The sequence below is a fragment of the Hemibagrus wyckioides genome, linkage group LG22 (assembly GCF_019097595.1).
Source record: "Hemibagrus wyckioides isolate EC202008001 linkage group LG22, SWU_Hwy_1.0, whole genome shotgun sequence".
Classification (NCBI taxonomy): domain Eukaryota; kingdom Metazoa; phylum Chordata; class Actinopteri; order Siluriformes; family Bagridae; genus Hemibagrus; species Hemibagrus wyckioides.
This window is the reverse complement of record NC_080731.1, coordinates 13019070-13076441: the sequence shown is the minus strand read 5'-3', so window position 1 is coordinate 13076441 and position 57372 is coordinate 13019070. Positions and strand designations below refer to the sequence as shown.

General features: G+C 38.7%; 4 protein-coding genes and 2 long non-coding RNA genes across 10 annotated transcripts; 2 read left to right on the top strand and 4 right to left on the bottom strand.

Annotated features, from left to right (window-relative positions):
• Positions 1–1099: 1099 nt before the first annotated feature.
• Positions 1100–15342, bottom strand: LOC131342993 (acyl-CoA dehydrogenase family member 10-like). Of its 2 annotated transcripts, XR_009203093.1 has the most exons (14): positions 15198–15342; positions 14854–15005; positions 12979–13127; positions 12644–12838; positions 11231–11389; positions 8227–8386; positions 7969–8095; positions 7820–7888; positions 7506–7690; positions 6829–6979; positions 2722–2867; positions 2182–2239; positions 1696–1860; positions 1100–1496 (listed from the first exon to the last, which is right to left on the bottom strand). XR_009203093.1 is itself a non-coding variant. In XM_058374319.1 (13 exons), exons 2-13 carry the CDS (start codon positions 15002–15004, stop codon positions 1387–1389), a joined length of 1767 nt encoding a protein of 588 aa, XP_058230302.1. In that variant the 5' UTR covers position 15005; positions 15198–15342; the 3' UTR covers positions 1100–1386. The 2 variants fall into 2 exon arrangements, 1 of the variants encoding a protein (XP_058230302.1); XM_058374319.1 differs by lacking the exon at positions 2182–2239.
• Positions 2134–6195, top strand: LOC131342996 (uncharacterized). Its single transcript, XR_009203094.1, has 3 exons — positions 2134–2271; positions 2424–2501; positions 6061–6195. It is a non-coding gene; the product is annotated as an uncharacterized LOC131342996 (long non-coding RNA).
• A 1872-nt stretch (positions 15343–17214) lies between the features above and the next one.
• On the bottom strand, positions 17215–27009 carry tmem116 (transmembrane protein 116). Its single transcript, XM_058375668.1, has 11 exons — positions 26850–27009; positions 26488–26534; positions 26334–26397; positions 24894–25022; positions 22697–22801; positions 22540–22589; positions 22269–22352; positions 20464–20599; positions 19357–19501; positions 18832–18911; positions 17215–17957 (listed from the first exon to the last, which is right to left on the bottom strand). The coding sequence occupies exons 1-11, from the start codon at positions 26961–26963 to the stop codon at positions 17775–17777; spliced, it is 1137 nt and encodes a 378-aa protein (XP_058231651.1). The 5' UTR covers positions 26964–27009; the 3' UTR covers positions 17215–17774.
• A 7683-nt stretch (positions 27010–34692) lies between these two features.
• LOC131343109 (uncharacterized) lies at positions 34693–38594 on the bottom strand. The gene is made up of 15 exons (XM_058374533.1): positions 38265–38594; positions 37643–37680; positions 37480–37545; positions 37277–37366; positions 37113–37184; positions 36974–37024; positions 36817–36897; positions 36612–36728; positions 36461–36510; positions 36300–36369; positions 36129–36215; positions 35942–36040; positions 35748–35828; positions 35556–35654; positions 34693–35426 (listed from the first exon to the last, which is right to left on the bottom strand). Exons 1-15 carry the CDS (start codon positions 38416–38418, stop codon positions 35286–35288), a joined length of 1296 nt encoding a protein of 431 aa, XP_058230516.1. The 5' UTR covers positions 38419–38594; the 3' UTR covers positions 34693–35285.
• A 232-nt stretch (positions 38595–38826) lies between these two features.
• LOC131343621 (uncharacterized) lies at positions 38827–42037 on the top strand. Of its 4 annotated transcripts, none has more exons than XR_009203160.1 (4): positions 38827–40173; positions 41241–41318; positions 41468–41729; positions 41925–42037. It is a non-coding gene; the product is annotated as an uncharacterized LOC131343621 (long non-coding RNA). The 4 variants fall into 4 exon arrangements; XR_009203157.1 differs by having other exon boundaries at positions 41468–41795; XR_009203158.1 differs by having other exon boundaries at positions 41241–41334; positions 41468–41795.
• A 7535-nt stretch (positions 42038–49572) lies between these two features.
• LOC131343486 (uncharacterized) lies at positions 49573–53439 on the bottom strand. The gene is made up of 15 exons (XM_058375208.1): positions 53145–53439; positions 52513–52550; positions 52348–52413; positions 52145–52234; positions 51981–52052; positions 51842–51892; positions 51685–51765; positions 51375–51491; positions 51224–51273; positions 51059–51128; positions 50888–50974; positions 50697–50795; positions 50503–50583; positions 50311–50409; positions 49573–50193 (listed from the first exon to the last, which is right to left on the bottom strand). The coding sequence occupies exons 1-15, from the start codon at positions 53296–53298 to the stop codon at positions 50053–50055; spliced, it is 1296 nt and encodes a 431-aa protein (XP_058231191.1). The 5' UTR covers positions 53299–53439; the 3' UTR covers positions 49573–50052.
• Between the last annotated feature and the right edge of the window lie 3933 nt (positions 53440–57372).

Below are 57372 nucleotides of genomic sequence, written 5' to 3'. Positions count from 1 at the left end.
TCTGGACCAACATCCCATTTCCTATGCACCTCTATACTGCAAAAATTACCTCATCAACACAACTACACCCCTACAGCTGAAGCTAAACACAATAATCTTAAAGATCTTCTGAGGAAGGGGTTGGCATCTGTCATTACAGATTTTGCAGAAAGAAGGCAGGAGGAGATGTGTGCTTGAACAACGCCTCAGGTTGTGTACAAATGGCTTTATAGCTACCACTGACCCATGCAGAGGTGACGACAAATACAGGAAGACTACAGTAGTTTTGGCCTCCAACTGTCACCTCTGAGCTTAAGCGGCTTCATCACAGTACTATAGTCATGATTTGAAGATTGCTTTGGCTATAAAGAATTTTATGGGTTAACTGGATTAATGGCTGTCATGCACAGGTAAATAAATCAAAATCCACAGTATTCAGCAACACAAAACACTGCAATAGGCAGAACCCAGAGATCCCTTTATTATATATATTTTTTTTAAATATGCATTTAGTCTTATAACATCTCTCACAACGTAGTGTCCAAAACAACCACAAGCCCCATTGTGGATATGTAATTTAGCAAAGCTGCAGCAATGTAATTGTCAGAGAATGTAATCTGATATAGTGCAATCAAACTTTATTGCATCTTTATTGTATCTTTTAATCTTATTTCATTAAAAAAACAACATGAAAAGACTCTATAAACCTATATTAAATCAGGGACTTTTTATATTTTTGATCTGTCAACACATTTTAACACACCATATGCAAGGCACAATTTTATAATAATCCATTTTTTAAAAGCGTGATCCTACTGTGTTTAGAGTCTTATCAGGTTACAAAGCAGTGCTGAACTTCAGACTGTTAAACAAAACCTGGGTGAATGTTGGCACAGCAGTGTTGACTAATGAGAGATTAAAGTCTTTTAAAGATTCATTATTCATATATTTAAAGTGACACTGCAATTTACATTAAACCAGTTTTTAAATTTTGTCTCTTTATATATGAACATTACTGAATAATGTAAGGTCAGAAGATCCAGAACTATGTCTGGGAATTGGTGGGTTGAAGAGATTGTAAATATTATGTAGAAACTTCTTTCCTCACCATAACAGTAGATAATATAAAGCCATTTTATGATATACAATATTCAGATAACATTAAAATGGGAACACATACAACATTATGCCTGGTACTTACATCTGAAAGAGTTGTGTGTACAAACAAACCATCATGTTGTGCTAGTAATTTATCAGGTCTAATTTTTTCTGAAACTCCGGCCACACTGCGCAACCTCTGTCAATGCTTGAGGACCTGAGGAGTAGTTTACTGAGTAATACACAAACTCCCTGATACCCGATTGTCCAGCACAGACGCTGATGTTGCACTGTATTGTCATTACGTTCTCAAAGGCTTGCTGCTCCAGGCAAAGCATTAAAGATACGGAAGCCTTCTTTAGTAGCAAAGTCCCATGCCTGGTCTGCAATGTCTTCTACTTTGGTTGTGTTTCTAGTGACTTAATAAAAATAAGAGACATATTTCTGAAAATCTTGCAATTATTAAATACACTTAAAAAAAACAAACAAAAAAAAAACCATGAGTTTCAACATATACAGAAATTTTAATGTCAGCCCCAAATATCACCCAAAGGCTCTGGGATGCTGTATAATATTTTATGTGAAAGGATAGGTTAATAAATAATAATTATTTTTTACCTTTGAGTGACGTTTTATAATTTGTCTGTAAGATAGCAGCCTGGCGAAAGAAGCAGAAAGCCATGTAGAACTGCCAGTTTGGAACGTACTCCAATTCCATTTCTTTGCTATACAGATCAAATATTTCCTCTGCACTCGGGATACCCATCAGAGCAAGAAACTTCCCTATGACAGCATAAAATATCCGAGTTAATTTAAGAATACACTCGTACTTGTAATGGATTGCAAATAATTTGCATACCCTGTATGCTTAGTTTTATATGAACTACATTTTATATGAATTATAATAAATATATAATATAAACGGATGGCCATTATTATACGTCATGGTCTGTATTATCTAATCTAGCCATGGGGTCACAGTCCAGTGACTTCTGTGCCGGTCCCAAGCCCGGATAAATAGAGAGGGTTGCGTCAGGAAGGGCATCCGGCGTAAAACATTGCCAAATTTAAACATGCAAATCGTCAGTACTCTAAATTTCATACCGGATCGGTATGCAGAAGATAGGGATAGGTGGAGAGAGATGATTCGCTGTGGCGACCCCTGAAGGAAAAAGCCGAAAGACGAAGAAGATGGTCTGTATTATCTCTCATATCTCTGCAATCATCATCAGTTTCCAGGATATTTTAAGATTTTCTTTAAACAAAAATTTAATTCACTTATTCAGGAATTGACCACACAGACATCTACAGACATCTGTCATTGTATCTGACTATTTTGATTGCAGAAAAAGCTGGACAGATTAAAGATGAGCCACGAAGTATACAGATTCTTTGCAGTATTACAGCTTGTGCATATTGTATAGGTGAGGGCTCCCCTTTTGTGTTTTATTATTTAACTCACTTCTTATTTTTGATACACTGTACATGTTCCAGTTGAACTGATTTTGCACACAGACCTAACCTGCTGAACCTTGTCCTGGTTCTTATTTAACGGCAACTTTTCCCTTATAAAGAATAACTGCTGGAGTTAATTGTTGATCAGACACAGAGCACCTGGCTTTGCTGGAATGCTCTTGCTCTTACCTGGTTGTGTAGACACAGTAGGGGGAAGGAAGTGGGACATACAACAGGAAGCCACATCCACAAGTGGGTCTCCTACAGTAGAAAGACTCCAGCCCAAAACTGCCCTCACATCAGGGGTGTCGGGGTCAAACACCAGATTGTTCAGGCTGTAAGATTATTATTATTATGATCATTATTATTATTAATAACATTTTATATGTTATTAATATTTAATAATTGTTATTTACTTGTTAATTGTTATTTATTTGTTATTTATTTAATAAATGTTATTTACATGTCTATGGGCAGCAATCCAGCATTTCAAATAACATGGTTATTTATTTTAACCATGGGCACATGGTTAAAAATATGTTAAGAATTTTAAAACAGGAGGTCAAGATCAATTCCATATAAATAGTTTAGTAGGCTTACAACCAAAAACTAATTCACCAATAACCCATTGTTTTGACAACAGAATACACAACAAAATATTTAATGTTTATAGTGCATTTCTCAAAAGTTCCAATTCAGGAACCATAAAAAACATATAATGGATAAAAATCAGCAGCAATTATCAAAGATTTGTCATCTTTCTCATAAGCAACACATACAACTGCATCAGTGCACTAGTGCATGTGCTGCATAGCCCCTAAAGTACAACAGGCACATTATTTAGCCCAAAATCATCTCTTTACACTGTTTCTTCCTTCACTAAAGTACATTGTGTCAACTTAATTTACCCTTAATATAATGTTTTCTTACACAACCTTTTGAGGCAATCACTGCAATCAAGCGATTTCTGTAACTCTCAATGAGACTTCTGCACCTGTCGACAGGTATTTTGGCCCACTCCTCATGAGTAAACTGCTCCAGCTGTCTCAGGTTTGAAGGGTACCTTCTCCAGACTGCATGTTTCAGCTCTTTCCACAGATGTTCGAGGGTTCATAGAAGGCTGCTTCAGAATAGTCCAATGTTTTGTTCTTAGCCATTCTTGGGTGTTTTTAGTTATGTGTTTTGGGTCAATATCCTTTTGGGGGACCCATGACCCGTGCCTGAGACCAAGCTTTCTAACACTGGGCAGCACATTTCGCTCCAGAATGCTTTGATAGTCTTGAGATTTCATTGTATCCTGCACAGATTCAAGACACACTGTGCCAGTTTCAGCAAAGCAGCCCCATAACATAACCGAGCCTCCTCCATGTTTCACAGTAGGTACAGTGTTCTTTTCTTTGTATGCTTCATTTTTGCGTCTGTGAACATAGAGCTGATGTGACTTGCCAAAAAGCAGTTTTGTTTCATCTGTCCAAAGGACATTCTCCCAGAAGCTTTGTGGCTTGTCAATGTGCATTTTGGCAAATTCCAGTCTCACTTTTTTATGATTTGCTTTCAACGCTAGAGTCCTTCTCGGTCATCTGGATGGACAGTGATGGATGGTGTGATTTAACACTGATGTACCTTGTTCTTGGAGTTCACCTCTAATCTCTCTGGAAGTTGTTCTGGGCTCTTTGGATACCATTCGTATTATCTGTATCTGTCTCCATTCGTATTATCTGTCTCCTGTATTCGTATTATTATATTGTCTCAATTTGTTATCAATTTTCCTCATGGCCACGTCCAGGGAGGTTGGCTACAGTCCCATGGACCATAAACGTCTGAATAATATGTGCAACTGTCACATGAATATCCAGTTGCTTGGATATTGTGTTATAGCCTTTACCTTTAACATGCTTCTAATCTCCTGAGAAAACTCTCTCCTTAGTTTTCTGTGGTCCATGTTCAGTGTGGTGCACACCATGATAAACAGCACAGTGACTACTCTTCACCTTTTAAATAGGCAGACTGACTGGCTTGAAGACACCTGTGATGCTAATTACAAGAAAACTTTAGGTTAACAAGTCCCCATGGTCAAATTATCTTTTCTAGGGATACCATCATTTTTGTTCAGGCCAGTTTTATTAGTAAACTTATAACTTCCATTGTTATGCTGATGACACAGTGATATGTTTCAACTAAGTCAGATGAGAGACACCAGCTTATTAAGACTGAAGAATGTGTAAAGGATATTAGACAGTGGATGATTAATTCTGCTTAACTCTGAGAAGACAGAACTGCTTGTATTAGGACCACATGCAGCCAGAAGTAAGCTTTATAATTACTTTGAATGGTCTTTCTCTTTCAGCAGTAAAAGACCCTGGTGTGATTATTGACTCTAGTCTTTCATTTGAAGCTCATATAGATAATATCACCAGGGTAGCCTTCTTTCATCTCAGAAATATTGCTAAGATAAGAAATCTGATGTCACTGTCTGATGCAGAAATACTAGTACATGCTGTTGTTACCTCTAGCTTGGATTATTGTAATGCCTTACTGTCTGGCTATAAGAACATATACATTTACATTTCTGGCATCTGGCAGACACCTGTTTCCAGAGCAACTTATAATTGATCTAATTTTATACAATCGAGCAACTGAGGATTAAGGGCCTTGCTCAGGGGCCCAGCAGTAGCAGCTTGGTGGACCTGGGATTCAAGCTCACATGAGTATTCAAGCTTCCGATCAGTAGTTTAATGCCTTAACCACTAAGCTACCACATCCCCATATACAAGCTCTAGTTGGTCTAGAATGCAGCAGTTAGAGTCCTACCTAGAACCAGAAGATATGAACACATCACTCCTATCTTATCCACACTGCACTGGCACCCAGTCAAGTTTCACAATGATTATAAAATGCTTTTACTGACCTATAAAGCACTAAATGGTCTCATGCCACAGTACCTGAGTGTCCTTCTGGTTTTTTATCATCACGCCTACTTCAATCAAAAGGTGCAGGTTATTTGGTAGTACCCTCCAGTATTGAAGGCTACATCAGGGGGCAGAGCTTTTTCTTACAATGCCCCACAGTTATGGAACAGCCTTCCAATTAGAGTTCGGGACTCAGTCTCAGTGTCTAAGTCCAGGTGGAAGACAAATTTGTATAGTCAAGCTTTCAATGTATAGTTTTTTTTTTTTTACATAAGGAAGCAGATCTGGAAGTTTCATGGCCTTAGAGTGTTTGGTGAACTGGAATGTTTGGATGCTGTCGCTTTACAACTCTCGTAGTAGTTGGATGCTTTTTGTCCCAGGAAGCCTTCATGTCTGTCTAGCCTTCATGTCTTCTTGCCGGAATCCCTGCCTGCACTTTGAACATAATGTACATCATCTTTAACCATTACATGATTACAAGCATACCTAATATTTCTCTCTTTTTCCTTTTTTCTCTCTCCCTGTCCCTTTCACTCTCTCTATCTGCCTCTGTCGAGCTATACGTGCCATTCCAAAGCTCCCAGTGTTCTGTTTCCAGTGTGACCGCTTCTTCTTTCAGGACCTGTCTGATCTATCCTGATGCCCCACCCCTGGTTGGAGTCTTATTGCTAGGTGGCGCACGCTGCTGCTGGGAATGGATCCGCGTAGACAGCCCATGACCGATGCGAGTCCTGTGGATATAACCACTTGGAGACGCTGTCTTTTGAACTGCTGTTCCGGCAGTCAGTTTTGTGTTCTGGTCTTCATCAGTGAACATTTGAAGACTTCAGCAGGAAGGAATTAGTGTTAAGTCTATAATGAACTCTAATGAAAGTACGATGACCTATTAGTTGCTCAGGAGCTCTTGGTTGCACAGTTCCAATGATTATATACAGTTGTAGAAAGGACATTATTTACATTTACATTATTTACTGTACCACGTCACCCAAATGAAGAGGAGTCTGGTTCCCTCTTAAGGTTTTTCCTCATATCATCTCAGGGAGTTTTTCCTTGTTACCTTTGCCTCAGGTGTGTTACTCATTAGGGATAAATATTAATTTAATTTTAAACTTTGTAATTTTTATTCTGTTTTTATATTTCAGTAAAGCTGCTTTGAGACAATGTCCATTGTTAAAAGTGCCATACGAATAAATTAAATCTTAAATAAAAAAAATACATGCCTTGACAGGTCAAAACTGTTTTGATGTTGCAAAGGACACAATATTAGGCAGGTGGTTTTAATGTTATGACTGATCAGTGTATGCTGCAGCAGCTTATATTGCAGTGGGTGTGGCCCTATTTGGAGTGTTTAATTGGTTATACAACTGTGTGCATAGATATGTCAAACCTGAAGCTTCCATGGAGTAGTGTGTTTCTTTGATATTTAGGGAGATGCAACAGTAGCCAGTCTATCAGTCTATCCATGGCAGGAATGGGCTGAATCTCATTTGCTTTGAACTGCTGCGCCCACTTCTTCACTTCAGATTCCATGAAGTCACCTAAAATACAAACTCTTGATCAAGTCACATTTTGTTTGTAGCTATGTAACTCTTATGTTGTCCTGCTGTCCAACAAAAAAAACGACAATGGGATGGCTTTATTCTGCTGTGGCATGACAGGAGAGTCAGATATGATTCTTAACATGAATACAGAAGATGTGCAAAAATTAGCTTATGGTCAGTTATACTACAGTAAAAAGACAATAAAATCATAGATTTGCAGTGGTTATAGATATAAAATGGAAAGCACGGAAATCTCTAGCTGTAAAAAAGATGGCTGTTTTAAACTTCAATGGACACAAATCAGGAACCTTGGGGTACAGCCCCAATTAATAAATTAATTCACTAATTCATTTGTAAGTGACTTTGGCCAGGGTAGGGCTGCTGTGGTTTATACTATTTATATGTTCATATGTTGATAATTACGCAGCTTGTAGGACGTTTATGATCTTTTATACTGCAAGTCTCCACTGTTATATCATTTTTATCAATTTTTTGAAATGGGAAAACTTTGCAAATTTCCTACCTGGACCTCTAAGGCTGTCCAGACCTGTGTTTTTCAGGTCTACTCTGTGTATCTGACAGAGAGTTTTTATCATAGTCTCATATACACATCTCTTCTCATGAGGATCCTCTCCTGGTATAGAGTGGTCATTAAACACTCGACCTGGACAGTAAAAGGTCAGGTAAAATGGGGTTCCTAGGACATTGCTAAAGGAAAAAATAGATAAAAGGAATGTTAAAACACTAAAATATACTACAATTACACAAGATGCATATTTAGATTACAACATATAGCTATATGGGTCTAATCTAATTCGCAAGTGAATGTCTGCTTACCTGGACATCTCATGCTGGTCAATAACACTAGGTACAGGGACTTTGGCTTCTTTAAGGACTTTGAGAAGCCTACAGATACAAAAATGTTTTAACGGAAAATACAATCCAATAGAAATAATGTAGATGCTCATAGGCTCATGTGACTGAACCTGCATTCCTTCTGCAGAGCTTCAGTACTTGGTTTCTTCTTTAGGACAAACTGATGCTGTCCACAGCTCAACAGGCATGTGGAATCAGTCAAGTAACTCTGGCTCAGCTGCTGCATTGTAATGTTGTCTATGAAAAACATAAAGGAAATCCAAAACAACTAAATGGAATACATTCTAACAATGCAATAACGCATTTCATTGAACAAAACATGAGTATGTTTGAATTCTAGTTATAAAACATATAATTATCAGCTGTACCTGTAAGTGGTAGCTGAGTAGCTTTCTTGAGATACTGGGTAAGCTGGGTCATAGGGAGCTGCCAATTTTGGCTAACAGACCGAGTTCCAGGACTATACACAGACAAAGGTATCTTCAGCACCTGCTCCAGCTCCTTCACAGCCAATCCAGGATCTCTAACCTGAGGAGAAACAGCACATGTTGAATGCTACAGAGGAACTGTCTTGCAGCAAATCCAAACAGATAATAAATTAGAAATGCAAAACAACCAAAACTTGGAGAAAAATATGTGGAAAAATATTGTAATTCTATTACTATTTCTGATAATTCAAATTCACCATTTCATGTAAGAGCACATCAACAAAATACCCTGCCCATTGTGGACTAATCAAGCTATGAGCCTCACAGCTAGCAACTGTTCTGGAAATTTAATCATTAAGAATGAGAAAATGTAGGAATACAAATATCAAGGGCCATATTTAGAGTAGAGTTACACATACTTCATGTGAAACAGTTCAGAAAACAGTACATATCAGTATTCAGAACTCAGACGTAACCATGACTGTAGGTTTAAACAGACAGTATCATGGGACTTCTGTTTGCTTTAAACAGTTGCAGGATTCTGACCATGGACTTAAGTGTATTTTTCTTACTCAGTATCAGCTCAGGCAAGTCCAGCACCACTGTCTGACAGTTTGATATGACCACAAAATGTAAAAAATAATTGACAGAATACCATTTGAGGGCAATGTTAAATACACCTTTGTCACTAAATGTATCTTAGCATTCTTGGAAAGTGCATGAAAAGTATTTTATTTTGGCCTAGAGGATATCGTCTGAGGCAGCAACATAACGTAATCTGAGGAACTGAGTAAATTTTATCTTAAGTTTTTTTTTTTTTATTAATGTGAGGCTTTAAGGAACAGCCTGCAGAACCCCATACAGAGGGTTGCCAGTTAACAGCAAAATTCCCATCCTAAATATATCTCAAAAACCACTGTGCAGGTTGTGGTGGTGGAGGAGCCTGCAGGGAGAACGCTGTAGGTGCAGGCTTGTGCCGAAATCACAGCTGTGCTTATATTCAATATAACCACACCCTTGTTTGTGTGATATTGGTGAAGTATAATGTAACTCAAAATAATTTATTTTCATATTCACATAATTAAATCAGAAATAGTCAGAGTACAAAATTGCTTTTATACAATATTTCTATAAATGAGATATTAATATCATGTAAGTGTAATTTCAGACACACATCAATGAGCCTTGAGTTCCTTGCTTCCTTGGATCACTTTTGGAAGGTACTAAGCACTTCATATCAGGAACATCCGACAAAACCGTTTTGGAGATGCTCTTACCCAGTCATCTAGATTTCACAGTTTGGCCCCTTGTCAAAGGTCTTTAACATCATGTTAGTATTTAAAAGGGTATTAATGTTGTTTTCCAAGGAAACACACAGGGAATTAGTCTGAATAGATAGAAAATATAGCAAAAGAACAGGACATGCTGACATGTCATAGTTAGAAATAATGATTTTGATGGAAATGATGGATGTTTTCTTCAAACTTTGCCTTCATAAAAAAAACACATTTTGCAGTAATTACAGCCTGGGCATTCTAGCTGTCAATTTTTCAAGATAATCTGATGAGATTTCACCACATGCTTCCTAGAGGATCTCTGACAAGATGGATTGGCTGATAGAGTCTTCCTCCATAGCTGAAATCCAGCTGAAATATGCAAGTGATCCCAAACTTTTGAGCGGTAGTATATATACAGTATCTCACAAAAGTGAGTACACCCCTCACATTTTTGTAAATATTTTATTATATCTTTTCATGTGACAACACTGAAGAAATGACACTCTGCTCCAATGTAAAGTAGTGAGTGTACAGCCTGTATAACAGTGTAAATTTGCTGTCCCCTTAAAATAACTCAACACACAGCCATTAATGTCTAAACCGTTGGCAACAAAAGTGGGTACACCCCTAAGTGGAAATGTCCAAATTGGGCCTAATTAGCCATTTACCCTCCCCGGTGTCATGTGACTTGTTAGTGTTACAAGGTCTCAGGTGTGAATGGGGATCAGGTGTGTTAAATTTGGTGTTATCGCTCTCACACTCTCTCACACTGGTCACTGGAAGTTCAACATGGCACCTCAAGGCAAAGAACTCTCTGAAGAAGATCTGAAAAAAAGAATTGTTGCTCTACATAAAGATGGCCTAGGCTATAAGAAGATTGCCAAGACCCTGAAACTGAGCTGCAGCATGGTGGGCAAGACCATACAACAGAACAGGCCTCGCCATGGTCCACCAAAGAAGTTAAATGCATGTGCTCAGCATCATATCCGGAGGTTGTCTTTGGGAAATAGACGTATGAGTGCTGCCAGCATTGCTGCAGAGGTTGAAGGGGTGGGGGGTCAGTCTGTCAGTGCTCATACCATACACTGCATACTGCATCAAATTGGTCTGCATGGATGTCGTCCCAGAAGGAAGCTTCTACTAAAGATGATGCACAAGAAAGCCCGCATACAGTTTGCTGAAGACAAGCAGACTAAGGACATGGATTCCTGGAACCATGTCCTGTGGTCTGTTGAGACCAAGATAAATTTATTTGGTTCAGATGGTGTCAAGTGTGTGTAGCGGCAACCAGGTGAGGAGTACAAAGAAAAGTGTGTCTTGCCTACAGTCAAGCATGGTGGTGGGAGTGTCATGGTCTGGGCCTGCATGAGTGCTGCCGGCACTGGGGAGCTACAGTTCATTGAGGGAACCAACATGATAACGACCCCAACACACCTCCAAGACGACCACTGCCTTGGTGATGGACTGTTATTTTAAGGGGACAGCAAATTTACACTGTTATACAGGCTGTACACTCACTACTTTACATTGGAGCAGAGTGTCATTTCTTCAGTGTTGTCACATGAAAAGATATAATAAAATATTTACAAAAATGTGAGGGGTGTACTCACTTTTGTGAGATACTGTATATGGAACCACTTGGAACTACAGTAATGTACTGAACTCACCGTGATGCCATGCATTCCTAATTGTACTGCAGCCTCCACATTGAAACTCAAGTCATCCAGAAACACAGCTTCATGTGGTGAGACTCCCAGTCTTTCAGCACACAGCTGATAGATCCTGAGATCTGGTTTACATAAACCCACTCTGCAGGACTCTACTATCTAAAAAGAATTAAATAAAAGAAAAATACATGAACAAAATCAAGATACAGTGAGGTGATCATAGAAGTGAGACTATAATCGGGGGGCTTTCGTATAACTGATAAGGAAAAAGAAACTTCTTCAAATTTGGTGAAAAGTCTTCATCCCAATAAATGCAGTGATGAAATCTGAGGTTGGCTTTTCACAGACCCTCTGCATCCAATCTGTCTGAGCATGAGTGGATCTGCTTGGAAGAAACTGCTGGTGTGCTTATACAATCTAATAGACTAATTAGTCTAATTAAAGACTAACAATAAACAGATTAATAAAACCTGTTTAACAGAGTAAAACATACAATCATTGATGTGGTGAAATTTTTCAGGAGACATGTATTTAATATTTATTAGTCATTTAAAACAAAGAAGAGGGAGCTTATAAATTGCAGTTTGTTTAGATAGATAAACATTCACTGATGCTTAAGAAGGCAACATGATCCATTAAGAGCCCAGGGGGTTTAAACTTTTGAGCAGAGAAACATGAAACATCTTTTGTAGTTTCTGAAGGGCAGTACTGAATGAAAAAATAAGACCTTTAAACAAAATAATAACAATTTTCACTCATCATCCTGTTCAGAAGTTTAACTCCCCTTGGCTAAATATGTATCATGTTGTCACTTCCCCCAGCGTGCATTATTTTTATATAACAGTACAGTCTGTCTTATGTTGTTCCTTATGACATGATGATATCCACAACCGAATTCTCAGTAATGTTCAACTAGCTACAGGCTGTTGAGACAAAATAGTCACATTTATAGCTAAATATGTGATGGTTTGTAAACCACACAAACATCCTGAATTTCTCTACTCTACTCTACTCTCTCTCACAGACACACACACATACACACAAAAACACACGAATCCTCACGTTGATAATGCAATTAGACTACTCTTATTGAGCCAAACCCCAAACGTGAAACCTCTAGATTTTGTAAGCAATTTCAGATAAATAGTCAGTTTATTGTGGTTGCATACTATGATGTATGCACATGGATACCCCTTTTTCTTTTAGCCCATCATTATGTAGTTTCCAAAAAACAATGTAAAAAAGACACTCTGACAGCAAGAATTGGAGTATCAATTATCCAATACTGTATCCAATTTTTTTCCAACATTACAGGATACAAAAGTGTAGGTATAAAACTGAACCAGGACTATAAAAAATATATAAATCTTGTTTCCAGTTTTCACTACAGCAAATTATAGTTCATCCACTTACAACATCAAAGAGTGAGGTGTCCAAAGGAAGATAGGACTTTCCTCCAGGCATCAGGAAGTTGTTGCTAAGAACAGCAGTCTTAAACCCCTCAGCACGAGCACGCTGCACAGCATCTATCATAACAGTCACAGGCCGTGACATGGAGTCTCCGGTAAGTGCCGAATGGAAAGAGCCGACATGGACCTTGAAGCCTGCCTGAAAATAACATACAGTTTATAATACAGCCAAATATGGGTTCCTATACACCAATTCATGCAATACAATGTACCCAATTTTCGAATTCAAATCCATTATAAGCACAGTCTTACAGAAAAGGCCAACTATGAGAAACATACAATTTGACTGCAGTCCCGACTAAAGGCTTCCACAAATTCCTCTGCCCCCAGCTCTCCTCTCATGTATTTCCTCCAGGAGTTGTTATTGCCTCCTGCCTTTATAGCTTGGCCTATCGTGCCATAAGGGACTCCATTCTCATTTTCCCATTCTGTCAAAAAATGGCAAATAAGTGCACAGTTATATAACACACAAAACAAACCTCATGTGGAGATATGAGCAGTTGAAAAGGGGGTAGGGGTTATGACAAAAACTTATCCTGATAGTCAAACGATGCTTTCACTGTACAATGCACAGCTATTTAATTATACTGAGGCTACAAAATGGGAGGGTTGCTTCTGCATGTGAATTGTATGTGGCAACCCCAAACAGTAAATTACTAAAGGACAACTGCTCCTGATAGGCTAATTTAATCCTGATGTGTCAACTGGAGTTGTACAAGAAAATAAAACCTATATTGTCATAACATGATTCAGGCTGCTCAACATTAAAGAAGCTTAAAAACAAGACAGTTTGCACATGGGGACAAAGATCTTACTTTATGGGGTGAGAAATGCCATCTGGTCTGATGAATTAAAATTTTAACTGTTTGGCCATAATGACCATTTTTATGTTTGGAGAAAAAGTGGTGAGGCCTTCAAACTGAAGAACATGTCCCAAACGTGAAGCAGGGGGGTGGGAGCATCATGTTGTAGGTGTACTTTGCTGCACTTTACAAAACAGAGGACATTTTGAGGATGTAAAATGATGTGGATATATTAAAGCAGCATCTCAAGACATTAGCCAAGAGGTCAAAGCTAATTCAGTTCAATTTAATTCAATTTACTTTGTATAGCACCTTTTACAATGAACATTGTCAACATTATCAAAGCAGCTTTACAAAAGAAGAAAAACAGAGAAAGGGGAGGGGAAAATTAAAATAAAAAATAACTAAATAACTAGAAATAAGAATAAATTATTAAATTTAATTATTAAACTATTTTATCCCTATTTTATCATTAATGAGCAAGCCTGTGGCGACGGTGGCAAGGAAAAACTCCCTGGAATGGAATAAGGAAGAAACCTTGAGAGGAACCAGGCTCAGAAGGGAACCCATCCTCATTTGGGTGACACTAAACAGTAAATAACATAACTGTAGCTGATTAATGTCCTTTCTACAACAGCAATCAATGGCCCATGAGGAACTATTAGGTCATTGTAGTTTCTAAGGTCATTATAGACACTAATTCTTTGCTGTCACAAGCTGACAGATGAAATGGCAGATCTGTGACGGTGTGAAAGTCCCCAAGACCCCTAATTCAAAACAGGTCTTACAAATGGACGATGACCCAAAGCATACCTCCAAGGTTGTGGCAAAATGGTTTAAGGACAACCAAGATGAGGTACTGGAGCGGCCAGCACAAAGCCCTGACCTCAATCTAATATAAAATAAAAAAAAATGAGTATGTGCAAGCAAGTCAGCCTACCATCCTGACTCAGTTACACCAGTCCTCTCTGGAGGAATGAGCCAAAATTCCAGCAATTTACTGTGACAAGTTTGTGGAAAGCCACCCAAAATGTATGCTAAGGCAATGCTACTAAATACAAATCAACTGCAGGTAAACATTTGACCCACTGGGGATGTGATGAGAGAAACAAAAGCGGAAATGAAATAAATCATTCTCTCTGTTATTTTTCTGACATTTCTCATTCTTAAAATTAAACAGTGATCCTAACTGAACTTAGTGAATATATTTTCTCCTGTTAAATGTCAATAATTGTGAAAGATTAATCTGACCATTATAAATGTAATTGTATATAACACTTTGAATAATAGTGGTATGATGGTGTGAGAGGACATAAGAGGAACACGCAGAAATCATGTATAGCACTTGGACCTGTTGCTTTAGGGAGCGGTGAAGGGATCAACACTCCAAACATGTCAAATATAACAGCTCTGTGGCTGGAGGAAGAGCAGACACACACATGGCGATGAAAGAGAGGCTTGACACGAAGAAACCACGAAACTCCGCGCCACAGCTCCATCATCCTGCCCAGGTAAACAACATGCCTTCTGTTAGTCACATGCAGCAGAATGACCAGACTCAACATCTGAAGCATACAAGATATATAATGTCTTTCTGCACCAGTCTTACAGCATGGATTCAGCATAACCCTGCTACCTGTGTAACCGTAATCAAAATCATATTAGATAAATAGCTTCCAGATTATAAACACACACCTGATTCTTTTTGATCCGGGTAGCTACACCGAGCACCGGACCTTTAAAATAATCAACAATCCTCGAAAGTTTATCGTGACGGCTAATAGGAGAGAGCTCGGAAATGGGGCGATCACGTGATAATAACATTGCGGGACGGGAAAGACGAGTTACAACAGAGGAGTCAAAATAAGAGTCGCTTTAAAACGATCAACGTGTGTGTCTGTATGTAATTACAATCATTTGCACTTTTCGAGTTTAGTATTTACAGTTTAATCGCTTGTGCTCAGTTATTTCGCTTAGAATTTGGCTGATCCAGCAGATTGCGGATACTACATTGCTCCTGTAGATGGCATTTTCTGCCTTCCTCCATGTGGTTTAAAGAAATTGGAGTTGACTAATTACATCTCACGAGTGTATATTTAACTGCTTTCGTTTTTTTTTTGTTAAAACGAAGTGAATGAAGGGAAAAGTTCTTGTCTGGAAAATGTTCATCATGTTATGTTTCCCCAATTTATCAATATGAATTAATAAGCAGCCTTGTGTAAGTGCCACCACACTTAATCAACAGGGAACTAAAGGAAAGAGACATCATAGGAGATATATTGTAATATATATATATATATATATATATAATGTGGGGAATAATAAAATTAAATTAAATAAATAAATTTGTAACAATTATTATTTTTTTATGATATTTTTATAATAATAATAATTATAATTATTATTATTTAATAATTTGAAGATAAAAAACTAGCAGAGTAAAATTAAACAAAATAAACACAAATAAACACAAATAAATGTTAGAAAATACCTACCTCCCAGATATTTCCTGTGTTCCAGTTTTGTGTTTAATATCACTAATATAAACTTTATTTCTGACTATAATTTCACCCAGCTGAGGTAATGTTCACATCTCGTCCTTTTCTAAGTGTCTGACTAAATAGACAAATGAAATAATTAAGATATGTAAAGTAATTGTATAAAGAGATTGTAGTAAAGGGTTGATTTGTATTGTTTTATTAAAGCTAGAACTTAATGACCACTGCTTCCTGCCATTTATTTTTATAAAGTGTAGAGTTTACAATAATCATGTATACATGTTGACAGAACAAGCATTTGAACAAAACCAGAAGGTGGATCTGCAAACATACTGAGAAAATGTACAGTAGTTTTCTCACTCTCTCAGGTTATTATACTACTACATTCACTCACAAACAAAGAACCATATTCCACTCTATATTCAAGTGTAAAATGTTTATGTAGGTTTAGAATAAAAACCTGTTTCCATTTTCGTAATTCCTTACGGTCTTAGCCATCATCACATGCTGTCATCACTTATTATTGACCTCTACTTTTCTTGTGATTACAAGTTTACTGATTCCAGGTGGTTTCACATAATTTACTTAACTACTCTGCCCTGCTTTATGAATACAGACATAGATATGAATTAAATGTATATTTGCAGCAGATATGCATGCGATAATTAATTATATTTGATTATACTAATGAGAAATACAATGATATGAAAAAACCTTGTTGGCATGAAAGAGTAACATATGGCAAATAAATGTTTTATGCCAATGCAGCTCACCACATGAGTGATATATATAAAATTTTTCCATTTATACAACAGTGTGAATTCTTGAATTCTCAAATCTGTGCTTATTCTAATGTTATTTTTTTTAATAACAGTTCATTCATAGGGATGCTCAGTACATCAGTTAGTGAAGTTTTTGTTAGGATATGTATGTAACATATTCATGAGGGTCAGCACTGGTGAGAGAGCAGCTGTTTATAACTTAAGTGAGATGTTTCATAAGATTAAATGCAAATTTAAACTGTTTAAAAAGCATATTGTTTCATTTGCACTGAGCATTGAAGCAGCACAGTCTAGTAAAAGACATGCTTTAATGTGCTAAATAATATGCAGATTTCTGTGAAGCTATCCTGTACAACCCTATACAACTAAAATGAAAACACTCCCAGATTTTGTCATGAATGCATTCATCTTATGCATGCAATGACATACCTGCTTTCTGACACACGTGTGTTTTACCAGTTTCCCCAAGGAAAAAAAGTGCAAATGTGCTAGGTTTTGTGTACTTTTCATGAAATTCTTAAGTCTGCTATAAGACTCTTGTGAAAATATGGTTCCTTTTAATGTGTGTCTTCAAGAAGGTTACTTTAGTCCTTTCCTGCCAGCTGTCAAAAAGAAGTCCTATCTCACTTTTCAGTCTCTAACCTTATGTAAAGCTTGTTGCTGTTTATAAACATAGCTCTGTAGAGGAATTTCCTTGCATAGCTTTCTGATGGCAGGTGCAGCAGCAGGACTCATAACAAAACCAATACCAGACCTCTTCCTTCTTTGAGGCACTTTTCAATACTCTCATATAGCACTTTTGTCCTCGTGTTTAACCCTCCTGACTTGCCACCTGGTGTTGCATGCCATGCCCTGTGTGTGACCACAGAAGTAAAAACACATCTTTTTGGAGATGTCCAGCCATTTGTCTGTCACACAAGTAACTCAGCCAAAGTCAAGGCAGTTTAGTCTATAGGTTGGGCTATGAGAAATATTTTTCTTTTTTGCTTCCCTCAGATGTGTTGCATGTCTGTGCTGGATGAGCAGAGGGTGTTGTAAGATTTTTTCTGGGAACGCAACAGTGGCGTTTGGGTATCAGCATCTTGCACAGTGCCACTGCTTAGATTACGGAAGTACTGTTGGGTCCATCCATACACCAGACAGTTCAACAGACCCTGAGAGCCAGAAGTGAGGGCCTAAGAAAGAGAAAGGGAAGGAATGATAGGAAGACAAAAAATTGAGAGAGGCAAACAGACAAGTAGTTACCTTACACAGTGCCACAAAATAATTACAACCCTCATGCCTTCATTACTTTTATGCGTGTCGAAAATTCCAGTCATTTATACAAACCCATTATAAATAAGCCCAGATATATACACTCAAAATCTACTTTATTAGGAACAACTGTATATTCATGCAGTTATCTAATCAGCCAATCGTGCCAGCGGTGCAATGCAAAAAAATATGTAAAGTAAAGAATCTGAGGTTATCACACTTGCTCTTGACATTGTCCTCTGATCTTTGTTACATACTATAAACTTAGTAATAGTCTATATGGTCAAAGGTATGTGGACACCTTTTAACCACACCTCCAACCAAAACATAGCTTGTGATAGCACCAACACCAACTGCAATCTTTTTTTCTGAGAACGATTTCTACAATATACTGGAGTGTATCTGTGGGAATTTGTTTCCATTCGGTCAAAACACTAGATTCTTACAGTATAGTGTATAGTGGATTTGTTGTAGCTTGTGATATAAATAGAGTTCTCTGTTCTTGTTTTGGCTTGTGCCTGTTTTCTTGACTTTGAGCTTGGTGTTCCCCTTTCTGACTTGGTGTTGTGTATATTATTCGCTGAATATATTATTGTAGTCCCATTACAAAGATATCAGTTCCTTGAATCCTGAGCTGGTTACTCTGTGTGACCCCTAGACTGGGTTGTAACAGCAGAACATGAATGAAATCATTTTAAGCTTAGAGTAACAAGGCAGGAGGAAGTTAAAAGGAATTATACAGCTGGTTAAAAGTCAATAAAAGAACAGTTTTACAGCAGGTTTATTTTGGCTTACTTGTAGAATGTACAGGATAACTCCCACCTTCCCTTCCACTTCCTCTGGTTTGAATAACATCATGGTGGCCAGGAAAATTGCTGTCCAAAAGAGGAAGACATCAGTGTTGCTCAAAAAAATCTGGTACTTTTTTGAGTTCCTCTTTTTAAGCTTGGAACCCAAAAAGTAAAAAAAAAAAAAAAGGAAAATTCCATCAAATGCAGTACAGAGACATTTGATTAGGCACATATCTGTTGAAGTAACTGCATAGCAGTATATACCTGCAGTAATAAATACATATAGCCTCCTAAGACCTGGCATCCTCATATGAGGACATCACATTTTTGGTTGTGTGCACCATAATCCATAATTCTTTGTAACTGGAACCTGTTGTACACAAAAATAAGTGGCTTCATGTTCAAAGATAATGTCTGGTTATTATATTTATTGGTTCCTCCTAACCCCAAATAGGTAGAAGAAATCTAAAATGTAAGCTCAGGTCTTAGGAGGATAGAATTAATAATAAAAGAGCTTGCTTGAGTTTACCTGGTCCCCAGCAAAAAAAGAATGCAGTTGGGTAAAGGATCATACGTTGTTCCAGCACACGGAGTGTGGCCCACTGACGGTCAGCAAAAAAGCCATGAGAAGTAAAACAGCGCTTGTACAAGGAGCGAGCTTTTACCATTAGCACCTAGAGCATGAGAAGCAATGGATTCAGCATTGATCACAGATGATGTATTCATTTAAGCTGGACAGAGCTAAATCATTTTTAATCACAAATGTATTTAAAAATTTAGCAGGCCATTTGGTACCTTATATTTACATGATTGTTATGCTTTTGTTGAATTTGTGGCATTAGCTGTCTTAAAATCCTATTTTTGCATGCACCTTAAACAGACCGGTCAAAAGTTTTAAAATATAACTGGCATCAAATTAAATCAGTAGTATTTCAAACAGCATGGAATGAGAGCCTTCTGAGCTATATAAAATCTCGAAGCGTTGCTAGATCAAAATATCTCTCTAACCTGACCGAAGATCCCTGTTAAAAAGAATCCCACACACTTATTTATTACTGTAGCAAAGGAATAAGATCACCACATTTTTTTCAATGACAAAATTAAAAAATATCAGGGAAGAAAAGATTATTATAAAATGACTATTAATAAATGACAAAGTATTAATTTAAAGTCAGGTAATTTGATAACCATTATTAAGCAAGATAACAATTTAACTATATCAGATCAGCGATTAGAATGTTTTAATTCGATTCGATTCAATTCCCTCATGAAAATAAACTTGTGTACTAGATCCCTTAACTACATATTTCATGAGACAGATAACAACAGACCTCAAACCTCTACTAAAAATCATCAATTCTTCCCTTAACACTGGCTATGTACATATATCCTTTAAACACTCCAATTAAAGCTCAATGGCTAAGTATTATTTTATTTAAAGTCCATGGCATTTCGTTGCTATGTACCTTACATTGCAAGTTGTATCGATCTATTATACCGCATGAAATGTACAATACACAGCTCAAATAACAATGCATTTATCAATGTCTGATTATTTATGAACTGTAATTTAAACTCCCATAAAGCATCTTCAAGAAACGCCTGAAACCTTAGCACAGATTAGAAAACAACTCACCACAATCCCAGTTAGAGTGAAGAAGAAGGATATTAGGAAGGTAGCAATGGTGTAGTCATTGATGATCTTACAGGTCATGAGTATCTCACTCTCCTGTGAGGTTAGGTAGAGAGCACCGGTGTGTAACAAAAGGCATCTGTAAGCAAACATTAAAAATTCAACAGTGGTGCTTGAAAGTTTAGAATTTTCTCTATATATTGCTGTATAAATATGACCCAAAACATCATCAGATTTTCAGATTTTCAAGTAGGGAACCCAATCGAACATATCAGACAAATATATTATACTTAGTAATCTATTTATTAATAGAAATGTTCCAATATTACATATCTGTGAGTGGCGAAAGTATGTAACCCTCTAGGCAAATCTGTGTTCAATCAATGGGATGACGTGTCAGTGAGTGCCCTGTTTTATTAAAGAACATGTATTATATATCCACATAGTGTTCAAAAGGAGTTGCTTATCAGGCTGGAAAAGGTTACATACCCATCTCTAAAGAGTTTGGACTACACAAATCTACAATCAGACAAACTGTGTACAAAAGGAGGAAATTTAAGACCACTGTTACCTCCACCAGAATTGTTCAATCAACAAAGATCACTCCAAAAGCCAAACATGTAATGGACTGTGGGATCACAAAGGAATCCAGGGTAACTCCTAAGCAACTAGTCTAGGTAAGATTGTTTAAAGAGGAACAAAGATAATGTTTTGGAAAAGCCAAGTCAAAGTCCTCACCTTATCACAAAAAAAATGTTGTGGAAAGAGCTGAAGCAAGAAGTTCATGTGAGGACACCCACCAAAATCCCAGTGTTGAAGCTGTTCTGTACTAAGAAATGCATGGGATAAAATTCCTCAAAGTCATTGTGCAGGACTGATCAACAGTTGGCAGAAACTTTTACTACAACAGATACTAAAACAAAGGTTCACATACTTTTGCCGGTCACAGATGTAATTCTGGAGCATTTTTCTCAATAATTAAACAAAGAAAAATCTTTTTTTTGGCTTATTAGTTTGATTTGGTTCACTTTGTCTATTTTTGGGATGTGTGAAAATCTGATTATGTTTTGAGTTATATTTACGCAGAAATATAGAAGATTCTAAACGGTTCACAAACTTTCAAGGAACCCAGTATATTTAGGAAATACACTATATGGCCAAAGCTATCCACATATTTTTGACCATATTGTGTAAATTTGAATGTTAATACTAAAAGCCTATTAGTATTAGTTGTCATATAAAGTCAACCATGTTAAAACAATAAAAACAAAACTGCAGACACAATAAAACAACATAAAAGTCATCTATGTAAGACAAACTAGTCTGGCCATAAATATGTGCAGCCTTGTAGAATTAATCCCCAAACATTAGTAGATTTTAAATAAATTTTAGTTTTAAATGACCTGAGGTTTCATTCTGCTCATCATAGCAATTCTTCCATAAACAACCCTTCAACCCTTTTTATGACAGTAAAACATCACCATTGAATAAAAATAAAAAATACAGTATATATTTTTACAGAATCCTTATGCTTAATACAAAGCACCTTTTGCTGTTTGCCTAAATTGTTAAAAATGGTAAGAGATTTTAGTGAAGCGACACAAATAAAACCAAGCTTGTATATTTGACATTGAGACCCTAACACTGGAGAATCCCTTTTTTATTTTATACACAGTTCTACCTGCCAAACAGATATCAGTTCCTTCTGCTTTTTCTGTTGCATGCCAAGAAGAGAACGTTTTGGGAATTATCCAAATAAGCCTTGTTGGGGTTTTCCCAGTGAATACAACAGTTGAAAACAGACTTACCTGTAGGGCTGGGTAAAATTTACGTAACAGTGCGACACATTTCCTGCTATGAAGACTGGCACTGTGAGCATCAGTGGCAAAACACTGGAATGAAAAATAATATGAGATCGGATGACATACAGATACAATGTCAGTGTATGGTCAGTGTAAAAATGAGCATATTAAATACATGGGCCAAGCATGTGTAAAAAAAAATCCTCAATGATTAAAAACAATGATTTATATTAGGGAATACTGTGGTATGGAGAATCTTGAATCATCTATTACGTACCAGGACATAACTGCTGCCAGTTGACTGCATGGGTTTGCTTGGGTTGAATGCTGAAAGTCAGTCATTAAAGGGTTATTGCACATGGGACAAAACTAAGCGTTAATTTTTTAAACTAATGATTATCAGAGCTTATAATCAAGACTAGATTTATTATTACCTGAGCTGGGAAACCATTCAGTCTGCAACAATATTTCTCCTTTAAACCAGTGTAGAGCACCCACACATAGTGGAGTGTATAGAAGAAGGAAGCCATGAAGAGTGTCTGTTAGGTACAAAAAGGGAAGTCATAATGGTAGTGAGAGAAAAATATTATAATAATATAATATAATATAATATACTAATACTATTTTGCTTTATCTTGATTTAACTGTTTCCATTGAAATTGTACACTTCTGCTGGCTTTTATTGCTTCATCATTTGCTACACCATTTTTCAGTGTTGTTGTGCCATTCTTGTTAAATGGCTAATTGTGACAATTTTAAATCACAAGGAACTTCAAAAGGTGGAAATCAGGGACTTGCCTCAGAGCTTCATCTTTCATAATGTGAGACATTTACAACCAATGAATCATAAAATAAGTCAAGGAAACCTGCCTTTCAAACCCCTGTTCCCTTAATCCCAAATCAAATATTGCCAAGCAACAGTTCCGTGAAACAAGGAAAGAGTCAGACAAGGCATTGCTATTGTAACAGTCGCCTGTGTCAACATTGTGAGGAATCTTTTGTTAAGCTGCCAAATGTGCACCTATACACAGTAATCTGTAAAATTATTATTTCACATGGAGAGCTAAACATTTGAGGGCTTACTGGGCTACAATTTGCTAACTACATTTGCACCTCTCATATGCTCTATTTGTGTCTACAACCTTTTTGCTACAGTGGGTATAGAAAAGAACCACCTTTTTGCAAATGATCACATTTTGTTCCTTTATAGACTGAAATGAAGACAAACACAATTTTTGATTTATCCAGCTGTATTTACTCAGTGCAACTTATAACATCTAAGTGAAATATATAACAGCAACAGGACACATAATTTCTTAATCCTAAATCCAGTCCCTGCTGCAGAGAAACACAGTCCCACAGCAGGATATTACCACCACCATGCTTTACTGTAGGAATAGCGTTATTTGGATGGTGAGCTGTCTGTTAGGCATTGCTTTAGGCTTCTTGGTATCCTCTCTGAGCAAATTTCCACCTCGCTCCATCCAGTTTGGTGGGCCGTCCTGATCCAGAAAGGGTTTCAGTAATACGAAACACCTTCCACTTCTTAATAATAGACTTCACTGTGCCTGTAAGGATTAATAAAGCTTTGCCACTCATAGTTGACTGTTTGCTTTAGTTGCACTACCATGGACTGAAATGCTCCAGGAATAGCCCTTTTTATGCAGAGCTAATCAAAATGACCACACCTGATCACAGGTGGAAGTCAAATGGCTTGGTGTGCCATTGAGACAATGATTAGCTACACCTGATCATGTTAAATTTTATTAGGAGAGGGGTGATCCTTTATTCAATGCAGTGACTGTTTATTTTTCCTGACCTGTTGCTGGTATATCTTTACTTGGATGTTACAAGTTGCACTGAGCAATACAGCTGGATAAAACAAAAAATTCAGGCTGAAAGGCAACAAAATGTGATTATTGTGAAGGGAATTTGATTTGCAGTCCACTTGAGATTTTCATCCAGTCCTAATACCACCACAGGGCAGAGGACCTAGGATAGGAAGGAAATCTCTGCAGGCTCACCCTTATTGAAGGCTGCAGGGTCAGTATTGACCCTAACTGATTAAATGGAGTTGATTAAAATCATTTTATTGAGGTGAATATGAAAGTATTCATATTTTGAAAGTCCTATCCACAAAAGCACTTTACTTATACATACATAACTTCTTAATAAATTATCCTGGATGAACCCAAATTTTAAGGGGTAGGGAAGCGTGACCAAGGTTAAGGCTCCAGTCTCTTCTTACATAAACAACTGTACATATCTGCACTTTTTTTCAAAATAAAATCCATACTTTTGCTTTGTTCTAACTTTTATATCCTTTATATTATATTTTTATCTATTTCTTTTTCCTACTGGCATACACGTTAATTCATTATACAAGTAATTTCCTTATAGAAGTAAATTTTAACAGTTGTACAAAAGCATTTAAATGCCTGTGGAACTCTGTATGGTTGTGTGTGTGTGTGTGTGTGTGTGTGTGACCAACAAAAATTTAATTGTTAATTAATGGTTGTGTCATAAGGTTATATTTAGGGACAATATCATACAGTGTGTAGCAAAAGGGCAGCTCTCTGTTGGCTCTTCCTGGTAAATCAGAGTATAATCAATTATGCTATTTCTATTTACCTGCTCCACAGTATGGAGGTTGTAACAGGTAACATGAGATCCACAGGAGTTGCTAAAGAGGAGAGCACCACTCAACCAGCTCACAGCTAACAGCAGGTCTGTTAAACTCAAAAGAAATAGTGGTTGTACCTGTAACAGAGAGTTTCAGTTATGGATAAGAAAAAATGAATTTGAAAACACACACACACACACACACACACACACAATATACAATATTTGTATCAATTATTAGCTCAGTGTTCATGCAGTAGGTTTCGGATCCTCCACATATAGGTAAATGAATTAATCATGTAAATAAATGTTAGTGTAGATAATATACTGAGTACATGTAACAAGCATAAATTCAGATTTTGGACATTTAGTCTCCACACAGTCATCTTAACATGACATAATCTACTCAGACATGTGGAAAGATGAAAAAACCCTGAAGAACTTTGAAGAGAACATAACAGTTATTACTGGTTACATGTTGGGTTAGTAAGCATCACACCTTCAATTTCTGATTAAAACATTCACACACTAATGCCGAGTTGGCATACACACTGCACATGGTTGGATCTCGGTTGTTTTCACACTTCATGACTATCTGGGGGCAGCACGGTGTCTTAGTGGTTAGCACTGTTGCCTCACTGCAAAAAGGTCCTGGGTTCAAATACCAGTTTTGAACAGGCAGGGACCTTTCTGTGTGGAGTTTGCATGTTCTCCCTGTGCCTGCATGGGTTTACTCTGGGTACACAGGTTTCCTCCCACAGTCCAAAACACATGCACATTAGGTTGATTGGTAATTCTAAATTGCCCACACGAGTGAGTGTGTGTGGTTGTCTGTCTATATGTGTGGCCCTGTGATGGACTGGCGACCTGTCCAGGGTGTACCCCTGCCTTCGCCCAATGTGTGCTGGGATAGGCTCCAGCAGATCCCTAATTAGGAATGAAGCGTGTATAGATGGATTACTATCTGGGGTTCACATTGCACGCTGGATCGGCGACAGGAGGTTTCACACTGCATGACTTCACAATAGGAAGAATCGCCGAGAACTCTGTCTGCTCCGCAAACTGCGTTTCACCAACATAAGCCATGCTTGCTGATACTGTGGTCTATAACTGCTTCCCGAACTGACCGCTGCCCTGTATTTCGCTCTCTCATTGGCTATAGGTCATCACCGAGGTATTTTTCACACTGCACAATTTTGAGTGGCCGATAGGTCCAGATATTTAGCATGCCAAATATTTCACGGTCATCGGCGATTCTCTCAGATCGCGTCTTTGGTCATTCACACTGTGTGACTGTCAGTCGCGTGCACGAGCTCCGATTTGCCTCCGATTTCGGGCATTTGTCGGCGATTTCGCAAAACCTGTCAGGTTTTCTTGTCATAAGGAAACTTTTATGTTTGTCAACAGTCGTGAAGTACAAGCACATGACAGATCATCAGTATATCTTACCTCAGACGTCCTTACATGTCTTTGGAGAACAGTGTAGAAAATAATGGAGCCTGAACCTAAAATACTAAAACCAGACAAAAGACATTTATGAAAACAAATTCCTATCAGTCTACAGAAAACAGGAACTACAAGTGACTTTTTCTTTTGGCTTTACCTTAGAAGTGCCATGGACATTTGGATCCACCGCACTGCTGAGTAGACCTGAGAAGAAAGTGAATAGAAGACCGATATAGATCCTAGACCCATGTGTTTTCTCTTAGACAATGCAATTTCTAAAAGTAGCACACCAAGCATGTTAAGAGAATATCTAAACACACACACACATCTGTCTGTAAACGACAGTTTTATTTTTACTCATATCTCTTGTGTATAGCAAACCCGTGGACATCATTTCAGTCAGTTACATACTTCAAACACAGCAATCTGGGAGTCTCAAAGTAGCCTGCTCTTTCCGAAAGCTTTAATTGCAAACATTCACCAGAATAAATAGAAACTCATACAATGATGACTACTTACAGATGTCCAGTCTTCAGTCGGCACTGTGATATTTATCTGAGAGCTGTTTGAAAGAAACGTGTCCATCTCAAAGGTGTTGGAAAAAAACGAGTACCCCACCAAAACAGCATACATTAACTTTAACCAACGTTGTACAGTACTCCTACTTTCACTCCACGCGTTCGACTACGCCCTCATAATCTTTAGACCCGCCCACGTCAGTCACGAAAATGTGACTCTTAACCCCACCTCTTTTGCAGTGGAAACCACAGTAATGGAAATTCCGGTTGTTTTGGCGAGTCACGGCACATCACTGAAAACCAGTCTTGCGCCCTGGCTTGTATTATAATCTTATAGAAGTAAATTGTGTTACAGTATCACAGCAAATTGTTGAAAATTAAAACTTTATTAATGCAGACATTCGCTTACTAGCCTTTCTTTGCCTCTCTCTCAAAGAGAACTAGACAAAAAAGCAGTTTGTTGTGTGACTGAAAAACTCCTCTGTCCTTAACACTTTCTTGTTTCAGATCATTTACAGTCTATCTATCTATCTATCTATCTATCTATCTATCTATCTATCTGTCTGTCTGTCTGTCTGTCTGTCTGTCTGTCTGTCTGTCCGTCCGTCCGTCCGTCCGTCCGCCCGCCCGTCCGTCCGTCAATCTATCTATTTATTTATCTATTTATTTATTTATTTATCTATTTATGTATCTGCTATGAGAATTTAACCATGCTTTGGTTTATAGGTTTATAATTATAACAGTATTATAACAATCAGCAGTCCCTTATACTGGACCATATACTCCTGTTGCCTCACCTAGACACACAGGTGAATCTTAAACATGCCACCATGAGCACTGTTTTTGCCTCTAAAAATTTGTACAACTTGAAGTAAATGTTGTGAACAGTTTATAAACCAATTTCTTCTTGGCATGATGTAGACACACACCTGAGTGCTCCAGAACACCAAACTGTCAAAGATTATGCTTTTATAGAGGTAGTCACACTTCTTGATGATTAGTTAATCGGGTGCTTTTCATTAAATAACATCTGTCTGCTAATGAGTCTTTTAATGTTTGTAGAAATATGAAGGATGTGCTAATTTATTTCCATGTGGTTTCTTAATTTTGGTTTACGTTTTGGGGGAAAAAAAACATATTAAAGTCTGTTAAATTTTATGTTGTCCCCATTGATTAGGTTTGTCTATAGAAGTTGGTAGGACACACAATTTCTATTTAGGCCTTGATGGATAAAAACATGGAATTGAAGAGGGGAATTTTGTGCTTTTAAAGAAGGTTTGGTATGAAGACTTACAATGAACTGTTGTGCTGCTTTTAATGTTTGCATAGATACATGAGATGCTTTGTGTGGGCCTGCAGAAATGGTATTTAATGGTTGACTGATGATTTCTGTGCAGTCTGAACTTGTGTCAGAGACTACCTCGGGGTGTTGAGCTAAGATTAATCCACTAACCATTCTTTAACTTTTTATTCTCTTTGACAGGTTAACTAGTGCAGTCCCTGAAGAATCTATAGGCTTTAAGATAACTTTTACAACCTCAACTCCAAAAATGTTTGGACTTTTCGTAGACATCCTTACTTCTGAATGACTCTGCCATGTTAAGATACGATTTTTATACCAAACCATGTTACTGACTTCTTGCCAATTAACTTAATTAGTTCTTCCAACTGTTTCTTTTAAGTAACACTTACTTTTTCCAGCCTTTTGTTGCCCCATCCCAGCGTTTTTGAGATGTGTTGCTGCCATTAATTTCAAAATTACCTTATTTCCTCAGTTTAAGCTCTTGGATTGATTTGTGTGTTCGGTTATAAATAAAATATGGGTTAGTGAGATTTGCAAATCATTGCTTTGTTCTGTTTTTATTTATATTTTACACAGTGTTCCATTTTTTTGGAATTGGAGTTACACTACATTTCTTGTTGACAACAAAATGCATATGCTTCAGGCCACAGCATGATAAAGTGGTTAAAAAACAACAAACAAGGGGTCATTTCTCTCTGGTAATAAAACTGCCCGATACTATTTTATCTAGCTGTCCTCTAAGAATTTTAATGACTGAGAAAGAAAATGTTCAGGACCACTGGTTGCCTCAAAGTGGAATACAAATGATGAACTATTTATTTCATTAACTTGTCGAAACTGCTATGGTCTTTTCTTAATTTTAAAGCTAACAAACTAGACCTAATCTGTGAAAAATATTTATCTTCCACAGCAATAACTAAGAACCACACTTTCATCAATGTAGAGATGTTTCTAGGCTGGGTAATATACTCCTAGTAGTATCCACTGTTCAAAATATGTATGCAACTTTATTGTGATGCTTGACCTTAAAGAGAACAAATTGTAAGCAGACATATGGTGTGCTAAATATAACATAGCTACTTTATTTCAAAGGTTGATAAAATAATTCCACAGATCAAGAGTTGATCAAGTGTTGTTATGCAGCAGATATGTAGATTATAGTAAATTATTTTGTAGTAATCTTTCACATCTATAAATGCTTACATGAACCTGGATTTTTCAAGGATCTTTTGAATGGACTTCCCCTGTGGCTTGGTCTTTTTTGAAATATTTGAACCAGACAACACCCATTTTACAAGTATATATTTTAAACAATGAAAAAAGGAAGTAACTCGCATAAACAACTCTTGCTCTAGCAATATGACTCACAGGGAGAAACTCTTTATTGCCCTGATGTTAGTGCTTCACATTATTCGTTATATCCTTTTTTTTCCGTTTTGTTTTTATGGCAGCGACAGAGACAAGGGTACTTAATTTAGTCTCAAATCCTAAAAAAACCTACAACACAACAAAGAACAAACATCCAGATTACAATTTGTACTCAACTCAACCTCATAGATAGTGAGTCTGCACTGTGCATGTTCAATGTGATCATTACGCATGTGAATTTATCATAGGTTAGAATGAAGCTGTTTAAAATTATTTCTAGTTTAATAATGTTAAGGCATTTTAAAATTCAATACAATTTATGACCATTCAAAATATACACCCACATATGATCATAATTACAGAAATAACGGGTGCATTTAATAAACTTTAAAGTAATAGGAGTACTCAAATCCATCTCCATATATTTACTATGATTCTATTTACAGACGTGGCGTGGACAAGAACGTTGTGCAACTTTTCCATGACTGGACCGAATTGAACAATATAGTAAAAGTGTGGCAGCAAATACAGGAGAATGACTTTGAGGAGTATCGTCAACACAAGGACCTGTACACCAAGCTCCTCATGAGTCTAGTGGAAACTAGTGGGATCGTCTCCGCATTGAGGGACAGGTTTCAGGCTCCACCTGCTCCAAGAGAGCTGCCCTCAGCTCGTCTCCTGCTCCATGCCTTCCTGCTGGCAGAGGCCAACAATATTCAGGATTAGCGGAGCCAGATCCTCTGCATTTTTGGCACTGTGTTGAAAATGGATGTAAGTCGAAAAATACCGCTGTACTGTATCTAATGGCAAACATAATGCGGTACTGTGTGTTTTTCTTATGTTTGACATTTAACAAAATTTTACACTGCTTTAAAATGATATAAAAAAAACACATTGTAGAATCGAACAGGTTATAAAATGCCAACTTATATGCTTAAGGTGGTGGAGAAGCTGTCTGTGGAGGGTCAAGGCTCAGCTGAATGGTTCACCAGCATCGGCAATGAGCACTCCCAAATAGTTTCATTTGTGCTGACCTGTGAGGAGTCCACAGAGACTTATGGAAATGTTTTGGCTGGCCAATTAATCTGTCCCCAAAATATTATATGTTATATGTGGACCGTGGCTGTGTGCAGGGCCCAACAGCAGTGGAGGCCTTGTTCCGGTCTTGGGTAGACAACGGGATGGTTGTGTGTCTGGACATCTTTCACTGGATCTACCAGATTGATGCAGCCATCTGCACAGAAAGTCACAGCAAATATGCTGTCTTCAAGTCTGTGCTAGCTGGGGCAGTGCTGGCGTACAACCACACAGATCTGGAGCTGCTCGTCAAGACCATGAGAGCCAAGAATTCGGCGATGCTAAAATCAGGATCAGGATGCTGTCCGGCACTGCATTTCCAGGGAGCAACTCAAACACCATGTGCGGAGGGTCACCCTCAGGGCCCAAGGAATGTTCCAGCTCATCCACCTGGCCGTCAAGGATATTAAACGTTTCAGGCCTTCCGAGGAGCTGCTCGTGTTGGAGTACCTATTCAGCCAAAGCACTGGTGAATCTGGACCTTTCTCTCTCTAGGACATCTTCAACAACGGACCTGGTCCTGAGTAGGAGGTGGTTCAGCCCAGAAACAACAATACAGGCTGGGCTGATGAGGTGTACCACAGCAACATGGAGACGCAAGATGGCGTTCTGGAGAGAGGTTTCCCAACCTGGACACTACGAAACAGCTATCTCTGGCACCACATCAGCCAGCGGCCCTATCTCCACCAGACTACCCGATCATGCAGTATGTGCCCAGACCTAGCACAGCAGGGACGAAGATGTTTAAGGAGAGGACCGACATAACTATGCCACTCTCCTGCTCTAAACCTTAAACTTACCTTTAACTTCTGCCGCTGCTGGTGAGAAAAACCTGGGCCCCTTTCTGTCCCCTTCATACTTCCGATAATGCCCACCAGTCAGGTAACTTCTCATGTTGCTGGTCTAGCCACATCACTTTCTTCAGTGGTGCCCATATTGCCTGCCAGCCAGACCACTTGCACGTCACACAGTACTGGCACATCTCCAATCTGGGCCAGAGCTACGCAATACGGAGTTGGAAGCCAAACTGTGGAGGGGGCAAAACCTCCCGGTCTGCACAGTCTGTGGCCAACCAGCCCAGGGACATAAAAAATACAAAAATACATAAAAACTTTTCTGCACTCTAAAAATGATGTCTCCATCAAAAGGACTGGAAAACAGAATGTACAAAAGTTATGAACACTTTAGCTCTGTTGTCGACCAGCAGGAAGCTGAAGGACTATCAGAGAATGTTAAAGCAGCAGAAATATTAAACAAGCTTTCATCTTCCTCAAAAATTTTGAAGTAACTTTCAGACATAAGTCTGAATGTATGATAAATGTAAACAAATGGAAATTAGGAAGACAGAGCATTCTTACACAAATATACTTTTGATGAAACAAACTGTATATTAAGGATTCCATGCTGATAGTGTTACATAATGTTGATAAATATCACAGTACAAAATATATCAAACTATAGTATTGGGTTTAATGAAGCACTCCTGAGTAAAGGCATTACACTTCACTGACTTATACAAATATGAGAAAATAACCAACAAATATCACAGTGCAAAATACCACAAACTCTGAATATTAGATTTGTTGTAGCATTTCAGAGCAAAAAATTACATATCTTAATAACTTTATTGCCTGTAAACTATACATACACTGTGGATCAATGAGAGCCCAGTGGAGAGAGTGGACAGCTTCAGATACCTGTCATGGTCCTGTCACATCAACACTGTGGTGAAAAAGGCCCAGCAGCGTCTCTACCACCTCAGATTCTTGAGAGACTTTAGATTGCCCTCTAAGGTGTTTAGGAACTTTTACTCCTGCACCATAGAGAGCATCCTAACGGGAAACATTGCAACCTGGTTTGGGAACAGCACCATGCAGGACAGATGAGCTCTTTAATTTTTATCAGCCGTATCTACCTCTGGCTCATCTCCATTAAAAATCCTTTGGTTTTTAACTATTTCTGTTACTATTACTTTCTGTGATGTTTCCACATTCATCCTGTGATCGCTGGAGACAAGCTGCAGCATCAGTAGTGTGACACACAATAACGTGTGGTCACGTTCAATGTCCATGTAAATGAATAAAAGCCTGGTATAGTGTATTTGGCTCTAATATACTGTACATATTTGGGCTGCAATACAGACGTTGGGACCTGTTACACACCTGGGACCTGATACACTAGCACACACGTTTAGGAAATACCCTGTCATTTATAACAACTGGAATTTAATCTTTAAATCACTGTCAGACATCATAGGAAGATCACTCAATCCAGAGCCAATCTTACATACAGTATCTTTGGTGGGGGGTGCAGCATCAGCACCAAGGATGCTACAGTAGCAGGATTAAAAAGCTAATTCACAAGGCTGGATCTATCACTGGACAAAAACTAAGTGTGTTTGAGTCAGTGAGGAACAGGAGGTGACTGAGCAAACTGTTCTCCATCATGGACAATCCGTCTCATGAAAACAGGGAATACTGTTTTCATGAAAGGGTGTATATGGTCTGCACCAATGCTTAGGTAGGTGGTACATGTCAAAGTAACATCCACATGGATGGCAGGATCCAAGGCACCCTGACTGGTCTGCAGCTATGCAGCCCCATACCTTTCTATCAGAACCAGCAGTAACAGCAGTTTGAGCAACAGTAGCTCGTCTGTACATCAGTAAGCTTTAGTCACCCATGACCCTGTCGCCGGTTCACCACTGTTCCTTCCTTGGACCACTTTTGATAGATACTGACCACTGCAGACAGGCAACACCCCACAAGAGCTGCAGTTTTGGAGATGCTCTGATCAAGTCATCTAGCCATCACAATTTGTCAGACATTGAGGAGAAAATGTTCACTTGCTGCCTAATATCTCCCACCCACTAACAGGCGCCATGATGAGGAGATCATCAGTGTTATTCACTTCACCTCTCACTGCTCATAATGTTATGGCTCATTGGTGTATATAAAACTTTTTACTTTGTATGAATCTTCCTTCCATCCATTTTCTGAACTGTTTATCTTACACAGGGTCAGTGGGAACCTGATCCTATCCAAGGGGACCAGGGGACACGCTAAACAGGGTGCCAGCCCAACACAGGGAACAGTCACACACTCACACACACATTGGATAATTTAGAGATGCCAATCAACCTACCGCACATCATTGGACTGTGAGAGGTAATCAGAATACCAAGAGGAAAACACACACACACACACGCACACACACACACACACACACACACACACACAGGACAGAGGCAGGAACTGAATCACCAACCCCAGAGATAAATGTGCTAAACACTAAGCCACTGAGCCTCTCCTCTGTATGAATCAGTTATGTTGATATAAAACACAAATGCAGAATTAGATTATAAATGCAGATTATAAGAGTCAAGTAATATTATTTATGTATGGAATACTTTGCACATGAATCTACAAATTGTAAAATAGAAATAAAAGTACTCTCTGCTACATGTTGTGGCCATATAGCAACTTGTCATTTACCTGGGAATTAGTCTGAGTTTAAAAAGAAACCATGGTGTAAACCTTTTATAGGAGGATCTTTTACATTTAATTTAATCAGATAAAAAACACACCCAGTCCTCCTCTATGCCATGATGAACATTAGACATTTAACAACATAGAACAGAAGAATTTGAAAAGAGGGAATGATCACCATGAAATCTCAAATGTGAGGCAATAAATTTTTATTAAAATCTACATAAAATGATAAAATACAAAGATACAACATTAAACATAAACGTCATAAAATCTAATAAAACTTAAATACCTAATAAAAGCTTAAAGATCTAATAAATCTTAAATACCTAAAAAAGCCTAAAAATCTAATAAATCTTAAATACCTAAAAAAGCTTAAAGATCTAATAAAACTTAAATACCTAATAAAAGCCTAAAAATCTAATAAATCTTAAATACCTAAAAAAGCTTAAAGATCTAATAAAACTTAAATACCTAAAAAAGCTTAAAGATCTAATAAATCTTAAATACCTAAAAAAGCCTAAAAATCTAATAAATCTTAAATACCTAAAAAAGCTTAAAGATCTAATAAATCTTAAATACCTAAAAAAGCCTAAAAATCTAATAAATCTTAAATACCTAATAAAAGCTTAAAAATATAGATAGGATTAAATATCTAGTAGAACATAAATGTATAACAAAAGTTAAATATCTAATAAAAGCTTAAAAATATAGATAGGATTAAATATCTAGTAGAACATGAATGTATAATAAAAGTTAAATATCTAATAAAAATGAAAAGTATAATAAAAGGTAAATGTAAAGGTGAACTCCAGCGATGTCTCTACAGCTGCTCAGGAAGGAAGAAAATTGAAAGAGGTTATTAATCAGTTCATAATAACAACAAACACTGAAATAAGTATTTACTTACCTACAGAGAGCTCGAGTAACATGGAAAGAGAAAGAACAGTGTTTAAAGTGTGACCAGGACATTTATTAGTTTATTAAACTTTGGTTGGTTATGAATCAGTTAATAGTAATCTATGATTAAACAAAATGGAGAATAAAAACAGTTCTACGTTACCAATGGAAAAAAACTACAGAGTTTAATCTACTGATGAGGATCCAATAGCAAATAATAGATTTGTGTCCTGATCACTCTTTAAGACAAATGGGATAGAGAGGTGTGTGTATGTGTGTGTTAGAGGGGTATGAATGTTACTCAGACTCTCTCTATGGTCTTCATTATCTCCTGTACACGCTGCTTCACGATCCTCAGCACTGCAGAGTCTAAAGCTGCTGGATCTCTGTAAAGCTCCAGAGGCTGATAGAAAAGGTCCTCAAGGAGCACTGTCAGCATATTCTGTACAAACACACACACACACACACACACACACACATTTCCAGCAGGATACTGATGAGATTGATCAGAGAAATTAAAGCAGATACTTTATAATGTGTATCATGGCATTAGAAAAAGTTCCTCATTTACAGAAAGCCTTAAAAAGAGCCGCTCTGCCTCAGGCTCCCTGATGTCCACGTCCCACTGGCTGATGGCTATAAACAGACGCTGCAATAATCCTCCATCCGACTTTAAAGAAGAAAAACAAGAAACATGATGTTACGCGATAGAACCTTCTCCCAAGTTTAGCTGCCAGTTATATAGTGTTTATGAGAGTCTTACAGCTGGAGGTGGCGAGCTGTGTAAAAAGCATCTGAACAGGACGAGCTCGAAGAACAAATCAAAGAAGCTGAAATGGTGCAGCTGCACAGGAGAGAAACGTTAGAAAAAGCAGTTCCATTTACACCTTAAAGACTGAATCTCTAGTCCTTTACATTTAGTGAGGTGTAATTGTAAACGGTTATTTCCCAGCTTACCTGAGCCTGGAGTAACTCCGCCTCGATCGATTCCCAGTTGGACGGTTGTCTCAGGAAACGGATCACAGACTCGTAGGCCAGCTTAACACCGTTTACGTCCTGTCCGGAAAAGAGACTCGTCACTGCTTTGTCACCTCGACTAACGCTGGGTGCGTACGAGACAGAACCAGGTGAAATCAGCACTCACCTTTTTGTTGGCTGCTGCCAGACGCATGAGCATCTTCTTCCCTGATATGAACAGGAGGTTCTGCACGAGCATGCAGTCCAACATTCTCTGAACACGAGAGATAACACACAGTTATGTGTAGGAACAACACATCTTCAGAGAAACTAGACGAGTAAAGAAAGGTTGACTCACAGAGAACGCCTGGCGAATGGCAGGCAGCTTCAGAGCAACGTCTGTAACGCCTTCGAGCCAGAGATGCGAGCTAAAAAAAAACCCAAAACAAAACGAGCTGATGAGCCGATTTTTGTTACATTGACATGAGACAACATGTCAATAGGTGAAGACGACCCTACCTGATGAAGGGCACCTCGCTCTCCTCAGGAGAAAGATCATTGTTACTTTCCTGCAGACAGAAAACAGCATGAGATCATTAAACAGCACACAGTACAGTTATCCAGAATCCCACTGATGTAGATACAAATCGAGTCTGTGACAATGGATTACCTCAAAATCTGACTCAACATCCAAGTCAGCATGAGGAGTGAAGGAACTATCCTCTTCCTCCAGATGGGACGTGTCGACCTGATCCTCCACACCCACAGGCAGGTGAGAGCAGGTTTGCTGTGAATAAAACACAAACATTGACAGTGCACATGAACAAATCCCAGAAGTGAACTGGACAATACAGCGGACAGTGTAATGAATTTACCTCGCCGTCCTCCAGCGGCACATTGGTGACAGTCTCCATGCCACGGCAGGATGCCGGCTCTTTCGCGCTCCCAGAGACTCGCTTATGAGGAAAAAAGGACAAACTCAGTCGCTGAACTTACTAAAGCTTTGTGGTGCTGCAACAATTCAGCTCTTACCTGTACGGTGGTGAAAGAGTCCTCACATGTGGTGGAGTTCGAGGATCCCTGCTAAAAACAACCACGACAACTGCATGTCACTCAAACGCTCATCAATTCATAATAAATGCTTTATAAAAGAAACGAAGACTGCTATTACCAAAGGAACACAGGAGGTCTCGCCGACGGTAAACCACCATGGCTGGATGAAATATCTCTCAACTTCCACCGACTAGAGACAGAAACACAGCACCAAGTGAATACAACATGCAAACAAGAGCGTACATTTGTGTCTCTACAGCTGCGCTGACTTTAATAAAATACCTGAATCTGGGAGCCGTAGATGTGGGAGGTGAGGAACCAGATGTTACGCCGGGCGCTGTGCAGCTCACCAGCACGGCTGTGGCGTGAAAACTACAGCACAAAGATTACAGTGTGACTCTCATCAAAGCAGTTTCATACAAACACATGGAACAATTTCATTAGAGTAAAAACTAGGCTGAAAAAAGGCTGAAATATAAAATTACCAGGACGACAGCTGACGTCTGAGGGTGGAGTTCAGTGGACGGGAGCTGGCAGATTGGCTCAGTGACCTTCATAAACACACACACTGTTAGAAATGAACAGCTAATACAATGTTCATTGTAGTATGAAGTGTTTTAACTGTAGTGCTTTATTACTGACACATACCTGGACGTCCTCCACTTCCTCCACATCAGCAACAGCTCCTGTAATCAATTTTACACATTTAACCAAATCACTATTTATTCATGTCCCTGCAGAGGGTGTGTGTGTGTGTGTGTGTGTTCACAGCTGCTGTAACAGTGTGACAACAAGATCTCTCATGTTTCTGCAACATTAAATGTAACTTTAAAGTGTTACAGATAATTGATGAAAGGTTTTTACTGAACACTGACAATAGTGAATAAATCGCTGTGGTTTGAGAGGAATAAGAGGAAAGCTAACAGTAACTCCGCTTCATGTCGGGCTTCTGGACATCACCCTGTCCTTCATTCATTTCATCTAAAAGCACAACTCCAAGTGTTTTATTCCTCACATCAACACTTTTAGACCTTAAATCCTCTTCTTAAGAGCCATGTAGCATCGCGGGCTAACGTTAGCTCAGCTAAGCGCTTTATAGCTAGCTCTGTTAGCTAAACTACACACCGGGGTTTATCCTGTTTATCCGCTGTATATTAAAGTCTTTCATTTCATACACACACACACACACACCATCTCTGTGTGTCTTTGTAAACTGTAAGCTGATTATAAAGACACAAGCTAAGTGCTAAGTGAGCTCTTCTCTTCTTACCTGGAGCAGGTTGATGATCGGCAGCGGGCAGACCGCTTCTCCTCTTCAGCCTGCGATAAGCCCAGTATCCCGCCGAGGTGAGCGCGAGCAGACCGCCGACGCAGGCCACACTCCGGAAACTGCTCGCGCTGGGAAGAAACTTGCCAAAGTTCATCGTCTTCAGAGACAAAATGTCGATTTGCAGTAACGAGAGTCCACAAGCAGTCCAAGTTGTTGTTGTTTCCGTCGCCGGGTTTACTTTCAAATGCGTTCTAAACGCCTCCTGTATACGTCAAGCATTTTTAAAAATCAACAACATGGCGACGTATGTTTCTATATTTATTTAGGTATTAAATAAAATAATAATTAATAACGAACTTATTGGACGAAGCGCAAGTGGTAAAATAATATTAATAAAAAAAAAACGTAAATTCCATATTTTAATCTAAACAGTAGAGTGCGCAGTACCGGATATTGATATGTACACCGACACGTCAAATGCGTCCGCCATATTGGAAGGGGCGGAAATCGTTTATAATCCATGCAGGTTTTATATACAATTTGCACTCGACCTTTATAAACTCATGCTGTAACTCGCTTTGTCCTTCTTACAGATTACCTCCTTTTCGCAGGCCGCGTCTATCTGCATATCTGCTTTGACACATTTAAATCTTCCACAATACTTCATTAAAATAATGGAATAATGAGTTGATGATGTGCTACAAACACAATGAACATCAGCCATAGTGTCACATTAGTAAGTCACCAGGAGTGACTCAGATTCTACGGTGGGGTAAAGTCTTCTCTGACTGTAGACAGTTACACGCTGTCATTGGTCGAGATGTGATATTTGGTTCAGTTTGGTGGAATTGCATTTTACTGATTTTCACTTTAAAGATTTGCTTTACGTGTTTCTGTCGTTTCTGCAAACCCTAAGATTTTCATTTAACAATCTTGTCATGTTTGCTTGAAAATGCTTCATCAGCTTATTATTATTATTATTATTATTATTATTATTATTATTATTATTATTATTATTATTGAAAACAAACAGGTGAGACCTTGCACACTACTTTATTTATTTGTTTGCTTGTTACATTTACCACTTTACCATTCGACTGTCTGCTAAGCCGTGTTTCTTTAGGCACCACCATGCTGTACATAATGAATATTAATTACTTCATTTCTAATTAGTTTTTCATTAAACAGACATTGTTCTTAAAGAGGGCTTCTTCCTCATCGTAGTCTTTATATCTTTGCTTAAACTGTTTGGTCTTGGCCCTGCTTTGTTTTAGTTTCTGGACACAATTAAATAAGAAAACAGTCAGCATCAAAGTTCATTATTATCAGGCTGCTGCTGTTGTTGTTGTTGTTCTTGTTTTTGTTGTTGTTTTAAAAGTGTATTTCAGTAGGCTACAACTGAGGATGGTGGTCCCAAACCCAGATGCCCCTGAAAATCACCAGCAGGCCATACTGATGGCAACCAAAGAGGCTCGTCACTACAGGGAAAGCAGGATGGTCTTCCCTACGCCTCCACTGGAGTTGGTGAACCAGTCAACTGTCCTGGTCCACTCAGAGAAGCTCCTTGTGAATGAGGGGATCCCCACACCGACACGTGAACAGTATCTGGGACAGCTGGTCCTTTTGGTGCCATTTGGACAATATGAAAATGCACCGTTCCACTGGCTTGTTTCAAATGATGTAGGATACATGAAATAGTAAGCATTACGGCACAGCATAGCCCTCAGGCAAAGGAAAGTTTTCTAAAGCCCTAAATCCACTGGATGTGACATTAAATTTTTCAATCAACTAGAATAGTCAAAAAGTATCAAAGAACAATCCAATATGTGGGAGTCACTATCCAGCATCATGTGAAGGCGGGACTTCCTTTTCTGCCACATGGTCACAGGAGCACATGGTCTGAGGAAAGGTAATATTATTTACTTTGGCAATCTTCTTTAAAATGACATTATCTGTAAATTCAAAATATATGAGCATGTATGAAGGCATAGAGAAGCTTTTTGTCATGGTTTAATGATTTTTTGTCACTTTACAACGTTGTGCAATAAGGGATAGTTTTTAAGGATGTTTTTGCTGACAATGTGTTATGATGTCATTACATATTATCACATGTATATATGCACAGTATAAACCCTTAAAATACTTCTTTTCCCTTTTTTTTATTTAATATTATTTTTAACATTTTAACTTTTAACACAGAAAAATGGAAATAAATTTGTTCTATGGAAGGCAAGAGCAGAATTGGAATGTTAGGCAAATCCCATCTGACAGTGAGGACAGTGAGACAGACAGCAGTGACAGTGAGGAGGAGTGGAATGGAGAAAAAGGTTTGACCAGAAGTAAAAAAAATTGTGTTTTAATTTGGGGTTGTGATTTGTTGAGCTCATTTGTACACAACCAAGACTAATGTGTGGATTTATTTCCTGTAGTAGAATGGTTGTGATAGGTTTATGCAGCAGACAGCATAAAAAAAGGAGTCAAATGTCACACAGTTTTATTTTTGCTGTGCTTTCATTGCCACGGTAAACGTACATTTTGCATGTTTTTATAGATACTTAAGATAGATATAATACCTTAATAATAATATTCTCCCTGAGGCAAACATAGATAGATGTATCTATGGTCAGAAGGTTTTGAAGGTCACACCTTTAAGGATGTGGGTGCTCTACCATCAGCAATCCACTTTAAAGGACAGGCCATAGCTATTTTCCTCTGAGCAGAGGGAGATCATTCAGAAAGCAGACGCTTCTGTGAGGAGATAGGTACACACACTGCTGACCCACATCATAACTATGCAGATGAAGAGGTTCAAGAAGTATATTAATGACAAGGAGCAAGTAAGTGTTACAAACAGAAACAGAAGAATAGCACAGAACAATAAAAAATGCTCAAACAAGTCAGATCTGTTTTAGGATTGTTTATTAAAAGCTGGGAAATCATAAAATCTAGATAGTTAAAATTATTGTTCCTCAACAGCACCACCAAGTGTGATCCCTCATCATGGCCAGGTGATGATGCTGAACTGGAAGCTGCAAGTCAAGCTGTGGAAAGCAAGTGAGATAAAGCGAGAGTAAACAGAAATCAAGCTCTATTTATAATATGATTGGGTTTATTATATTGTTTATTTATGTTGTTATTTTTATTATTATTACTGCACTGTATTATTATAGTTTATAACATTCCTTTTTCTGTAAATTTGTTAGATTTGCTCAAGACCCAAGAGCCACAGGTATGGGCCAACCCTAGCAGTCCATCTGTTAGATTGCCTTCTCAGGATTCCACCAGACAAGCCCAGTCAGCCTGATCCCACTGTCCAGCCCAAGGAGTCAGAGCCCATTGTCTGGCCCAAGGAGTCATAGCCCACTGTCCGGCCTGAGGAGTCGGAGCCCACTGTTCATTCAAACCTACAAGGACATCAGTGATCTGTGCAAGAAGCGAAGTGTCCTAGAGGTGACAGTTGTGTGGGTAAGGGACGGAACGTGCACCTCTACAAGTCTGGCTACCACCACCGGGTTTGACTCACTTTACTTAGTTAGTGTTAAAGTTATTACATTACAATTGAATATTTATTACTGTATATGTAAAGAGAGACAAAAAAGCACAGAGAGTTGTATGCTGCTTAGTCTCTGATTTGATTTTTTTTATCCATTTGTATATCAGGTATGTAACATCTGTGACATGTCCAACTGGTACACAATGCTGACTGAAGTCCTGAGCTGTGTACCATGTACCAAGGCAGCAAAGAGTGGAGAAGGTAGCACAGTGGGTCAGTGATTAAAACAAAACAACACATTGAATCAAACAGGTTATCAAATGGTAACTTATATGTTTAAGGTGGTGGAGAAGCTGTCTGGGGAGGGTCAAGGCTCAGCTGAATGGTTCACCAACATCGGCAATGAGCACTCCCAAATAGTTTCATTTGTGCTGACCTGTGAGGAGTCCACAGAGACTTATTGAAATGTTTCGGCTGGCCAATTAATCTGTCCCCAAAATATTATATGTTATATGTGGACCGTGGCTGTGTGCAGGGCCCAACAGCAGTGGAGGCCTTGTTCCAGTCTTGGGTAGACAGCGGGATGGTTGTGTGTCTGGACATCTTTCACTGGATCTACCGGATTGATGCAGTCATCCGCATAGAAAGTCACAACAAATATGGTGTCTTCAAGTCTGTGCCAGCTGGGGCAGTGCTGGCGTACAACCACGCAGATCTGGAGCTGCTCGTCAAGGCCATGAGAGCCAAGAATCCGGCGATGCTAAAATTCTAAACTTAACAGGTAGCCAGTGCAGGGATGATAATATTGGAGTTATATGATCAAATTTTCTTGATCTGGTAAGAACTCTGGTGGCTGCATTATGGACTAACTGTAGCTTGTTTATTGAAGATGCAGGACAACCACCTAGTAATGCATTACAATAGTCAAATCTGGGGGTCATGAATGCATGAAAGTTTTTCTGCATCAGATACAGATAAAATGTTCCTAAGCTTGTCAATATTTCTAAGATGGACGAAGGCTGTTTTTGTGATATTGGATATATGATTTTCAAAGGATAAGTTGCTGTCTAATATTACGCCCAGGTCTTTCACTGTTGAGCTAGTAGTAACAGTGCATCCTTCTAGATGCAAGCTGAATTGCGAGAGCTTCTGTGTACTGATTTTTGGACCAATAAGTAATATCTCTGTCTTATCAGAATTTAGAAAATTATCGGTCATCCAATTTCTAGTATCTTTAACACACTCAGTTAGTCTAGACAAATTAGATATTTCATCTGGTTTTGATGAGATATATAACTGGGTATCATCGGCATAACAATGGAAACTAATCCCATGCCTTCTAATCATGTTCCCCAATGGAAGCATGTATACTGAGAAAAGCAGAGGTCCTAAAACTGACCCTTGTGGGACCCCATATTTCACTGGCACTACACTGGACAGTTCTCCATTTAAATCTACAAAGTGGTATCGATCAGACAGGTCGGATCTAAACCATTTTATTGCCTGTCCCTGCATGTGATTTTGTAAGCGATCTATGAGGATATTATGATCTATAGTGTCGAATGCAGCACTAAGATCAAGCAGGACTAAAATCGAGATGCAGCCTTGGTCCGAAGCTAAAAGCAAGTCATTTGTGATTTTAACTAGTGCAGTTTCTGTGCTATGATGGGGCCTAAAACCTGACTGAAATTTTTCAAGGATATTGTTTTCCTGTAGGAAGGAGCATAATTGGGTTGACACCACCTTTTCTAATATTTTAGATATAAACGGAAGGTTTGAAATCGGTCTGTAATTTGATATTTCATCAGGGTCTAGTTTCGGTTTCTTAAGAAGAGGCTTAATAACTGCTAACTTAAGAGATTTTGGGACATGACCTAGATATAACGAAGAGTTAATAATATTAAGAAGAGGCTGTCCAGCTGCATGTATCACTTCTTTCAGCAGTCTAGTTGGAATTGGATCTAGCAAACACATTGTTGATTTAGCCGTGGTGATAAGTTTAGCTAGCTCTTCCTGCCCTATGCTGGTAAAGCATTGTAGCTTTAAGTGTGGAGCTATAGGCTGGTCTGGATCACCGGATGCCGTCAATGGTTGAACATCCAATATTTTGTTCCTAATACTATCAACTTTTTTAGTGAAGAAATTCATCACAGTCCTCACTACTAAACTGTGCTGAAATACGCTCTCCAGAAATCTGATGCTTTGTTAGTCTAGCCACTGTACTAAATAAGAATCTGGGATTGTTCTGGTTTATTCCTATCAGATTGCTCAGATGCTCAGCCCTAGCAGCTTTTAGAGCCTGTCTGTAGTTGGATAGACTGTCTTTATATGCAATTCTAAAGACTTCTAATTTGGTTTTTCTCCACTTTCGCTCGAGGTTACGGTTTGCTCTCTTGAGGGCGTGTGTATGACTATTGTACCATGGTGCAGGTGTTTTATCTCTGACCTTTTTTAGTCGGATGGGGGCAACAGTGTCTAGTGTGCTGGTAAAAATATTGCCTATGCTGTTGGTTACTTCATCTAGTGCATCTGCATTTAGGGGTCTAGTAAGAAGTTGAGACAGATCTGGCAGATTGTTTGTAAATCTGTCTATAGTGGTCGGAGTTATAGTTCTACCAAGTTTATAACGTGGAGAGACGTGTCTAATATGTTCTACAGGTAGAATGTACACTAAGAGGTGATGGTCTGTGATGTCATCGCTTTGAGGTAGAAAGGTTATATCGGAAACATCAGTCCCATGTGATATAACTAGGTCTAGTGTATGATTAAAACGATGAGTTGGTCTATTAATGTTTTGTTTAACCCCAAAGGAATTTAGTAAGTCTATAAATGTGAGTCCTAACGCATCGTTAGCATTGTTAGGTTAGTAGTTCTTGTACAGGAATAAAATTTCTTGAGCGTGTTAAAGTACATGGCCAATGAATCCCATTCATATCCATTCAGGTATATGAGATAGGACCTTTCATAAATATTAATAATGATAAATCACCGTCCAGCAGGCATTGCTGTGTTTTGTAGACAATTGACGATTCCCATGGCAAAACTATTGCACTTCCACACAACCCCTCTGGACTGGTTAGAAGTGTAATTATTGTTTAATGAAAATATAACATGAAGTATATAATAATAATAATATATTTTATTATTGATGTAACTGTGATATACAATAATGCTGTAGGATCTGAGGGAGTGTGGTGCAGTGCAGGGAGTGAGAAGAGCTTTGAGGTAAGAGGCTGCTGGTCCATTTTTGGCTTTGTAAGCAAGCATGAGTGTTTTAAATGTGATGTGTGAATCTACTGGAAACCACTGCAATGAGCGCAGCAGTGTGGTGGAGTGTGAGAACTTAGAGGGTGAAAACAAATCACACAGCTGCATTTTGGATCATTTGCAGAGGTTGAATTGAGCTCAGAGGTAGATCTGTCAGGAGCAAGGTGCAGTAGTCCAGTCTCGAAATGACAAGAGACTGAACAAGTACCTGAGCAGCCTATGTGGATAAAGATGGCAGAATCCTTCTGATACTGTAAAGAAAACAAATGTCACAAACATGTCAAATTAGCAATGTGTGAGGAAAAGGACAGTTTATTATCTATGGTTACCCCAAGGTAGTGAGCAGTGGTCACCAGGGAGTTTCAAGGAAGATCGCAAGATCCTTACCTGGACATGAACAGCAGTTTACTTTTGCTGGGATTGAGTTTCGGCTGATGAGCTGACACCCATTAAGGTATGTCTTCCAGACATGCTGAGATCCAAGCAGAAGCCATGGTATCTGAGGGAGGGAAGGAGAAGATAAGTTGAGTGTCATCAGAGTAGCAGTGGTAAAAGAACCCATGCAAGGATATAACTTAGACAAGAGAGTCAGTTCCCTGTGCTGCCCTGGTGCCGCTCAGTTCCTCTTCACAGTCAGCTGTCTAGTCACATAAACTGGGGTCTGTCTGCCCACCAGATTGTGAGGATGTTGCTCAATGTGTGGCCATGACATTGTAATGTGAGGGAATGATAGTATATATTGTATATAAGTCCTCTCTCCTTTGGGCTCCTGAGAGATCTGACTGATTGGGCTTGTATAGAAAATTACACAGCTCCCCCTCCTTTTGGGCAGGATTAATTTTTTTCAGGCATATCTACCTCTGGCTCAACTCCATTAACAAATCCTTTGTTTTTTTAACTATTTTAAGATATTGAAACAAGTTAGTCCACAAGAACGAGTTTATTCTTCCTCAGTGTGTACTAGACATGGACTTTTGCAGTTGAAGATATTACACAGACGTCATCTTTCCAAACTGAAGCTTTCTATGATGTTTCCACATTCATCCTGTGATCGCTGGAGACAAGCTGCAGCATCAGTAGTGTGACACACAATAACGTGTGGTCACGTTCAATGTCCATGTAAATGAATAAAAGCCTGGTATAGTGTATTTGGCTCTAATATACTGTACATATTTGGGCTGCAATACAGACTGCCACCACAAGATGGCACCACCCAGTTGAGACAGATGATAAGTCTGTAGCTAGCCCTCATCTTCAGTCTGGCCGAAGCGAGGGAAGAAAACAGACCACTGTCACCTGACTCATGCTGTATTGTTTGTTACAGATGTTGGGACCTGTTACACACCTGGGACCTGATACACTAGCACACACGTTTAGGAAATGCCCTGTCATTTATAACAACTGGAATTTAATCTTTAAATCACTGTCAGACATCATAGGAAGATCACTCAATCCAGAGCCAATCTTACATACAGTATCTTTGGTGTTAAAAATGATAACCTAGACTTGTCAAACAAAAAATCTAATATCATTGCATTTATCATTCTATTAGCAGAAAGATTGATGAAACGTAATCGTAAACTCATTCTGCCCTGATGAGAAATGTTATGGAATACCTCCCCCCCCTTCTATCTATCTATCTATCTATCTATCTATCTATCTATCTATCTATCTATCTATCTATCTATCTATCTATCTATCTATCTATCTATCTATCTATCTATCTCAAGCATTGTTTGCCAATTTTTAAATCTTCTTGTAGTGCCTCTAAAGGTAATATGAGCTAGCCTGTTCTCCCTCAGCTGTGTGGGTTTTGCAGCCTGACTCTCATTACACAGGTAAATAAACAGCAGTGTGAGGTGGTCAGTCACCTTTGTAGCCCCAGTAAATGGTAGCCAGAGGCTAGCCACTCACTTTTACCTTTTCTACTGAATTTTTGTTGTGCCTCTGAGAGCAGGAACAGCTAGCTTTTCAGCTAAGTATGTTTTTCTGGTTGAATGTGATTACACAAGTAAACAAACAACAGCATGCGGCCCTCAGCCAGTCTATCTATCTATCTATCTATCTATCTATCTATCTATCTATCTATCTATCTATCTATCTATCTATCTATCTATCTGGTTAATTAATTATATTGCTTTTTACATTGCTCATTTTACTATGAACTGTTTAAAAAATCAAATTGAACTAAAATAAAACAGTCTTCACTATATGTTGATAAAGTGCCATTAACTGTGTTGTGGTTTGGTGGTGGTGGTGGATGGCTGGGGGGCGGGGGGCAGCAGCATCACCAGGGATGCTACAGTAGCAGGATTAAAAGCTAATTCACAAGACAGGATCTATCACTGGACAAAAACTAAATGCATTTGAGTCAGTGAGGAACAGTGAGGATCACTGAGCAAACTGTTCTCCATCATGGACAATCCGTCTCATGAATACAGGGAATACTGTTTTCATGAAAGGGTGTATATGGTCTGCACCAATGCTTAGGTAGGTAGTACATGTCAAAGTAACATCCACATGGACGGCAGGATCCAAGGCACCCTGACTGGTCTGCAGCTATGCAGCCCCATACACAACAAACTGTGATGCGCTGTGTATACTGACACCTTTCTATCAGAACCAGCATTAACTTCTTTAGCAATTTGAGCAACAGTAGCTCGTCTGTACATCAGTAAGCTTTAGTCACCCATGACCCTGTCGCCGGTTCACCACTGTTCCTTCCTTGGACCACTTTTGATAGATACTGACCACTGCAGACCAGGAACACCCCACAAGAGCTGCAGTTTTGGAGATGCTCTGATCTAGCCATCACAATTTGGCCCTTGTCAGACATTGAGGAGAAAATGTTCACTTGCTGCCTAATATATCCCACCCACTAACAGGTGCCATGATGAGATCATCAGTGTTATTCACTTCACCTCTCACTGCTCATAATGTTATGGCTCATTGGTGTATATAAAACTTTTTACTTTGTATGAATCTTCCTTCCATCCATTTTCTGAACTGTTTATCTTACACAGGGTCAGTGGGAACCTGATCCTATCCAAGGGGACCAGGGGACACCCTAAACAGGGTGCCAACCCAACACAGGGAACAGTCACACACTCACACACACATTGGATAATTTAGAGATGCCAATCAACCTACCGTACATCATTGGACTGAGAGGTAATCAGAATACCAAGAGGAAAAAACACACACACACACACACACACACACACACAGGACAGAGGCAGGAACTGAATCACCAACCCCAGAGATAAATGTGCTAAACACTAAGCCACTGAGCCTCTCCTCTGTATGAATCAGTTATGTTGATATAAAACACAAATGCAGAATTAGATTATAAATGCAGATTATAAGAGTCAAGTAATATTATTTATGTATGGAATACTTTACACATGAATCTACAAATTGTAAAATAGAAATAAAAGTACTCTCTGCTACATGTTGTGGCCATATAGCAACTTGTCATTTACCTGGGAATTAGTCTGAGTTTAAAAAGAAACCATGGTGTAAACCTTTTATAGGAGGATCTTTTACATTTAATTTAATCAGATAAAAACACACCCAGTCCTCCTCTATGCCATGATGAACATTAGATATTTAACAACATAGAACAGAAGAATTTGAAAAGAGGGAATGATCACCATGAAATCTCAAATGTGAGGCAATAAATTTTTATTAAAATCTACATAAAATTATAAAATACAATGATACAACATTAAACATAAACTTCATAAAATCTAATAAAACTTAAATACCTAATAAAAGCTTAAAAATCTAATAAACCTTAAATACCTAATAAAAGCTTAAAAATCTAATAAACCTTAAATACCTAATAAAAGCTTAAAAATCTAATAAAACTTAAATACCTAATAAAAGCTTAAAAATCTAATAAACCTTAAATACCTAAAAAAGCTTAAAAATCTAATAAATCTTAAATACCTAAAAAAGCCTAAAAATCTAATAAATCTTAAATACCTAAAAAAGCCTAAAAATCTAATAAATCTTAAATACCTAAAAAAGCCTAAAAATCTAATAAATCTTAAATATCTAAAAAAGCTTAAAGATCTAATAAAACTTAAATACCTAATAAAAGCTTAAAAATCTAATAAACCTTAAATACCTAAAAAAGCTTAAAAATCTAATAAATCTTAAATACCTAAAAAAGCCTAAAAATCTAATAAATCTTAAATACCTAAAAAAGCCTAAAAATCTAATAAATCTTAAATACCTAAAAAAGCCTAAAAATCTAATAAATCTTAAATACCTAAAAAAGCCTAAAAATCTAATAAATCTTAAATACCTAAAAAAGCCTAAAAATCTAATAAATCTTAAATACCTAAAAAAGCCTAAAAATCTAATAAATCTTAAATACCTAAAAAAGCCTAAAAATCTAATAAATCTTAAATACCTAAAAAAGCTTAAAGATCTAATAAAACTTAAATACCTAAAAAAGCTTAAAGATCTAATAAAACTTAAATACCTAATAAAAGCTTAAAGATCTAATAAAACTTAAATGCCTAAAAAAGCTTAAAAATATAGATAAGATTAAATATCTAGTAGAACATGAATGTATAATAAAAGATAAATATCTAATAAAAATGAAAAGTATAATAAAAGGTAAATGTAAAGGTGAACTCCAGCGATGTCTCTACAGCTGCTCAGGAAGGAAGAAAATTGAAAGAGGTTATTATTCAGTTCATAATAACAACAAACACTGAAATAAGTATTTACTTACCTACAGAGAACTCGAGTAACATGGAAAGAGAAAGAACAGTGTTTAAAGTGTGACCAGGACATTTATTAGTTTATTAAACTTTGGTTGGTTATGAATCAGTTAATAGTAATCTATGATTAAACAAAATGGAGAATAAAAACAGTTCTATGTTACCAATGGAAAAAAACTACAGAGTTTAATCTACTGATGAGGATCCAATAGCAAATAATAGATGTGTGTCCTGATCACTCTTTAAGACAAATGGGATAGAGAGGTGTGTGTTAGAGGGGTGTGAATGTTACTCAGACTCTCTCTATGGTCTTCATTATCTCCTGTACACGCTGCTTCACGATCCTCAGCACTGCAGAGTCTAAAGCTGCTGGATCTCTGTAAAGCTCCAGAGGCTGAAAGAAAAGGTCCTCAAGGAGCACTGTCAGCATATTCTGTACAAACACACACACACACACATTTCCAGCAGGATACTGATGAGATTGATCAGAGAAATTAAAGCAGATTCTTTATAATGTGTATCATGGCATTAGAAAAAGTTCCTCATTTACAGAAAGCCTTAAAAAGAGCCGCTCTGCCTCAGGCTCCCTGATGTCCACGTCCCACTGGCTGATGGCTATAAACAGACGCTGCAATAATCCTCCATCCGACTTTAAAGAAGAAAAACAAGAAACATGATGTTACGCGATAGAACCTTCTCCCAAGTTTAGCTGCCAGTTATATAGTGTTTATGAGAGTCTTACAGCTGGAGGTGGCGAGCTGTGTAAAAAGCATCTGAACAAGACGAGCTCGAAGAACAAATCAAAGAAGCTGAAATGGTGCAGCTGCACAGGAGAGAAACGTTAGAAAAAGCAATTCCATTTACACCTTAAAGACTGAATCTCTAGTCCTTTACATTTAGTGAGGTGTAATTGTAAACAGTTATTTCCCAGCTTACCTGAGCCTGGAGTAACTCCGCCTCGATCGATTCCCAGTTGGACGGTTGTCTCAGGAAACGGATCACAGACTCGTAGGCCAGCTTAACACCGTTTACGTCCTGTCCGGAAAAGGAGACACCTCGTCACTGCTTTGTCACCTCGACTAACGCTGGGTGTGTACGAGACAGAACCAGGTGAAATCAGCACTCACCTTTTTGTTGGCTGCTGCCAGACGCATGAGCATCTTCTTCCCTGATATGAACAGGAGGTTCTGCACGAGCATGCAGTCCAACATTCTCTGAACACGAGAGATAACACACAGTTATGTGTAGGAACAACACATCTTCAGAGAAACTAGACGAGTAAAGAAAGGTTGACTCACAGAGAACGCCTGGCGAATGGCAGGCAGCTTCAGAGCAACGTCTGTAACGCCTTCGAGCCAGAGATGCGAGCTAAAAAAAAATAAAAAAATAAAAACATGAGCTGATGAGCCGATTTTTGTTACATTGACATGAGATAACATGTCAATAGGTGAAGACGACCCTACCTGATGAAGGGCACCTCGCTCTCCTCAGGAGAAAGATCATTGTTACTTTCCTGCAGACAGAAAACAGCATGAGATCATTAAACAGCACACAGTACAGTTATCCAGAATCCCACTGATGTAGATACAAATCGAGTCTGTGACAATGGATTACCTCAAAATCTGACTCAACGTCCAAGTCAGCATGAGGAGTGAAGGAACTTTCCTCTTCCTCCAGATGGGACGTGTCGACCAGATCCTCCACACCCACAGGCAGGTGAGAGCAGGCTTGCTGTGAATAAAACACAAACATTGACAGTGCACATGAACAAATCCCAGAAGTGAACTGGACAATGTACATGAACAAATCCCAGAAGTGAACTGGACAATGTACATGAACAAATCCCAGAAGTGAACTGGACAATGTACATGAACAAATCCCAGAAGTGAACTGGACAATGTAGTGGACAGTGTAATGAATTTACCTCGCCGTCCTCCAGCGGCACATTGGTGACAGTCTCCACGCCACGGCAGGACGCCGGCTCTTTCGCGCTCCCAGAGACTCGCTTATGAGGAAAAAAGGACAAACTCAGTCTCTGTACTTACCAAAGCTTTGTATTGCTGCAACAATTCAGCTCTTACCTGTACGGTGGTGAAAGAGTCCTCACATGTGGTGGAGTTCGAGGATCCCTGCTAAAAACAACCACGACAACTGCATGTCACTCAAACGCTCATCAATTCATAATAAATGCTTTATAAAAGAAACGAAGACTGCTATTACCAAAGGAACACAGGAGGTCTCGCCGACGGTAAACCACCACGGCCGGATGAAATATCTCTCAACTTCCACCGACTAGAGACAGAAACACAGCACTAAGTGAATACAACATGCAAACAAGAGCCTACATTTGTGTCTCTACAGCTGCGCTGACTTTAATAAAATACCTGAATCTGGGAGCCGTAGATGTGGGAGGTGAGGAACCAGATGTTACGCCGGGCGCTGTGCAGCTCACCAGCACGGCTGTGGCGTGAAAACTACAGCACAAAGATTACAGTGTGACTCTCATCAAAGCAGTTTCATACAAACACATGGAACAATTTCATTAGAGTAAAAACTAGGCTGAAAAAAGGCTGAAATATAAAATTACCAGGACGACAGCTGACGTCTGAGGGTGGAGTTCAGTGGACGGGAGCTGGCAGATTGGCTCAGTGACCTTCATAAACACACACACTCTGTTAGAAATGAACAGCTAATACAATGTTCATTGTAGTATGAAGTGTTTTAACTGTAGTGCTTTATTACTGACACATACCTGGACGTCCTCCACTTCCTCCACATCAGCAACAGCTCCTGTAATCAATTTTACACATTTAACCAAATCACTATTTATTCATGTCCCTGCAGAGGGGGTGTGTGTGTGTGTGTGTGTGTGTGTGTTTGTTCACAGCTGCTGTAACAGTGTGACAACAAGATCCCTCATGTTTCTGCAACATTAAATGTAACTTTAAAGTGTTACAGATAATTGATGAAAGGTTTTTACTGAACACTGACAATAGTGAATAAATCGCTGTGGTTTGAGAGGAATAAGAGGAAAGCTAACAGTAACTCCGCTTCATGTCGGGCTTCTGGACATCACCCTGTCCTTCATTCATTTCATCTAAAAGCACAACTCCAAGTGTTTTATTCCTCACATCAACACTTTTAGGCCTTAAATCCTCTTCTTAAGAGCCATGTAGCATCGCGGGCTAACGTTAGCTCAGCTAAGCGCTTTATAGCTAGCTCTGTTAGCTAAACTACACACCGGGGTTTATCCTGTTTATCCGCTGTATATTAAAGTCTTTCATTTCATACACACACACACACACCATCTCTGTGTGTCTTTGTAAACTGTAAGCTGATTATAAAGACACAAGCTAAGTGCTAAGTGAGCTCTTCTCTTCTTACCTGGAGCAGGTTGATGATCGGCAGCGGGCAGACCGCTTCTCCTCTTCAGCCTGCGATAAGCCCAGTATCCCGCCGAGGTGAGCGCGAGCAGACCGCCGACGCAGGCCACACTCCGGAAACTGCTCGCGCTGGGAAGAAACTTGCCAAAGTTCATCGTCTTCGAAGAAATAAATGTCGATCTGATGTAACGAGAGTCCACAAGCAGTCCAAGTTGTTGTTGTTTCGTCGCCGGGTTTACTTTCAAATGCGTTCTAAACGCCTCCTGTATACGTCAAGCATTTTTAAAAATCAACAACATGGCGACGTATGTTTCTATATTTATTTAGGTATTAAATAAAATAATAATTAATAACGATTTTTTTGGACGAGGCGCAAGTGGTAAAATAATATTAATTAAAAAAATAATAATAATAACATGTAAATTCCATATTTTTAAACAGTAGAGTGCGCAGTACCGGATATTGATATGTACCCCGACACGTCAATGCGTCCGCCATATTGGAATGGGCGGAAATCGTTTATAATCCAGTGCAGGTTTTATATACAATTTGTAGTCGACCTTCATAAACTCATGCTGTAACTCGCTTTGTCCTTCTTACAGATTACCTCCTTTTCGTAGGGTCCATCCATTAACATAATTGCTTTTGACACATTTATATCTATATCTATAGCTCATTTTTACACAACCAAGACTAATGTGTTGATTTATTTCCTGTAGTAGAATGGTTAGTCACCAATCAATAACATAATCAGGGAAATATCCCAAAATGAACCAAGAAAGGATGTGGAATTATTTGTATCATGAACCAGCAAAATGTGTGCAGTAGAGGGTTAATACCTTTATAGTCTATGCATTTTTATGGCATGCTTAAAAAATACCTGTGCAGTTTATGCAAAACTATGGCCATTATGTGGTATTATAAAGTTATTATATAAGTTATTTTAATAGAAATACCCATTATTACAATAGCAATGTTGACCGTCCTAATTTGATGTCCTGTATGTGATTGTAGTATACATGACAAGCACAGAGCTGAGGTGACAAATAAACATAAAAATGCAGTGATAGCGAACCAGTGGGTGAAAGACTACCTCACTGAGAGTGCAGAGAGTTTCCCACAATTCTCTATTCTCCTTGAGGCCAACATAGATAGATAGCTCTATGGTCAGAAAGGTTTTGAAGGTCACACCTTTAAGGAGATGTGGGCTCTCTACCATCAGCACTCCACTAGCTATTTTCCTCTGAGCAGAGGGAGATCATTCAGACATAAAGACACATTCAGAACCCCCTGTTCAAACCTACAAGGACATCAGTGATCTGTGCAAGAAGCGAAGTGTCTTAGAGGTGACAAGTGTGTGGGTAAGGGATGGAACATGCACCTCTACAAGTCTGGCTACCACCACCGGGTTTGACTCACTTTGCCTGCTTAGTTAGTGTTAAAGTTATTACAATTATTACATTTATTGCAGTTGAATATTTATTACTGTATATGTAAATGTTTGCTGTTTAGTCTCCGATTAGATTTTTTTTTATCCATTTGTATTTCAGGTATGTAACGTCTGTGACATGTCCAACTGGTACACAATGCTGACTGAAGTCCTGTGCTGTGGACCATGTACAAAGGCAGCAAAGAGTGGAGAAGGTAGCACAGTGGGTCAGTGGCTTGCATGGGATCCTGCTATTCTGTCACAGCTGAGTGAGGCTCATTGAGCCATGTTCCCTGCCATCCTCACTAGCAGGTGAGTAGGCTGAAAATAACATGTGCATTTAATAAACTTTAAAGTAATAGGAGTACTCAAATCAATCTCCATATATTTACTATGACTCTATTTACAGACGTGGCATGGACAAGAACGTTGTGCGACTTTTCCGTGACCGGACCGAATTGAACACTATAGTAAAAGTGTGGCAGCAAATACAGGAGAATGACTTTGAGGAGTATCGTCAACACAAGGACCTGTACACCAAGCTCCTCATGAGTCTAGTGGAAACTAGTGGGATCGTCTCCAACATTGGGGGACAGGTTTCAGTCTCCACCTGCTCCAAGAGAGCTGCCCTCAGCTCATCTCCTGCTCCATGCCTTCCTGCTGGCAGAGGCAAACAACGTTCAGGATTAGCGGAGCTTTTCCATTTTTGGCACTGTGTTGAAAATGGGTGTAAGTCGAAAGATATGGCTGTACTGTATCTAATGGCAAACATAATGCGGTACTGTGTGTTTTTCTTCTGTTTCACATTTAACAAAATTTCACACTGTTTTAAAATCATATAAACACATTGTAGAATCGAACAGGTTATCAAATGGCAGCTTATATGTTTAAGGTGGTGGAGAAGCTGTCTGGGGAGGGTCAAGGCTCAGCTGAATGGTTCACCAGCATCGGCAATGAGCACTCCCAAATAGTTTCATTTGTGCTGACCTGTGAGGAGTCCACAGAGACTTATGGAAATGTTTCGGCTGGCCAATTAATCTGTCCCCAAAATATTATATGTGGATTGTGGCTGTGTGCAGGGCCCAACAGCAGTGGAGGCCTTGTTCCGGTCTTGGTTGTGTGTCTGGACATCTTTCACTGGATCTACCGGATTGATGCAGCCATCCGCATAGAAAGTCACAGCAAATATGCTGTCTTCAAGTCTGTGCTAGCTGGGGCAGTGCTGGCGTACAACCACGCAGATCTGGAGCTGCTCATCAAAGCCATGAGAGCCAAGAATCCGGCGATGCTAAAATCTGTGTTGGATCAGGATGTCGTCCGGCACTACATTTCCAGGGAGCAACTCAAACACCACATGCAGAGGGTCACCCTCGGGGCCCAGGAAACGTTCTGGCTCATCCACCTGCCCATCAAGGAGCTGAAAGGGCCTGCTGGGCTGGACAAAAGTGGAGTGAGCCTCTTCAAAACACCTGGTAAATAAAAGACCTTATACAAAAAAGTTCAGTACTAACATCGTAGTTTCCAAAGTGAATGCTGTACACTGTATGGACCGTGCATATTTACAGAGTTCATCGATTAGGTGTGGGCAAGTGAGCAGCAACACCTGGAGTGCATCCAGGACCCATCAGACATGAACATGTACAGAGTTGTACATATCACAACCATCAACAAAGTGCCGTACTACAAATGTCTGCGCGGTAGCAACAGCATGGAGGGATTCCACAAAGCTCTGCCAAAAATGACTCCAACTGCAGTCTGTATACTTGAAACAAAGGAAATATGTGACCTTGTCATTTTTTTAACACACTTTATCGTAACGTTCAGGTCCCCGCTGTGCAGCTTGGCCCTATCAGGCTTTGCACGGTGGAATGCAGACAGGAGCTCCAATGCAGTGTTTGGTGGCAAAGGACAGCACCACAGGGTATACTCTGCTGATTGACCTCCTCAACACCCACTGTCAGCAGCTGTTTAGAGAAACTGTGGAGGAGAATTTCTGGACCCCTGCTGATGTGCATTCCCAGGAGCTGCTCGTGTTGGAGTACCTATTCAGCCAAAGCACGGGTGAATCTGGGCCTTTCTCTCTCCAGGACATCTTCAACAATGGACCTGGTCCTGAGGAGGAGGTAGTTATAGAACAACACAATCATGAAGGCGTATGAGAGAATTCAGCACCGGATTTTGGTGCAGGATCTAGTCCTGTGTAAAGCAGGCATTCCTCTACAGGAAATAAATGTCCAGACTGTGCGGGACTTCATCCATCATCAAGAGTGGCTCCTCAACCTGGTCACTACTGAACAGCTCTCTCCGGTGCCACATCAGCCACCGAGCTACCTGATCATGCAGTACAGTTGAAGACAAAATTATTAGCCCCCCTGTGAAATTGTAATTCTTTTTCAAATATTTCCCAAGTGATGTTTAACAGAGCAACAGTTTTTCCCATTGTTTCCTATTTTTCTTCTAGAGAAAGTCTGATTTCTTTTAGTTTGGCTGAAATTAAATAATTATTTTTAAAAATGAAAAAACTGCTTAGGTCAAAATTATTAGCCCCCTTAAGGAATTATTTGTTTCATTGGCTACAGAACAAACCACTGTTGTCCAATTACTTGCCTAATTAACCTAACTTGCCTAATTAACCCAGTTAACCTAGTTAAGCCTTTAAATTGCACTTTAAGCCGAGGATTAGTATCTTGCAAAACAGCTAGCAAAATAATATGTACCATTATCTTGGCAAAGACAAAAGAAATTAGTTTAGACTTGAGAAAAAGAATTGTTCATGCTCACAAAGGAGGAGAAGGATATA

What these genes read in the sequence shown, in the direction of transcription:
- LOC131342993 (XM_058374319.1), bottom strand. Translation starts at nt 15,004, where the DNA reads ATGATGGAGCTGTGGCGCGGAGTTTCGTGGTTTCTTCGTGTCAAGCCT. An exon ending in TACTCAGCTACCACTTACAG is followed by an intron (nt 8,096 to 8,226) that starts GTACAGCTGATA and finishes TGTTTTTCATAG; the next exon opens with ACAACATTACAATGCAGCAG. An exon ending in CTACTCCATGGAAGCTTCAG is followed by an intron (nt 2,868 to 6,828) that starts GTTTGACATATC and finishes ATAATCTTACAG; the next exon opens with CCTGAACAATCTGGTGTTTG.
- tmem116 (XM_058375668.1), bottom strand. Translation starts at nt 26,963, where the DNA reads ATGTATGCTGTTTTGGTGGGGTACTCGTTTTTTTCCAACACCTTTGAG. An exon ending in GACATGTAAGGACGTCTGAG is followed by an intron (nt 25,023 to 26,333) that starts GTAAGATATACT and finishes TCTCTGTTACAG; the next exon opens with GTACAACCACTATTTCTTTT. An exon ending in ACCTCCATACTGTGGAGCAG is followed by an intron (nt 22,802 to 24,893) that starts GTAAATAGAAAT and finishes TGTACCTAACAG; the next exon opens with ACACTCTTCATGGCTTCCTT.
- LOC131343109 (XM_058374533.1), bottom strand. Translation starts at nt 38,418, where the DNA reads ATGAACTTTGGCAAGTTTCTTCCCAGCGCGAGCAGTTTCCGGAGTGTG. An exon ending in CGATCATCAACCTGCTCCAG is followed by an intron (nt 37,681 to 38,264) that starts GTAAGAAGAGAA and finishes AATTGATTACAG; the next exon opens with GAGCTGTTGCTGATGTGGAG. An exon ending in ATGTTGAGTCAGATTTTGAG is followed by an intron (nt 36,511 to 36,611) that starts GTAATCCATTGT and finishes TTCTGTCTGCAG; the next exon opens with GAAAGTAACAATGATCTTTC.
- LOC131343486 (XM_058375208.1), bottom strand. Translation starts at nt 53,298, where the DNA reads ATGAACTTTGGCAAGTTTCTTCCCAGCGCGAGCAGTTTCCGGAGTGTG. An exon ending in CGATCATCAACCTGCTCCAG is followed by an intron (nt 52,551 to 53,144) that starts GTAAGAAGAGAA and finishes AATTGATTACAG; the next exon opens with GAGCTGTTGCTGATGTGGAG. An exon ending in TGCCGCTGGAGGACGGCGAG is followed by an intron (nt 51,492 to 51,684) that starts GTAAATTCATTA and finishes TTTTATTCACAG; the next exon opens with CAAGCCTGCTCTCACCTGCC.